The sequence below is a fragment of the Lolium perenne genome, chromosome 1 (genome assembly GCF_019359855.2).
Source record: "Lolium perenne isolate Kyuss_39 chromosome 1, Kyuss_2.0, whole genome shotgun sequence".
Taxonomy (NCBI): domain Eukaryota; kingdom Viridiplantae; phylum Streptophyta; class Magnoliopsida; order Poales; family Poaceae; genus Lolium; species Lolium perenne.
Genome location: NC_067244.2, coordinates 146211301 through 146282678, shown reverse-complemented (window position 1 = coordinate 146282678; position 71378 = coordinate 146211301). Strand labels below are relative to the sequence as shown.

Genomic DNA, 71378 nt, shown 5'->3' with positions numbered 1-71378 from the left:
CTAACAATAATCATTTTTAGCATTGGAAAGAGGGATGTGACAAAAAAAGTGACAATGTAAGAGATGATAGCTACAAAATGTACTTAACAACTGTTTGTAAAATAATTACATATGCAGCTCTTTTGGACAGCAACCTAGTGCCACACTCATTCGGAAACATATATAGAAATTGTTGTGTAAAAAGAGAAGAAAAGTAGTTATTACTGAATAGACCACTAAAGATTCAGTGTATGAACTATGAAGTATGCACGATTGAATCAAATCAAAGTTACAGGAGAGAGCAATCTTGATTTTGTACTTGACTGAAATAACAAGTCTTCAGAAGATAACGCAAATGCTTGCACTGCTACATGAATCAGGGTTCAAAAGATTAGATAATTTACCACACTGTCTAGACTTCGAAGTGAGGAAACTTACCTTGGCATTGGCTAGTACGAGTGCAGCACGCTGAAGGACCTGCATTCCCTAGATGCAAAGTATGCACTTTCTTTTAGGTGTAAAAGATGTCCTTTCACGCACAACTGAATTGAACTTCACGGCCAAAATAAGTGAATATCTAGACAAAAAGTAAACGTCTGGCACTGATAAAAAAATCGAGTAAGAATTATTAACTTCTTGAATTCTGAAGACATCTGCATATCAAAGTACGAGTCCGAGAGTACTAGAAATAGGCAAATTATTCTCTTTCTGAGAATAAACAAGCACGGTGGTATCCACTAACCACCGCAACTCCTTGTTCTCGTTAGCTTTTTTTTCTCTTTTCTTCGTTCAATTGCAGCACAATAGTGAGCAGCACACCAAGTCACGAGCCGAGGCATAAGTGTGCACTGCGCCGCTGATTCTCTAGGCCGACAGCGGCAACGCTGGAAGATGGTAATGGGAGGTGGAGAGATAAAGCTTGCAACGTGAGGGCAGTTGTCTCCATCAGCAATTAGGTGTTCATAGAAGTTCAGAAACTTTGATCGGGGATGTTCGGATGATTCGCTCCGGCAAGTTTGCATCATTTGCTCAGGAAATTTTACATGTTGTGCTCGCCGAGACTTGTACTGCACGGATGATGTTGCTTGTACTGCATAGGATGTGACAGCTGAACTTACTCAAAGCTTCAGGTGCGGTTTGGGGGCGGCGAGGGGGGCCTGCCGCCGACGGGGAAGGAGGGGCGGCGCGGGCGGCTGCCGGCCGTGGGGAAGGATGGCCGCCGCGGTAGCTTGTAGGTGGCGGAAAGGCGGGCCGGCGCGAGGACCTTTCCAGCGACAGCGCGCGATCCCTCAAGATGGCGGCGCGGTGGGCCTCCGAGGCGGCAGCGGGCAACCTCACCAAGGGGCGGAGGCGGTTGACCCTGATTCTGGCCGGCGGGGACGCCGGCGTCCGCTGGCAGAGCGGCGCGCGGGGAAGGGGCGGCCACGCGCGGGGGAAGGGGCGGGCGGCGCGCGAGGGAAGAGGCGGCGGCGCTCGGAGGAAGGGGCGGGCGGCGCGCGATTTCTCCAGGCAGCGGGGCAGTGGGCTTCCAGGCGGCGGCGCGGGGCTTCTCCAGGCCGGCGGTTGGGTGGCCGGCGGCGGCGCGGGGCTCCAGGCCGGCGGCGGTAGCAGGGGAGGTTGGGATCGAAACATGAGGGTGGGGTTCGTGCGTGGGCAGAGGGTGGGTTCGTGGGACTTTTTTCTTTCTTTCTTTCGTGCGGGTCCGCGCCTATATAGGGTGAGGTGGTGCTCAGAATATTATTCTGAGCACCGGTTTCAGAATAGTGCGACCCAAACAGTTATTCGCATTGATACAAAAATAGTTTACGAGTCATTAAAGATATCAGCACCGGCCACCGAGACACTCGGGGGCTAGGAAAAAGAAAAAAACATATCTTTGTCTTACAATATATATACAACAAGTTACAGGCTCGTTCGACAAGATAAGCTATCTACCGAAGAAGAAGATTTAGTCACGACCTAGCAGATCATCAATATTTATTCTGTCTTCTTCGGCAGAGGCACCGAGAAAATCGACATAATGGCCATCTGCAAAAAAGTCGGCATCCATTCTGAGAAGGTCATCAATTATCTCTTCAGCCACTGGTGTAACTACCACATCAATTTTGTCGACACCCATCCTTCGTCGCCTCAGCTTGGTATGGACAGTTTCAACCACCTTGGTCATATCTAGCTTTGAGTGGCAGATTTGAAGCATGATAAGGGCAAATCTGGCACCGGCTACTAGTTGTGCTCTTACAAAACCATGGATTTTTTGCGAGTCCTTAAACTTGGTCATCAGCTCAGGAAGGGTCTTAGGCTGAATATTTCGAGGGAACATGGAGTTGTAGACCATGGACAATGTTTTGGTACAAAAGTCAAAGAACTCACGAATTTGACACACGCAATCTTGAAACCTGACGATCTGTCGGGTACGCTCAGGTGTAGCCCAAAAAAGGGAGCCATGGTCCAGTGCCAGATTAACAAGGAAATTTGATCTTGTGTCAACCCGTTGATCTTCGGCAGCAGTGTCCAAAAAGGGACCTGTTTGACGACAGCACACCAGTTAGAGACAGAAAACAAGCAAACAACAGAGGCAGTTTAAGCTTGAGAAGTATACCTGCCATTTCCAGGCTCGCCTCAGTCATCAATTCAAGCATAAATTTTTCTCGGGAAGTAGCCTGTGTAGCTTCAGCGACTGCAGCTTCTTTTGAAGCTACAGCTTCCTGAGTTTGCTGTTGTGCAATTTTCTCTCTCTCAGAAGATCTTCGAGATTGCTCCATTATAACGAGAGCTTGTTTCTTCATTGATTGAAGTTGTTGGCGGAGCTCGTCCAAATCCTCACTCTGGGCAGCACTCGAAGAACCTCCAGCAAATTCATCAACGAGGTTTTTCTCGAGTAGGACGTGGCTGGTAATGCATCCGAAGAACGAGGGACCACGGTATAGTTGTCAAAAACCAACTAGAAAGAAATATTTCGACATCAATAACTCGGCAAAATAGCTTTTTCATTGATTCATATGGATACTTACATAAATATTACAAAAGAGGGTCCCTAAGTGAATCAATGGTAAGCTGTCGCCAAAGCTACTACGGCGACATCGTCAAAAGAGAAATAACAAACAAAAGATAGACAAGATGGTCTACTTGACCTTCGGCTTCGACGAACTAGGAGCAGTAGTTGGCTTGCATCCGAGGAAGGAGAGGATTTTCTTCGAGTTTCGCTTGGCAGCCTTAATCAAAGACTGCCACCTCTTCGTCTCCATCTTCTTCGCATCCCCAACCTTCATCCAGTCGATGTTTTGTTGGCTGTCAGCAACCAGTGTGATGGTGCCTTCAACGCCAATCTTCAAACCCTCTTGGCGAAGGCCTACTCCAAGATCTTCTTTGGGGATGAAGCACTTGGTCAGGGCAGCAAAAGTGTCGAGTTCCTCTTTCTTCGCGAAGAAGTAGGGAAAAAGCCGCGACAGTCCCGACCTAGCATCAGCGATGCTCTGGCGAACTTCGTCTCCATGAATTTCTAGGAGAGATAGGGCGTCCAGAAGGCGATCATCTTCAGGAGTTTCCAGTTCAAAATCTTGGTGCGTTTTTCCTACTGAAACAAAATCTTCGAGCTGTTAAGAGACGCATGGAAAAGCAAACATCTGCGAAGAATCAAAGTTGATAAAGCACTTACTAACGAAGCGCCGGTTCTGCGATTCCAACCGAGCGATGATCTCGTTCTCGCGAGCAGACTGCTGAGTCAGATTCTCGTTCAAAGAATTTTCCGCGTCGTGAAGTCTTTTCCGAAGATCTTCGATAGCGGCAGCATCTACTTCAGCCTTCTTGCGAGCTTTTTCGCTTTGCTCTAACTTGAGAGCAAGAGCATCAGCGTGTTTGTTCGCTTCAGCAAGGGTCTCTGGCAAAATAAAGGATAACAGATGTCACGACAAAATAAAAGAGGAGAATCTACTCAATGGAAAGAAGCAAGAAAAGAATACCTTCAAGCCTCTTAGCATGGTCACGGTACCCGATGAATTGGGTACCAAGACGAATAAACTCCTTCATCAAAGGCTGAAAGGGAAAATGGAGGAGGAGAAATCAACATAGGAAGCAAAAGCTCGATAGCAAAAAATAAAAACCTAAGGAGAGTCGGAAGTGTTGAAAAGTTCGAAACATGAATGAACGGAGGCCTTACATCATCCATCGGCGGAGTCGCAGAACCACCAGTCAAAAGAGTAGACTCTTTGACCGGCTCAATCCTAGCTCTCTTTGGCGAAGATGCACGGGGGCTCACGACAGGAGTCGGATGCCCTACATCTTGTTGAGGAGGTGAGGTTTCGTCCGCGTCAGGACGAGCCTCGAAAATAACTAAAGTACGAGACGTGCTCGTTCGAGCAGTCACGTCAATAGGAGGATCTTCTTCCTCGTCGCCACTATAACAACAAGCAAAAGTATAAGAAACAAAACAAGCAAAATATCGGGTGCAAAAAGAAAAAGGCAAAAGAAACTTACGAGCTGACAAGGGCATCATCATAAGGGTTGAAAGTTGTCCCCTCTTCGTCGGGAACAACTTCTTCGGCGGGAGGTTCGCGGGCTTTGGAGGTGCCGCAGTCGGCGACTTCATCCCTTTTTCTTTTGTTCCTTGGAGAAACAGCAGACGGGAGGGAGTGTCTCGACTCGGTGGCCTCGGATTCAACTTCTCTTTCAGAGGAAGCCGCGAATTTTTGAGAACCCGCAACTTCGCTCTCAGGGCGAGAGGTACCCTGGTGTTCGTCGGCAATGACAGTTCGTTCTTCGACTTCCCCGCCTTCAGGAAGAGGGGGAAGAGAAGATAAAACTTGGTGTTTCTACAAGAAGACAACATATATCGACAATAAGTTACACTAGGGAGTCAGCAAAAAATAAGGCGACAAACGCTCAAAATAGCAGTCGACGAAATAGCAGTAAGGACAAGGGTAATTTACCTTGGGGAGGGCGTTGGCGCCGCTATATGGCTCTACGCGACAGGTGGATGAAACGGCGTCCTTTTTGCTAAGCGAGAAGATTCTTCGGACAAGATTCTCCAAGTCCTTCACTTCAAGATCTTTGGAGAGCCGGTCGACATCTTTCTCGCCAACATACATCCAAAGGGGGTTCTTGCGAGCCTGCAGAGGCTGGACCCTAATCCTAAGGAAGAACGCTGTAATTTGGATACCCGACAGTTCCTTGCCGCGGGTATTTTGAAGCTCGCGGATACGGGACATCAGCGCCTCTGTCGCCGTTTTTTCCTCTTCGGTGGCCTCCGCGTCCCAGGATCGGCAGCGAAGAATTTCGGCACCTCCATCGAAAGGAGCAATGTTATACTCCACCGAGTCGGGGCATTCTTCGTGGATGTACAACCATCTTTTACGCCATCCTTAGACGGAGTCGGGGAATTTGACGTCAAAATATTCGACATCAGGGCGAACGCAAATAATAACACCGCCTATGTTGTAGGAGATGTTGAGGGAGCCATTACGGCGGAGGCAGAAGATGCGTTTCCACAGAGCCCAATTAGGATGGACTCCGAGAAAGCATTCGCAAAGAATAATGAAAATAGAGACATGGAGGATGGAATTGGGAGTCAGCTGGTGAAGCTGCAACCCATACACAAAGAGAAGACCGCGGAGGAAATCATGGATGGGAACAGAGAGGCCATAGATAAGATGGTCAACGAAGCTAACCCGATATTCGATAGGAGGCGTCGGGTAGCTCTCCTCGCCGGGGAAGCGCAGAGCGTCCTTCTTCTTCTTTAGCTCATGTTTCTTCATCAGGTTGATGTCCTGATTGGAAATCTTGGATCTTTCCCACTCCGCCGTTCCCAGATCTTGCGCCGCCATCTTTGATTCAGGTGTGCTGTGCCTGGTGAGTCTTGCGCGAGGTGGCATCAACAATGGCGAATGCATGAATGAGAGTTTGGTTGCGCTCAGGAAGTGTTGGGTGCAATGGGGGGAATTTTGGAGAGAGAACAGAGGTGCGGCGCAGCGAAGGGGAGAACGGAGGAAGAAGAAGGCTTTTTTATAGGCAACTTGCGAATCGACGCACCGTTGGATGGAGTAATTGTGAGCTTGATGCTTTACACGTGGCTAAGGGGTAAATGCGTATTTTTACTGGGAAGGAACGGGACAAGCGCTACAGTGCGCGTGCCAGAAAAAGCGGAGGCGTGTGTCCCCCACTTGCGCGACGTGTCAAACTGCCGCAGATTTTGGGTCCACCGGTCAGTGACAGGGCAGAACTCGTATTTTCCTGATACAGGGGTCGTGGCCATCGTCAGCACTGATGTCACTTTGAAAAAATAAATTCTCAACAGTAGTAATGTGAAAAATGGTGGTAAAATACAAATGATGATAATTTCGAGAGCCTTTGGTCAAATACAAGTTTTTGATCAAATGCTCGGGGGCTACTTTTGAAAAAAGGAAATTTCGGGTATGGCAAAACAGAAATGGCGAGAGCCTATGATCAAATGCAAGCATTTGTCCATAGCCTCGGGGGCTACTCCCATCGGGAGCGCTGGTCGCGTACCCGAGAAAAATAAAAGCACTCAAGAAAGATGACAATATAGCGACATAAGGTGTTAAAGTGTTGAGCCTACAACAAAGTACAACTCCTTGGCTGTAGCCTCGGGGGCTACTCCCATCGGGAACGCTGCTCGCGTGCCCGATGACATTATAAGCAGTATAATGAGCATATTTCGAGTTATACAAATAACTCTCCATATACTCCCATCGGGAAGACAAGATAAGTCATCCGTTGACTCAATAAAATGTGCTATTCCAGCAGCCGAAAAAGCACTCGACAATATATTCTCAGAGCGCCAAACCTGCGAATAATCTCTGAATGCCGCAAAACTTTGCGAAGGTAAGACCCCGGATCCGTTCTGAGCGGCGTGGCTCCGTCTCTGACGTCGGTTTGCTACCTTTTTCCGTATCAACATATACGACGAAAACTCCTAACGGACGCGTTAGGTACCCGATAAAACATGACTGAGACTCGACAAATGGTAAGACCTTAAGCGGCACATGTCGAGTTAACACCAGTATCCCGAGATCATGTCTAGAGACGTGATCTTGAAGTAGGTTTTTGCGGATTGCCACTAGAGCAGCTAACTAGTACCTGATCCGTCAGATGAACTAGCCCCAATTACCATTATCCCTGTACAATATATAATTGTCTATCTAAAGATATGTGATGGTTTGAAAAGTTATTTGATGATTATAAAGTTGGAGATTTTCCCTGATTCTTCGATTCAAGCATAATATCGGGGGCTACTGACATAGGCATCCCCAATGGGCCTGCCGAAGATGGTACCCGGGGTTTACTGAAGGCCCATGAGTCGAAGAATATGAAGCTCGGAAGCCCAATTAGTATTAAGGAAAGATAGAGTTGTATTAGGAAATATTGAGATGTGTAGCTTTACGGGTTGAACTCAGAGAGTCTCCCGGAATATGTAATCTTGTGTAACACGAAGCCCTCGGCTCCGCCTCCTATATAAGGGGGAGTCGAGGGATGAAGAGATGATCGAAATCATTGTCAACCAAACCCTAGTTTCTTAATCGTCGACCACTTTTCGGCTGAAACCTTCGAGATCTATTTGCCCTCTACTTCCAACTAAACCCTAGTCTACAATACGTAGGCATTGATAAGCTAATCCCTTGTCAGACATGGTTCTATATATCTCAATAATATTAAGTCACCTCTCTTTTTGTTGAAAATTTTGAAGTTGCACTTGCTTTGTCTTTCTATGATAGTAGCTTCATGCTTCAATAATTTGTTTTCTTACAAGATTCGTTTGCATAGAAAGTGGGTTAGACTTAAATGTGTTTGGTATTTGATTTTTGATGCTCTCTTATATTCAACTCTCATCTTAATAAGAGCATCATGAAAATTATCATGCCTAGCTAAAAGGCTTTAAAGAAAAGCGCTCTTGGGAGACAACCCATTGTTTTATTTCTGTAATTTTTGTTTTATATTTGAGTCAAGGTGCTGCCTACTACTGTAGCAATACCTTTGTATCTTTATTTTCTTGCATTTTTGTGCCAAGTAAAGTCTTTGATAGAATGTTGATACTAGATTTGGATTTCTGCGCAGAAACAGATTTTTAGCTGTCACGGTTTTGAGTTTTTCTCTTTGTAGAAAAATCTAAAAATCCTGAAAAAATTCATGAGTAATCCTCAGATATGTACGCAACTTTCATTCAACTGGAGCTTTTCCATCTGAGTATGTTAAGTGCCTCGAAAAAATTCGTCTTCAGGGACTGTTCTGTTTTGATAGATTCTGCCTTTTATTTCGCATTGCCTCTTTTACTGTCTTTGAGTGGATTTCTTTGCTCCATTAAATTTCAGTAGCCTTGGGTAATATACAGAAGTGCTGGGGATGATTGTGTCCTTTCTGAACATGTGAATTTTTGATTATGCACTAACCCTCTAACGAGATTGCTTTAAGTTTGGTGTGAAGGAAGTTTTCAAGGATAAAGAGAGGAGGATGATACAATATGATCAAGAAGAGTAAAAAGCCTAAGCTTGGGGATGCCCCCGTGGGCCATCCCCATATATTCCAAGAAGACTCAAGCGTCTAAGCTTGGGGATGCCTGATGTCTACTCACACTTCTTTTCCTGTAGACAGTGTTGGGCCTCTAAGAGCAGAGGTTTGTAAAACAGCTGCAAGTTTCCCTTAAGTGAATCACCCAAGGTTTATCGAACTCAGGGAGGAAGAGGTCAAAGATATCCCTCTCAAGCAACCCTGCAATCACGATACAAGAAGTCTCTTGTGTCCCCAACACACCTAATACACTTATCAGATGTATAGGTGCACTAGTTCGGCGAAGAGATAGTGAAATACAAGTAGTATGGACGAATATGAGTGGTAATAGCAATCTGAATAAAATATGGCAGCAAGCAAACATGCAACAGAACAGTAAATAAACGGAGATTCGATGTTTGGAAACAAGGCCTAGGGATCCTACTTTCACTAGTGGACACTCTCAACATTGATCACATAATAAAACCACTCTACACTCTCTTGTTGGATGATGAACACCATTAATTGTGTAGGGCTACAAGAGCACCTCAATGCCGGAGTTAACAAGCTCCACAACATCCGGAGTTCATATTTAAATAACCTTAGAGTGCATGATAGACCAACACAATTATACCGAGTACTAACATAGCATGCACACTGTCACCTTCAAGCTATGAAAGGAGGAATAGATCACATCAATACCATCATAGTAATAGTTAACATCATAATCTACAAGAGATCACAATCATAAACTACGCCAAGTACTACATGATGCACACACTATCACCATTACATCATGGAGGAGGAATAGAGTACTTTAATAACATCACTAGAGTAGCACATAGATTAATAGTGATACAAAGCTCATCATATGAATCTCAATCATGTAAGGCAGCTCAGGAGATCATTGTATTGAAGTACATGGGAGAGAGATTAACCACATAGCTACTGGTACAGCCCTTAGCCTCGATGGAGAACTACTCCCTCCTCATGGGAGACAGCAGCGGTGATGAAGATGGCGGTGGTGTCGAAGGAGATGCCTTCCGGGGGCACTTCCCCGTCCCGGCGGCGTGCCGGAACAGAGACTCATGTCCCCCCAGATCTTGGCTTCGCGATGGCGGCGGCTCTGGAACTTTTCTCGTACCGTGGCTTATTCGTATCGATGTTTTAGGTCAGGAAGGCTTAAATAGGCGAAGAGTCGGAGTAGGAGGGGCCACAGGGGTTCCACACACCAGGGGGCGCCCCCCCTTGGCCGCGCCGCCACCATTTGTGGGGCTCCCCTCTGGTCCCACTCTGGCTCTCTGGAAGCTTCCGGGAAAAATAAGGTTCTGGGCGTTGATTTCGTCCAATTCCGAGAGTATTTCCTTACTAGGATTTCTGAAACCAAAAACAGCAGAAAACAGGAACTGGCACTTCGGCATCTCGTCAATAGGTTAGTTCCGGAAAATGCATCAAAACGATGTAAAGTGTGAACAAAACATGTAGGTATTGTTATAAAACAAGCATGGAACATAAGAAATTATCGATACGTTGGAGACGTATCAGCATCCCCAAGCTTAGTTCCTACTCGTCCTCGAGTAGGTAAACGATAACAAAGATAATTTTTGAAGTGACATTCTACCAACATAATCTTGATCCAATAATGATGTAAAGCATATGAACTGAGATCAAATCACTCAAAGCAAATGTCTATATTTATATAAGAGATGATAATGCAAGAGTTAAACAAGCTAGAAGTTTTCATGAACTATTGCTTTAAAGACATGAAACCGTACAAAGTTCATTAAAGATGTGTTAAGTATTCATCGTAGAAGTTATATCCTTCATTCCAAGCATCAAGTAAATTTTCACAACATAAGAAGGATTCAGTCAAGTAAACATAAACATGAACGTCATGAATCAACTGTTTCGAAGTCTACTCAACCGGTGAGCGCAAGCATTTGGTATTAGCACCAGGATGTTATGGCATAAAGAACGTTAATGGGGGTTTGGAAGGCCAAATGGAAGAAAGTCTTACAAATCTATAAGTGATTATTAGACAAGAGGAAGTCCTATAATCGAAGCTATGCAAGTGATTGCCATGCAACGGATGCACATAGAGCTATATGTGTATGAAAGCTCTCCAATGGAACTAGTGGGGGTGCATCCAACTTGGTTGCTCACGAAGACCTAGAGCACTTTTGAGGAAGCTCATCATTGGTATATACAACCCAAGTTCTATAGTGTAAATTCCCCACATAGTTATACTAGTAAAACATGAAAACTCTCTCATATGGAGTGTAGGTACTAAACATGAGCACAAATGATGACTATGAATAATGCAGGTGCTAAAACATGAGCACAAGCGTGGATAAAAGATAGTAATGCTGCCCCCTTTTTCTTTATTCTCTTTTTTTCTTTTTCTTTTTCTTTTCTATATTTTTTCTTTCTTTTCTTTTTCTCTTTTTGATGGCCTCCATGGCTCTTTTCACTTTTAGGGGCAACATCCTAATATGACAACACACTTCTTGGTACAAATAACTCATAATGAATAAAACATGATGTATGAAACTGTATGCCTCTGCCAGTGTAGCAGGATGTGCAATGATCTAGCGTAACATGGGTAACCACAAATCAGCTGTATAGAATCATGCAAAGCAATATGTAAATGATAAATGACAACATGTAATGTAAAATGGAAGTTGCATGGCAATATATCTCGGAACAACTATGGAAATGCTGTGGTAGGTAGGTATGGTGGCTGTTTTGAGGAAGATGTATGGCTTATGTGTAGGAGGACAAGAGAAAGTCCTCCCACGGGTTTGGATGTACTGGCGAAGTATGCACAATCCTCAATGTGAGCAAAAGGCAATGCACAGTACCGAAGAGGCTAGCAAATTTGGATGGTGGAAGTGCCAAAAACCGTAGCTTAACATTAGTCAAAAAGAACTCACAAGCTTATTGCAAACAACTAGCAGGTTCATCATTAAGAGCATGATTAAAATTTACTCCAAGGAGGGCCGTTCACGGTGGCACAAGTACCTCGCTAGCTCCCTCGACCTTCAGCACAACTTAGTTATTACGATGAACTCTCAGACATGGAAAGCTATCAAGTCCAACTACACCTTCAACTATTTAAATAGAGTTTGTAGTACGGCACAAGCTTAAAGACAACAATCCACTACTGATTTTAACTTATTTAAACAACAAGCCTTACCATCTAAATACCTCAAAACGTTTGCAAAGAATCAAGTTATCAAAGTTCAATGATCTACAAGATTATGCAAGTGTTTCATTATACCACTACCACATGCAACATTTCCTGAACCGACCAAATAACAATGAACGAAGCAATTTCAACCTTCGCCATGAACATTAAAAGCTAAGAACACATGTGTTCATATGAACCAGCGGAGCGTGTCTCTCTCCCACACAAGCATTTATTCAGAGAATGAAAATAACAAAAACGAAAAAGCACACAGACGCTCCAAGTAAAGTACATAAGATGTGACGGAATAAAAATATAGTTTCACTACAGGTGACCTGATAAGTTGTCGATGAAGAAGGGGATGCCTTGGGCATCCCCAAGCTTAGATGCTTGAGTCTTCTTGAAATATGCAGGGATGAACCACGGGGGCATCCCCAAGCTTAGACTTTTCACTCTTCTTAATCATATATCATCCTCCTCTCTTGACCCTTGAAAACTTCCTCCACACCAAATCAAAACAAACTCATTAGAGGGTTAGTGCATAATCAAAAATTCACATGTTCAGAGGTAACACAATCATTCTTAACACTTCTGGACATTGCACAAAGCTACTGAAAGTTAATGGAACAAAGAAATCCATCCAACATAGCAAAAGAGGCAATGCGAAATAAAAGGTAGAATCTCTCAAAACAGAACAGTCCGTAAAGACAAATTTTTCTGGGGCACTAAACTTGCTCAGATGAAAATTCTCAAATTGAATGAAAGTTGTGTACATATCTGAGGATCACTCACGTAAATTGGCATATTTTTCTGAGTTACCTACAGATAACACTGCCCAAATTCGTGACAGACAGAAATCTGTTTCTGCGCAGTAATCCAAATCTAGTATCAACCTTGCTATCAAAGACTTTAATTGGCACAACAATGCAATAAAATAAAGATAAGGAGAGGTTGCTACAGTAGTAACAACTTCCAAGACTCAAATATAAAACAAAATTGCTGTAGCAAAATAAAAACATGGGTTATCTCCCAAGAAGTGCTTTCTTTATAGCCATTAAGATGGGCTCAGCAATTTCAATGATGCACTCCCCAGAAATAAGAATTGAAGCAAAAGAGAGCATCAAAAAAGCAAATTCAAAACATATTTAAGTCTAACCCACTTCCTATGCATAGGAATCTTGTAGATAAACAAATTCATGAAGCATAATGGAACAAGCATAGGAAGATAAAACAATTGTAACTTCAAAATTTTCAGCATGTAGATAGGTGTTTTAGTAACATGAAAATTTCTACAACCATATTTTCCTCTCTCATAAAGATTTTCAGTAGCATCATGAACAAACTCAACAATATAACTATCACATAAAGCATTCTTATCATGAGTCTCATGCATAAAATAATTACTACTCCCAACATAAGCATAGTCATTTTTATTAATTCTAGTGGGAGCAAATTCAACAAAGTAGATATCATTATTATTCTCATCAAGTGTAGGAGGCATAGTATAATCATAATAAAATTTATCCTCCATAGTAGGTGGCACCAAAAGACCACTATCATTATAATCATCATAAATGGGAGGCAAAGTATCATCAAAGAAAATTTTCTCCGCAATGCTTGGGGGACTAAAAATATCATGCTCATCAAAACCAGCTTCCCCAAGCTTAGAATTTTCCATATCATTAGCAACAATGGTGTTCAAAGCGTTCATACTAATATCATTGCTACTAGCATGCAAAATAGGTTTTTTAATTTTCGCATCAAACAATCCATGTCTTAACTCAGGAAATAGATTAAAAAGCTCATAGTTGCTTTCCATTATGCCAAACTAGTGATAAACAAGAAACAAAAAGATGCAATTGCAGGATCTAAAGGAAATAGCTTCGAGCACTTACAACGGTGCCAGAAAATAACTTAGTTACCTGGGACCGGAGTGTGAGTGTCTTTTACCTTTCCTCCCCGGCAACGGCGCCAGAAAATACTTGACTGTCTACAACTGGCGCGTGGTTGGCGTGGGAGGAAATCTCTGTGGTGTAGCTTTTCGTTCCCCGGCAACGGCGCCAGAAAATAGCTTGATGTCTACTCACACTTATTTTCCTGTAGACAGTGTTGGGCCTCCAAGAGCAGAGGTTTGTAGAACAGCTGCAAGTTTCCCTTAAGTGAATCACCCAAGGTTTATCGAACTCAGGGAGGAAGAGGTCAAAGATATCCCTCTCAAGCAACCCTGCAATCACGATACAAGAAGTCTCTTGTGTCCCCAACACACCTAATACACTTGTCAGATGTATAGGTGCACTAGTTCGGCGAAGAGATAGTGAAATACAAGTAGTATGGACGAACATGAGTTGTAATAGCTATCTGAATAAAATATGGCAGCAAGCAAACATGCAACAGAACAGTAAATAAACGGAGATTCGATGTTTGGAAACAAGGCCTAGGGATCCTACTTTCACTAGTGGACACTCTCAACATTGATCACATAATAAAACCACTCTACACTCTCTTGTTGGATGATGAACACCATTAATTGTGTAGGGCTACAAGAGCACCTCAATGCCGGAGTTAACAAGCTCCACAACATCCGGAGTTCATATTTAAATAACCTTAGAGTGCATGATAGACCAATGCAATTATACCGAGTACTAACATAGCATGCACACTGTCACCTTCAAGCTATGAAAGGAGGAATAGATCACATCAATACCATCGTAGTAATAGTTAACTTCATAATCTACAAGAGATCACAATCATAAACTACGCCAAGTACTACATGATGCACACACTGTCACCATTACATCATGGAGGAGGAATAGAGTACTTTAATAACATCACTAGAGTAGCACATAGATTAATAGTGATACAAAGCTCATCATATGAATCTCAATCATGTAAGGCAGCTCATGAGATCATTGTATTGAAGTACATGGGAGAGAGATTAACCACATAGCTACCGGTACAGCCCCTAGCCTCGATGGAGAACTACTCCCTCCTCATGGGAGACAGCAGCGGCGATGAAGATGGCGGTGGTGTCGATGGAGATGCCTTCCGGGGGCACTTCCCCGTCCCGGCGGCGTGCCGGAACAGAGACTCCTGTCCCCCAGATCTTGGCTTCGCGATGGCAGCGGCTCTGGAACTTTTCTCGTACCGTGGCTTATTTGTATCGATGTTTTAGGTAAGGATGGCTTAAATAGGCGAAGAGTCGGAGTCGGAGGGGCCACGGGGGATCCACACACCAGGGGGACGCCCCCCCCTTGGCCGCGCCGCCACCATGTGTGGGGCCCCCAGGGCTCCCCTCTGGTCCCACTCTGGCTCTCTGGAAGCTTCCGGGAAAAATAAGGTTCTCGGCGTTGATTTCGTCCAATTCCGAGAATATTTCCTTACTAGGATTTCTGAAACCAAAAACAGCAGAAAACAGGAACTGGCACTTCGGCATCTCGTCAATAGGTTAGTTCCGGAAAATGCATCAAAACGATGTAAAGTGTGAACAAAACATGTAGGTATTGTTATAAAACAAGCATGGAACATAAGAAATTATCGATACGTTGGAGACGTATCAATGCCCAAGGCATCCCCTCCTTCATCGACAATTTATCAGGTCATCTCTAGTGAAACTATATTTTAATTCCATCACATCTTATGCACTTTACTTGGAGCGTTTGTGTGCTTTTATTTTCATTTTGTTATTTTCATTCTTTGAATAAATCGGATCCTAGCATGCTTGTGTGGGAGAGAGACACGCTCCGCTTTTTCATTTGAACACTTGTGTTCTTCGTTTTACTTTAATATTCCTGGCGAAAGCTGAAAGCCTCAGCATTTATTTTTCATGTTCATGGCATAAGCTGAAAGCCTCAGCACTTATTGTTTATGTTTATGGCGAAAGCTGAAAGCCTCAGCATTGATTGTTATTTGGTTGGAAACAGAAAATGCTTCATGTGGTAGTTGGTATATTGTCTTGAATAATTTGATGCTTGGCAATTGTTTTGAGCTCTCAAGTAGATCATGTTTAAGCTTTTGCACCATGTAGTTTAAACCTATTAGTGGAGAACTACCGTAGAGCTGGCTGAAATTTGGTTTGCATGATTGGTCTCTCTAAGGTCTAGATATTTTCTGGTAAAAGTGTTTGACCAACAAGGAAGACAGTGTAGAGTCTTATAATGCTTGCAATATGTTCTTATGTAAGTTTTGTTGTACCGGTTTATACTTGTGTTTGCTTCAAACAACCTTGCTAGCCAAAGCCTTGTACTGAGTGGGAATGCTTCTCGTGCATCCAAAACCTTGTGCCAAAACCTATGCCATTTGTGTCCACCATAACTACCTACTATGTGGTATTTTTCTTCCATTCCAAGTAAATACTTCATGTGCTACCTTTAAACAATTCAAAACTTTATTACTCCTTATTTGTGTTAATGTTTTATAGCTCATGAGGAAGTATGTGGTGTTTTATCTTTCAATCTTGTTGGGCAGACTTTCACCAATGGACTAGTGGCATATACATCTGCTTATCCAATAATTTTGCAAAAAGAGCTGGCAACGGGGTGCCCAACCCCAATTAATTAACTTTCATTAATAATTATCTTCACATGTTTTGCCCTGATTTATCAGTAAGCAACTTAATTTTGCAATAGACACTCCTCCATGGTATGTGAAATGTTGAAAGGCACCCGAGGATTCGATTAGCCATGGCTTGTGAAAGCAAAAGGTTGGGATGAGTGTCATTGATACGTCTCCAACGTATCGATAATTTCTTATGTTCCATGCCACATTATTGATGTTATCTACATGTTTTATGCACACTTTATGTCATATTCGTACATTTTCTGGAACTAACCTATTAACAAGATGCCGAAGTGCCAGTTGCTGTTTTCTGCTGTTTTTGGTTTCAGAAATCCTAGTAAGGAAATATTCTCGGAATTGGACGAAATCAAAGCCCAGTGGCCTATTTTTCCACGAAGCTTCCAGAAGTCCGTGACGAAACCCCCAGTACCGAGAGCCACGATATGGAAAACCTTCCAGAGACGCCGCCAACGCCGATCCCATCTCGGGGGATCCAGGAGATCGCCTCCGGCACCCTGCCGGAGAGGGGAATCATCTCCCGGAGGACTCTACGCCGCCATGGTCGCCTCCGGTGTGATGTGTGAGTAGTCTACCCCTGGACTATGGGTCCATAGCAGTAGCTAGATGGTTGTCTTCTCCCCATTGTGCTATCATTGTCGGATCTTGTGAGCTGCCTAACATGATCAAGATCATCTATCTGTAATTCTATATGTTGCGTTTGTTGGGATCCGATGAATAGAGAATACTTGTTATGTTGATTATCAAAGTTATATCTACGTGTTGTTTATGATCTTGCATGCTTTCCGTTACTAGTAGATGCTCTGGCCAAGTAGATGCTTGTAACTCCAAGAGGGAGTACTTATGCTCGATAGTGGGTTCATGCCTGCATTGACACCGGGACAAGTGATGAAGTTCTAAGGTTGTGTTGTGCTGTTGCCACTAGGGATAAAACATTGATGATATGTCTAAGGATGTAGTTGTTGATTACATTACGCACCATACTTAATGCAATTGTCTGTTGCTTTGCAACTTAATACTGGAGGGGGTTCGGATGATAACCTGAAGGTGGACTTTTTAGGCATAGATGCAGTTGGATGGCGGTCTATGTACTTTGTCGTAATGCCCGATTAAATCTCACTATACTCATCATGATATGTATGTGCATTGTCATGCTCTCTTTATTTGTCAATTGCCCAACTGTAATTTGTTCACCCAACATGCTGTTTGTCTTATGGGAGAGACACCTCTAGTGAACTGTGGACCCCAGTCCAATTCTCTTTACTGAAATACAATCTACTGCAATACTTGTTCTACTGTTTTCTGCAAACAATCATCTTCCACACAATACGGTTAATCCTTTGTTACAGCAAGCCGGTGAGATTGACAACCTCACTGTTTCGTTGGGGCAAAGTACTTTGGTTGTGTTGTGCAGGTTCCACGTTGGCGCCGGAATCCCTGGTGTTGCGCCGCACTACATCCCGCCGCCATCAACCTTCAACGTGCTTCTTGACTCCTACTGGTTCGATAAACCTTGGTTTCTTACTGAGGGAAACTTGCTGCTGTACGCATCACACCTTCCACTTGGGGTTCCCAACGAGCGTGTGCTTTACGCGTCATCAAGCTAAATTTCTGGCGCCGTTGCCGGGGATCTGAAGAAAAGCTACACCGCAAAGATCTCTAACTCCCACGTCAACTACGCGCCAGCAAGTAAATTTCTGGCGCCGTTGCCAGGGAGATCAAGACACGCTGCAAGGGGAGTCTCCACTTCTCAATCTCTTTACTTTGTTTTTGTCTTGCTTAGTTTTATTTACTACTTTGTTTGCTGCACTAAATCAAAATACAAAAAAATTAGTTGCTAGTTTTACTTTACTTGCTATCTTGTTTGCTATATCAAAAACACAAAAAAAATTAGTTTACTTGCATTTACTTTACTTATTTCATCATGTTTCCTTTTAATTTTACCACAAAAGACATACCGTTAGGACGTGGGTCTATAGTTGGGAGAAATAATATAGAAGAATTTTTCAATCATGTTAGTACTATTGAAAATTTTGAAGATAGACACTTGGTAGACCTTGCACCTACTTATGAAATTGCTGCTGCGCATTTAGTTCGCCTGTTGGAGACTAAATTTGTTAATCTTAATCCTATAATCCAACACATGTTTCTCACACTTGGTGATACGGAAGAAGGGGAAAAGAAAGATTTTGTTTTAGAAACCCTTCTTAGAGAATTTGGTGGTCTAGCAAGAGAAGCTAGGAAGGTCTTTGCTAAATTTAATATGCTTGATTCTCATACTAATTTTGTTAGTCTCCTTGAAAAGATGGACATGGATAGAATAAGATGCACTAATAATATTGATGATGGTGGGGAGATCAAAGCACCAATACCATGTAAACTCCTAGCTATGAATGATGCACTAGAAAATAACTATGCTTGGCTTGTTCCTGAAAATTTGTTTGATGAGAGTAGCACGCCTAAGACTAATGAAAAAGGAGATGCTAAAACTTATGTATCTAATATATTATGCCTGGTTGAGAAAACTCCGCACCCCGCTGAGAATGCATCACCCTTCGATAATACTTGATACACACTTTCTGCGCCTAGCTGAAAGGCGTTAAAGAAAAGCGCTTATGGGAGACAACCCATGTTTTACCTACAGTACTTTGTTTTTATTTTGTGTCTTGGAAGTTGTTTACTACTGTAGCAACCTCTCCTTATCTTAGTTTTGTGTTTTGTTGTGCCAAGTTAAGCCGTTGATAGAAAAGTAAGTACTAGATTTGGATTACTGCGCAGTTCCAGATTTCTTTGCTGTCACGAATCTGGGTCCACCTCCCTGTAGGTAGCTCAGAAAATTAAGCCAATTTACGTGCATGATCCTCAGATATGTACGCAACTTTCATTCAATTTGAGCATTTTCATTTGAGCAAGTCTGGTGCCATTTTAAAATTCGTCAATACGAACAGTTCTGTTTTGACAGATTCTGCCTTTTATTTCGCATTGCCTCTTTTGCTATGTTGGATGAATTTCTTTGATCTACTAATGTCCAGTAGCATTATGCAATGTCCAGAAGTGTTAAGAATGATTGTGTCACCTCTGAATATGTTAATTTATATTGTGCACTAACCCTCTAATGAGTTGTTTCGAGTTTGGTGTGGAGGAAGTTTTCAAGGATCAAGAGAGGAGTATGATGCAACATGATCAAGGAGAGTGAAAGCTCTAAGCTTGGGGATGCCCCGGTGGTTCACCCCTGCATATATTAAGAAGACTCAAGCGTCTAAGCTTGGGGATGCCCAAGGCATCCCCTTCTTCATCGACAACATTATCAAGTTCCTCCCCTGAAACTATATTTTTATTCCATCACATCTTATGTGCTTTTTCTTGGAGCGTCGGTTTGTTTTTGTTTTTTGTTTTGTTTGAATAAAATGGATCCTAGCATTCACTTTATGGGAGAGAGACACGCTCCGCTGTAGCATATGGACAAGTATGTCCTTGGTTTCTACTCATAGTATTCATGGCGAAGTTTCTCCTTCGTTAAATTGTTATATGGTTGGAATTGGAAAATGATACATGTAGTAATTGCTATTAATGTCTTGGGTAATGTGATACTTGGCAATTATTGTGCTCATGATTAAGCTCTTGCATCATATGCTTTGCACCCATTAATGAAGAAATACATAGAGCATGCTAAAATTTGGTTTGCATATTTGGTTTCTCTAAGGTCTAGATAATTTCTAGTATTGAGTTTGAACAACAAGGAAGACGGTGTAGAGTCTTATAATGTTTTCAATATGTCTTTTATGTGAGTTTTGCTGCACCGGTTCATCCTTGTGTTTGTTTCAAATAAGCCTTGCTAGCCTAAACCTTGTATCGAGAGGGAATACTTCTCATGCATCCAAAATACTTGAGCCAACCACTATGCCATTTGTGTCCACCATACCTACCTACTACATGGTATTTTCCGCCATTCCAAAGTAAACTGCTTGAGTGCTACCTTTAAAATTCCATCATTCACCTTTGCAATATATAGCTCATGGGACAAATAGCTTAAAAACTATTGTGGTATTGAATATGTAATTATGCACTTTATCTCTTATTAAGTTGCTTGTTGTGCGATAACCATGTTTACTGGGGACGCCATCAACTTTTCATTGTTGAATTTCATATGAGTTGCTATGCATGTTCGTCTTGTCTGAAGTAAGGGCGATCTACACTGAGTTGAATGGTTTGAGCATGCATATTGTTAGAGAAGAACATTGGGCCGCTAACTAAAGCCATGATCCATGGTGGAAGTTTCGATTTTGGACAAACATCCTCAAATCTCTAATGAGAAAAGAATTAATTGTTGTTGAATGCTTAAAGCATTAAAAGAGGAGTCCATTATCTGTTGTCTATGTTGTCCCGGTATGGATGTCTAAGTTGAGAATAATCAAAAGCGAGAAATCCAAATGCGAGCTTTCTCCTTAGACCTTTGTACAGGCGGCATAGAGGTAACCCTTTGTGATACTTGGTTAAAGCATATGTATTGCGGTGATAATCCAGGTAGTCCAAGCTAATTAGGACAAGGTGCGGGCACTATTGGTACACTATGCATGAGGCTTGCAACTTATAAGATATAATTTACATGATGCATATGCTTTATTACTACCGTTGAAAAAATTGTTTCATGTTTTCAAAATCAAAGCTCTAGCACAAATATAGCAATCGATGCTTTTCCTCTATGGAGGACCATTCTTTTACTTTCAATGTTGAGTCAGTTCACCTATTTCTCTCCACCTCAAGAAGCAAACACTTGTGTGAACTGTGCATTGATTCCTACATACTTGCTTATTGCACTTATTATATTACTCTATGTTGACAATATCCATGAGATATACATGTTACAAGTTGAAAGCAACCGCTGAAACTTAATCTTCCTTTGTGTTGCTTCAATACCTTTACTTTGAATTATTGCTTTATGAGTTAACTCTTATGCAAGACTTATTGATGCTTGTCTTGAAGTGCTATTCATGAAAAGTCTTTGCTTTATGATTCACTTGTTTACTCATGTCATATACATTGTTTTGATCGCTGCATTCACTACATATGCTTTACAAATAGTATGATCAAGATTATGATGGCATGTCACTCCAGAAATTATCTGTGTTATCGTTTTACCTGCTCGGGACGAGCAGAACTAAGCTTGGGGATGCTGATACGTCTCCAACGTATCGATAATTTCTTATGTTCCATGCCACATTATTGATGTTATCTACATATTTTATGCACACTTTATGTCATATTCGTACATTTTCTGGAACTAACCTATTAACAAGATGCCGAAGTGCCAGTTGCTGTTTTCTGCTATTTTTGGTTTCAGAAATCCTAGTAAGGAAATATTCTCGGAATTGGACGAAATCAAAGCCCAGGGGCCTATTTTTCCATGAAGCTTCCAGAAGTCCGTGACGAAACCCCCAGTACCGAGAGCCACGATACGGAAAACCTTCCAGAGACGCCGCCAACGCCGATCCCATCTCGGGGGATCCAGGAGATCGCCTCCGGCACCCTGCCGGAGAGGGGATTCATCTCCCGGAGGACTCTACGCCGCCATGGTCGCCTCCGGTGTGATGTGTGAGTAGTCTACCCCTGGACTATGGGTCCATAGCAGTAGCTAGATGGTTGTCTTCTCCCCATTGTGCTATCATTGTCGGATCTTGTGAGCTGCCTAACATGATCAAGATCATCTATCTGTAATTCTATATGTTGCGTTTGTTGGGATCCGATGAATAGAGAATACTTGTTATGTTGATTATCAAAGTTATATCTACGTGTTGTTTATGATCTTGCATGCTTTCCGTTACTAGTAGATGCTCTGGCCAAGTAGATGCTTGTAACTCCAAGAGGGAGTACTTATGCTCGATAGTGGGTTCATGCCTGCATTGACACAGGACGATGTGAGAAAGTTCTAAGGTTGTGTTGTGCTGTTGCCACTAGGGATAAAACATTGATGCTATGTCTAAGGATGTAGTTGTTGATTACATTACGCACCATACTTAATGCAATTGTCTGTTGCTTTGCAACTTAATACTGGAGGGGGTTCGGATGATAACCTGAAGGTGGACTTTTTAGGCATAGATGCAGTTGGATGGCGGTCTATGTACTTTGTCGTAATGCCCGATTAAATCTCACTATACTCATCATGATATGTATGTGCATTGTCATGCCGGAAATCAGTTTCGGGTCGTACGACCAGATGATCACACTATCTGGACCGTCCAGTTTCCTAGGGATCAACGCATGTCTAGGTATAGCAGCCCGTATTCTCCTTGTAATTGATTTATTCAACAGGTGAGGGCCCACTCCCGGGCCGAACGGTCTTGGACCACGCTCACGGCATCGACCACACGGAACAAGATTTTGTCCTGAATCATGGTCCGTGCCACGAAATCTTGGACCGAATTGGACCGACTGCACAGACACGTCCTTTACACACTTAAAGTTCCATCCCCGTCCTCCTCTTCATCGCAATCTGGATCACAATCCCCATTCCTCCTCTCAGACAGTAACCCTAGCACAAATTCACAAATCACTCGCACCACCAATCTCACGCGCCACCCATCTCCAAGTCCATGGCATCATCCTCGTTCTCATCTACCACCGTCCCCCCGTCCTTGCTCCTCCCTCTCATCCCCTGCCCACACTGCGGAGACAAAATCATCAGCTATGTTGCTAGACGCGGCCAGCATCCAGGAACGAGGTTCTACAAGTGCTGCCACCACGAGGTAAGTACCTATTTTGCTGAATCATCCCCCTTTTTTTCCAGATCAATTACCCGGAGGCACCAATGGCTCATAGATCTTGTTCTTCTGTCCGACCTCGCAGGAGGGAGATTGCGATTTCTACGAGTGGCAGCCCGTCTATGCCGCCAGGAAGGAAGTCACTGCAGCCATCGCGGCGCACGCCGCTCCTGTTCAAGGCGCCGCAGCCACAACAGTCCAGCCCGCGCCTCCCGCCGTCGACGATGACAAGCCCCATCCAACTTGGAGCCATGATTCGACTCCGCGCAACCAGGACGCAGTAGCTCCTGCAGGCGCGTACGCAGTTCATCTTCCACTCGCCAACATCATGCTCGGAGTGGCTAACCTGATGGTCTCAGTTTTAGTGCTAGCAGTTCTGCTCGCAGTCATGGTCAAACTGTATTTCGAGTAGCTGTTTTTCGGCTGCCAGGTTAACTAGAATGTATTAAGGCATAATATGCCAGGTTTAGTTATGCAGTACCGTGTTTTAGGGGTGTATCTCTGAATGAAGTTTGTGTAAGACCTTGCCTTTAATTTTCAAGTACCGTGCTTATTCCAGCGTGTTGCCGCCTAATCAGTTGTTATCGAGTTAATTTCCCCTAATTTGTTTACATGGACACTGCCGCCGCGTCTCATCGTAATCTTATGTTCACACGCGTTCCAGAAGCTCCCACGGGCAGAGGTGGTTCGCGCACTGCATTCATTGCACTCTAGGGTTGGGCACCATCCACCATTTTCTCACAGGCGGCTCATAACTGAGTCCACCTCCAACCACACACCACTGCTCCCTCCCCAAGCACACACGACTGCCCCGGCGGCTGGCGCCGCCGATCCTTGCCGGTGCAGGTACGTTCGATCCACGCCCCCATCTATGCATGTCATCGATTGCTCTGCATTTTCCCTTCATTTTTAACTACATCCTCCTCACTCATTTCTTCTGCCATCCAACTCCCCATCGTTTTCTTCATTTTTTTGCAGCAATGTCTGAATCCGGAAGCTGCGACGATGACACCAGCAGAGTTCGTACTCCATCTGCCGCCCGTGCAACCAGATCCATGAGCGACCAGTACAGGCAAGACAAAACCCCCAATCTCACCTCTCGTTGCTCAGTCAAGCATGCGTTCGAGGTTATTCAACGGTTCTCAGACTTCAAGAGGTGGTTAGTTAGTGAGATAGGATGGGCTGGCATGTTAGATGTACCATTTCTGCAGAAGCTTAATCTCAAATTCAGCGCCTGGATAATGAGCCGTGTAGATGTACACAACAGATCCATTGTAATCACAGACAAGAAGATACTTAAGTTCTGGCCCCAGGATGTGTCCAAGGTTTTTGGTATCCCACATGGGCCCCGAAATGTTATTGGCAGGGATGCTACCATCGTGCCCGACGCCATTGAGTTCATCAAGACCACGCTAGGCATGAACCAGGCAGGAGCCCATAGTCTTAAAGCTGCAGAAAATTTCCTTATCAGGGAGATCACAGAGGACTCTAGCAAGATTGAGAAAGATTGCTTTCAGATTGCATTTGTTATCTTTGTCATGGGCCACATATTGGCACTGTCAAGTAAATACGATTATGCCACCATTGATTTCTGGGGAGCCCTTGCTAACACTGAGAACATAGCCCAGTTCAACTGGGGCGAGTACATCATCCAAGTCCCTACTTGACGCTGTGGACAAGTACAAGAGATGTTAGGAACCAGGCACAAACCATCAACCTGTTCGGGTGTCACCTTTGGCTGCAGGTTTCTTATTTTTCATTCCTATATACTTTTTATCTGTACGTATTTATTTTTTCATGTACTCCATAATGGACATGCCCCGCATGATGACGATAGGTATTCCTTCTCGACAATCTGGACCTCGGAATTTTCAACAAGAGACACGACGACCTACCACGGATTAAGGTATTCGACCAAGACCTGGCTGAGGAGAACTATCACCATGGCCAGCGACTAAGGGAAAGGACCAAATTCTTACACTTCAGCGCCGGTATTACACCACAAATAGATTCTTTTATATCCACTGCAAAATTCGGCTGCTTTAAATTTTTATTGGTTATAGTTCATGCATACCTATACTCAACCATGCCTGGTTCACACAATATGACAACAAAGTTTTGCTAAATGGATGGTAACCGTGCAGCTAAGGTCGGCGGAGTCGATCACATACACCCGCGCTTCGGTTCGCACCACGAAGTTGCACCCGACAAATAGAGACCGCATTCGGAACATCTACCCTGGATAATGTTCCCCTCGCCGTTCCGAGCCTCAACCCCACGAGTCACTCCGCGCTGTCACGCCGAGGCCATTATATGTTGCTGCAGATAAGACACCCATCCATCCGACACGCCGCTTAACATTGGACCCATTGACTTTTCGAACTACTTGAAGCGACATTACCGAAATTGGTAAGTTTTACACATTTGTTATATGATATACCGTTTTTCGATTTGAACCTTCCTCAGCTCAATGAACTCTCCTCGCTGTTTCGTAACTCAACCATCTGAAATTCAACTAACGTACCGCTCTTTTTCTTGTGTAATCCCCCTCAGATGGCTGACCCACTCACCCTAATGCTGAAAGAACACAACGCGAAGGCCTTCTCACATCTGCACACCGCTAGGTCGAACATACTCAACGACATGTTCAAGTTCACGGACAAGGTGATGGCACACCTAAGCCGTAGGTGTGTTTGCTGCTAGGCAAGGGGTTTCACCGACTGCCCCCTCGTACCAACTGAGGGTGAATCCGGTCAGTTTTTTTTCACAGCGAACATAATATTTTTGCCAATGCTCGCATTCCCATAGACAATCAATTTTTTTCCCAGCTCGCCAACTAATTTGTTTCCTCCCGTTCATGTCAGCACCCCCAGCCGATTCGCTGCGCACGCCAGTCAACCAAAAGTTTAGTGGAGTCAGGCTGGACCTTTCCGACGCGGAAGGTACTTCCGATATTTTTAGCTGCACTCAACCCTTTTTGCTGCCTTAATTCCTTTGCGCCCGCAGAAACTTCTTCGATACGTTTTTTTACAACTCTTCGTACATTTTTCTTCTGTTTGCAGATAGCACTACTAGAGGTTCCGCGGGATCATCGAAGCGACCTCCTATCCCTCCTGAATGTGTTGTCAGCACCAAGAAGAGTAAAGCCGGTTTCCTGCAACGGGACACCATCAAGGATCAATGCCTGCTTATTTACACCAAGACCGAATCGCTCTACAACGCGGCCGACCAGGATCCTCAACAAGCTGCTGTATTCGGCCAGCTCAGCCATGAACTACCTAAAAGGCGGTCTGTGCTAAGTGGAAGTTTCGCGAAAAATCCCTGGAGAGCTGGCCGGATCCCTCCGCAACAACCGGGCGATGTCGCTACTGATCTGGAGGCTTCAATCAAGACCACTCCCCCCGCAGAGCTGGAACGGTACTTCCGCAACGCACCATCCGTTTTCATATCTCGTAACCATATAGTTTCCTTTTTTATTCACTGAATGCATTTACCTGTCAACCAGATTCTGGTTTGTCCACGACACACCCCGCCTTGTATGTGTTAGCGGGAATGATGTCCTCCAGCAGCTGGCTGGTGAACACACACTCGAGCATGAGTTGTCATGTGCATTAATCAGGAGGTACAATCAGATTGACTTCGAGTACAACGACGATTGCCCTTACCTTAACTGGAGGCACATCCTGGAGACAGATTTTGCGGTTCGTCAGCCATAACCACAGCCTTACCCTATACCACTTCAACCTTTTTTTGTCCTACCTTTTTCTTGCTGCTGTATCATTCACAATGGCCTTTTTTTCAGTTTGTGTAAGACCTTGCCTTTAATTTTCAAGTACCGTGCTTATTCCAGCGTGTTGCCGCCTAATCAGTTGTTATCGAGTTAATTTCCCCTAATTTGTTTACATGGACACTGCCGCCGCGTCTCATCGTAATCTTATGTTCACACGCGTTCCAGAAGCTCCCACGGGCAGAGGTGGTTCGCGCACTGCATTCATTGCACTCTAGGGTTGGGCACCATCCACCATTTTCTCACAGGCGGCTCATAACTGAGTCCACCTCCAACCACACACCACTGCTCCCTCCCCAAGCACACACGACTGCCCCGGCGGCTGGCGCCGCCGATCCTTGCCGGTGCAGGTACGTTCGATCCACGCCCCCATCTATGCATGTCATCGATTGCTCTGCATTTTCCCTTCATTTTTAACTACATCCTCCTCACTCATTTCTTCTGCCATCCAACTCCCCATCGTTTTCTTCATTTTTTTGCAGCAATGTCTGAATCCGGAAGCTGCGACGATGACACCAGCAGAGTTCGTACTCCATCTGCCGCCCGTGCAACCAGATCCGCAGGCGACCAGTACAGGCAAGACAAAACCCCCAATCTCACCTCTCGTTGCTCAGTCAAGCATGCGTTCGAGGTTATTCAACGGTTCTCAGACTTCAAGAGGTGGTTAGTTAGTGAGATAGGATGGGCTGGCATGTTAGATGTACCATTTCTGCAGAAGCTTAATCTCAAATTCAGCGCCTGGATAATGAGCCGTGTAGATGTACACAACAGATCCATTGTAATCACAGACAAGAAGATACTTAAGTTCTGGCCCCAGGATGTGTCCAAGGTTTTTGGTATCCCACATGGGCCCCGAAATGTTATTGGCAGGGATGCTACCATCAGGCCCGACGCCATTGAGTTCATCAAGACCACGCTAGGCATGAACCAGGCAGGAGCCCATAGTCTTAAAGCTGCAGAAAATTTCCTTATCAGGGAGATCACAGAGGACTCTAGCAAGATTGAGAAAGATTGCTTTCAGATTGCATTTGTTATCTTTGTCATGGGCCACATATTGGCACCGTCAAGTAAATACGATTATGCCACCATTGATTTCTGGGGAGCCCTTGCTAACACTGAGAACATAGCCCGCTCAATCAAGCGAGTACATCATCCAAGTCCCTACTTGACGCTGTGGACAAGTACAAGAGAGATGTTAGGAACCAGGCACAAACCATCAACCTGTTCGGGTGTCACCTTTGGCTGCAGGTTTCTTATTTTTCATTCCTATATACTTTTTATCTGTACGTATTTATTTTTTCATGTACTCCATAATGGACATGCCCCGCATGATGACGATAGGTATTCCTTCTCGACAATCTGGACCTCGGAATTTTCAACAAGAGACACGACGACCTACCACGGATTAAGGTATTCGACCAAGACTGGCTGAGGAGAACTATCACCATGGCCAGCGACTTAGGGAAAGGACCAAATTCTTACACTTCAGCGCCGGTATTACACCACAAACAGATTCTTTTATATCCACTGCAAAATTCGGCTGCTTTAAATTTTTATTGGTTATAGTTCATGCATACCTATACTCAACCATGCCTGGTTCACACAATATGACAACAAAGTTTTGCTAAATGGATGGTAACCGTGCAGCTAAGGTCGGCGGAGTCAGTCTGCTACACCCGCGCTTCGGTTCGCACCACGAAGTTGCACTGACGTAATAGAGACCGCATTCGGAACATCTACCCTGGATAATGTTCCCCTCGCCGTTCCAGAGCCTCAACCCCACGAGTCACTCCGCGCTGTCACGCCGAGGCCATTATATGTTGCTGCAGACAGTACACCCATCCATCCGACACAGTCGCTTAACATTGGACCCATTGACTTTTCGAACTACTTGAAGCGACAGTACCCGAAATTGGTAAGTTTTACACATTTGTTATATGATATACCGTTTTTCGATTTGAACCTTCCTCAGCTCAATGAACTCTCCTCGCTGTTTCGTAACTCAACCATCTGAAATTCAACTAACGTACCGCTCTTTTTCTTGTGTAATCCCCCTCAGATGGCTGACCCACTCACCCTAATGCTGAAAGAACACAACGCGAAGGCCTTCTCACATCTGCACACCGCTAGGTCGAACATACTCAACGACATGTTCAAGTTCACGGACAAGTTGATGGCACACCTAAGCCAGAGGTGTGTTTGCTGCCGAGCAAGGGGTTTCACCGACTGCCCCCTCGTACCAACCGAGGGTGAATCCGGTCAGTTTTTTTTTCACAACGAACATAATATTTTTGCCAATGCTCGCATTCCCATAGACAATCAATTTTTTCCCAGCTCGCCAACTAATTTGTTTCCTCCCGTTCATGTCGCACCCCAGCCGATTCGCTGCGCACGCCGATCAACCAAAAGTTTAGTGGAGTCAGTCTGGACCTTTCCGACGCGGAAGGTACTTCCGATATTTTTAGCTGCACTCAACCCTTTTTGCTGCCTTAATTCCTTTGCGCCCGCAGAAACTTCTTCGATACGTTTTTTTACAACTCTTCGTACATTTTTCTTCTGTTTGCAGATAGCACTACTAGAGGTTCCGCGGGATCATCGAAGCGACCTCCTATCCCTCCTGAATGTGTTGTCAGCACCAAGAAGAGTAAAGCCGGTTTCCTGCAACGGGACACCATCAAGGATCAATGCCTGCTTATTTACACCAAGACCGAATCGCTCTACAACGCGGCCGACCAGGATCCTCAACAAGCTGCTGTATTCGGCCAGCTCAGCCATGAACTACCTAAAAGGCGGTCTGTGCTAAGTGGAAGTTTCGCGAAAAATCCCTGGAGAGCTGGCCGGATCCCTCCGCAACAACCGGGCGATGTCGCTACTGATCTGGAGGCTTCAATCAAGACCACTCCCCCCGCAGAGCTGGAACGGTACTTCCGCAACGCACCATCCGTTTTCATATCTCGTAACCATATAGTTTCCTTTTTATTCACCGAATGCATTTACACATCAACCAGATTCTGGTTTGTCCACGACACACCCCGCCTTGTATGTGTTAGCGGGAATGATGTCCTCCAGCAGCTGGCTGGTGAACACACACTCGAGCATGAGTTGTCATGTGCATTAATCAGGAGGTACAATCAGATTGACTTCGAGTACAACGACGATTGCCCTTACCTTAACTGGAGGCACATCCTGGAGACAGATTTTGCGGTTCGTCAGCCATAACCACAGCCTTACCCTATACCACTTCAACCTTTTTTGTCCTACCTTTTTCTTGCTGCTGTATCATTCACAATGGCCTTTTTTTCAGTTTGTGTAAGACCTTGCCTTTAATTTTCAAGTACCGTGCTTATTCCAGCGTGTTGCCGCCTAATCAGTTGTTATCGAGTTAATTTCCCCTAATTTGTTTACATGGACACTGCCGCCGCGTCTCATCGTAATCTTATGTTCACACGCGTTCCAGAAGCTCCCACGGGCAGAGGTGGTTCGCGCACTGCATTCATTGCACTCTAGGGTTGGGCACCATCCACCATTTTCTCACAGGCGGCTCATAACTGAGTCCACCTCCAACCACACACCACTGCTCCCTCCCCAAGCACACACGACTGCCCCGGCGGCTGGCGCCGCCGATCCTTGCCGGTGCAGGTACGTTCGATCCACGCCCCCATCTATGCATGTCATCGATTGCTCTGCATTTTCCCTTCATTTTTAACTACATCCTCCTCACTCATTTCTTCTGCCATCCAACTCCCCATCGTTTTCTTCATTTTTTTGCAGCAATGTCTGAATCCGGAAGCTGCGACGATGACACCAGCAGAGTTCGTACTCCATCTGCCGCCCGTGCAACCAGATCCGCAGGCGACCAGTACAGGCAAGACAAAACCCCCAATCTCACCTCTCGTTGCTCAGTCAAGCATGCGTTCGAGGTTATTCAACGGTTCTCAGACTTCAAGAGGTGGTTAGTTAGTGAGATAGGATGGGCTGGCATGTTAGATGTACCATTTCTGCAGAAGCTTAATCTCAAATTCAGCGCCTGGATAATGAGCCGTGTAGATGTACACAACAGATCCATTGTAATCACAGACAAGAAGATACTTAAGTTCTGGCCCCAGGATGTGTCCAAGGTTTTTGGTATCCCACATGGGCCCCGAAATGTTATTGGCAGGGATGCTACCATCAGGCCCGACGCCATTGAGTTCATCAAGACCACGCTAGGCATGAACCAGGCAGGAGCCCATAGTCTTAAAGCTGCAGAAAATTTCCTTATCAGGGAGATCACAGAGGACTCTAGCAAGATTGAGAAAGATTGCTTTCAGATTGCATTTGTTATCTTTGTCATGGGCCACATATTGGCACCGTCAAGTAAATACGATTATGCCACCATTGATTTCTGGGGAGCCCTTGCTAACACTGAGAACATAGCCCAGTTCAACTGGGGCGAGTACATCATCCAGTCCCTACTTGACGCTGTGGACAAGTACAAGAGAGATGTTAGGAACCAGGCACAAACCATCAACCTGTTCGGGTGTCACCTTTGGCTGCAGGTTTCTTATTTTTCATTCCTATATACTTTTTATCTGTACGTATTTATTTTTTCATGTACTCCATAATGGACATGCCCCGCATGATGACGATAGGTATTCCTTCTCGACAATCTGGACCTCGGAATTTTCAACAAGAGACACGACGACCTACCACGGATTAAGGTATTCGACCAAGACTGGCTGAGGAGAACTATCACCATGGCCAGCGACTTAGGGAAAGGACCAAATTCTTACACTTCAGCGCCGGTATTACACCACAAACAGATTCTTTTATATCCACTGCAAAATTCGGCTGCTTTAAATTTTTATTGGTTATAGTTCATGCATACCTATACTCAACCATGCCTGGTTCACACAATATGACAACAAAGTTTTGCTAAATGGATGGTAACCGTGCAGCTAAGGTCGGCGGAGTCAGTCTGCTACACCCGCGCTTCGGTTCGCACCACAGAAGTTGCACCTGACAGAATAGAGACCGCATTCGGAACATCTACCCTGGATAATGTTCCCCTCGCCGTTCCAGAGCCTCAACCCCACGAGTCACTCCGCGCTGTCACGCCGAGGCCATTATATGTTGCTGCAGACAGTACACCCATCCATCCGACACAGTCGCTTAACATTGGACCCATTGACTTTTCGAACTACTTGAAGCGACAGTACCCGAAATTGGTAAGTTTTACACATTTGTTATATGATATACCGTTTTTCGATTTGAACCTTCCTCAGCTCAATGAACTCTCCTCGCTGTTTCGTAACTCAACCATCTGAAATTCAACTAACGTACCGCTCTTTTTCTTGTGTAATCCCCCTCAGATGGCTGACCCACTCACCCTAATGCTGAAAGAACACAACGCGAAGGCCTTCTCACATCTGCACACCGCTAGGTCGAACATACTCAACGACATGTTCAAGTTCACGGACAAGTTGATGGCACACCTAAGCCAGAGGTGTGTTTGCTGCCAGGCAAGGGGTTTCACCGACTGCCCCCTCGTACCAACTGAGGGTGAATCCGGTCAGTTTTTTTTCACAGCGAACATAATATTTTTGCCAATGCTCGCATTCCCATAGACAATCAATTTTTTTCCCAGCTCGCCAACTAATTTGTTTCCTCCCGTTCATGTCAGCACCCCCAGCCGATTCGCTGCGCACGCCAGTCAACCAAAAGTTTAGTGGAGTCAGGCTGGACCTTTCCGACGCGGAAGGTACTTCCGATATTTTTAGCTGCACTCAACCCTTTTTGCTGCCTTAATTCCTTTGCGCCCGCAGAAACTTCTTCGATACGTTTTTTTACAACTCTTCGTACATTTTTCTTCTGTTTGCAGATAGCACTACTAGAGGTTCCGCGGGATCATCGGCCGACCTCCTATCCCTCCTGAATGTGTTGTCAGCACCAAGAAGAGTAAAGCCGGTTTCCTGCAACGGGACACCATCAAGGATCAATGCCTGCTTATTTACACCAAGACCGAATCGCTCTACAACGCGGCCGACCAGGATCCTCAACAAGCTGCTGTATTCGGCCAGCTCAGCCATGAACTACCTAAAAGGCGGTCTGTGCTAAGTGGAAGTTTCGCGAAAAATCCCTGGAGAGCTGGCCGGATCCCTCCGCAACAACCGGGCGATGTCGCTACTGATCTGGAGGCTTCAATCAAGACCACTCCCCCCGCAGAGCTGGAACGGTACTTCCGCAATGCACCATCCATTTTCATATCTCGTAACCATATAGTTTCCTTTTTTATTCACTGAATGCATTTACCTGTCAACCAGATTCTGGTTTGTCCACGACACACCCCGCCTTGTATGTGTTAGCGGGAATGATGTCCTCCAGCAGCTGGCTGGTGAACACACACTCGAGCATGAGTTGTCATGTGCATTAATCAGGAGGTACAATCAGATTGACTTCGAGTACAACGACGATTGCCCTTACCTTAACTGGAGGCACATCCTGGAGACAGATTTTGCGGTTCGTCAGCCATAACCACAGCCTTACCCTATACCACTTCAACCTTTTTTTGTCCTACCTTTTTCTTGCTGCTGTATCATTCACAATGGCCTTTTTTTCAGACCACAGTCCTGTCTGGAAAAGATTACCTGCGAGCAATCTGTCTGCAGAATCAGTTCTTTGGGAAGCACATCCGGCATTCCATTGCTTGTTCTCAATATGTAAGCACCCGTCCTAACTTTGGTCACTAACACCAAACTCTCTTTTTAATTATGCAATCTCACCTGCCATTCTATACCGGGCAATTCCGAAATATTATTACTTCATCCTCACCCCGTCCCCCCATGTTTTTGTCTACTCAAGTACTTTGCTCCAGCTATTCTCGAGGATGGATGGGTGTTATACATGTGGGACATGGTCGCCAAAGTTACCCATGTGTTAGATCCATTGGCCGGTGCCAGAGGTCCATCCAGCGAAAGGAAAGAAATGCATGAGTGGGTATCGTCAAGGCTGCACGATGCCCTGTTCGAGTGTTTTGCTGAATTCTTTGCAGGATGGCCTACGCCGAAGGACAACTGGGGGAAAATTTATCCTAAGATTGTAGACACCACCTTCACAAGGTCCGGTCGCAACCACTAACTTTTCTCCTGTACATACTCCGGCTCGATGCCCCCCAAAATCCCTTTCCATAATACTAGTGCCACATCCATTTTTCCACTAGGTACGAGTCTGGCCTCTCCATTCTGCACCTTCTGAGATACTACGACGGCGAGAAACTTATATCACCTATAACCAAGGTAACGATGTTTCATCTACTTGTACAACAAGATTCACTCATAACCTACTCCCGGAGAACATGATCAAACTTTTTCAACACTCAAATTGCATTGTTTATATCTTTTGCAGAGGAACCTTCATAAAACAAGGCTTGCTTCCCTACACGAGCTTATGAAACTCCGTGAAAACAGATCGCCCCTAGCTGGCGATGCACTCTGGGCTGTGTTAGCACCTAGCCAGTTCAGCTTCGGTGATTTCCTGAATGAAGTGGACACTTGAAAACCCATGGCCCCTGTCTACTGCTGATATACGCTTGTAGGCTTCATCCTGTAATCTCGAATTCTAGTGCCATCTATCTTTTAGGACGCCTGGTTTGGATTTAGACCAGACCTTTCTGTAATAAACTACATCAACCACCAATGTCTACAAATGTTTTATCCTGGAATGAACTATCTATGTGCACACCGTTTTTATTTTGTCATCACATGTAAGGAGCTCGCGAGCTTTGTTCTAAGTTATGTCGAATTCGATGATAATGATACTATCTTATCCGAATTTCCCCTTACAACGGGAAGCTGATCCTTAATCCACCGCACCGATATAGGTTACTTTTTTCAACTCTATTTTTTATGTCTACTTGGCAGGTCCCTAGCTCCAGAACATCAATTTGTCCATCTTTTTTTTCAACAACTACTCTATTCTTGTGTTTGTCAGTTCAATCTCAACAATGCACAAACTCGCCAAGCTTCCGACAGCAGCTTCGGACAATCAACTAATCCAGGCGCCATCATCAACAAATAAGGGCTCCGTTCATTGGGAGCAGCAAAGTTTGTTTACATCATCGAAAAAACAAGATTAAACCCGAATGTCCACAAACATTTCTTTTTGTCGTTGGCCACAGGACTGACATCAACCAAAACACCAAAATGTAGCTCCACACGGGAACTACCCAAGCCCTGCCGCATACACATGGTATCTTCTTTATCAGCTAACCAAACCTGGCTACTCCTAAACGCCGTGGAACCGGACCCCCGAACAAACCAAAATGCGATCCTAGTCCGGGGACCCTCAATGCCATCCCACAAAGCGAACCCGCCCGCACCCCCCGATCTGTAACTTCGTCTTAATGTGCTTACAAACCGATTAAGTTCTTAGTCTAACACTGATATAATTTAACTTCACATAGGCCTAAAGGCAATAGCTAAGGTCATCCGGATCGACTAGATGACAATCTGGATCATGAAGTCAGGAAGGTCTCCAGCATTCCCCTTCATAGTGGCAAGCTGGTATGCCATGGTCTTGCGAAGGTACTCTATCCGCTCCTGCACCAAAGGTTCACATAATTCGCCTTGTTAGCCATAAAACCGAAAACATTTTTCCCTCTATATTTTTTGTGCATGTATGATTCGAAAGAAAACTTGCTTACATCACTTAGGATTGACCTCAGATACAGCCCGTTGAACTCTCGAATGTAGTGTACGATGTACACTCCGCTTTGTTCACTGTTTTCGGTGGCAGAAATGGTTAGTTCCTAATCAATCACACAGGACATCTTAACCATTCCCCTCATAACACCAAATTTAGAAAAAAAATCATGCATTTCTCGTGCACCTGCTGCAGTTGAAGTGTGCGCCTGCATGGTACTTGATTTGCCAGTTGCTTGCATTTACCTCCCAACCTGGTATGTTCTCGTTGATGCAACGAACCAGCCCGAAAAGTGTTTTTTTTGCTAATGCCTCGTGCTTCTCACGCATCACTTCTTCTCCATAGAATGTCGTCGTAGGATCCATCACCAACATGTGCTTGCTTTCTGGATCAAACACATACAGCGACCAGCTCTGAAGCACTTCCAGCGGCATCATCAGCTGCACATATTCATTGAAAACACAAACAAATTTTTTTGTTCAAACCACATGCACCAGGTTTTTTTCATTACTAAATTTCGGTAAGTACATTTATATCCAGCCGAGCATTCACCTTCTTCACATTCTCTAATTTGTATCCTATTTCATCAGACGTCATCATGCTCCTCATGAATGCATAGTCTATATACCTTGTATCAACCCCCATCAAATGTTTCTGAAAGTTGTTACCAAAGAGTTATGAGCAAAATCATTTTTTTTGGCCAACATTTTGGGGCCTCAAAACACAAACTGCATGCCAGACTTAGCTTGCATATACTCACCGCAAATCTGGGGTCGAAGATGTGGCGCCAGCGAGCTGCATAATATCCATACACCTTGAATTCCAGCACCTTCAGAAGCCTGTGCACCGCTGACCACCCAACAAATGTAATCTTGCCACCTGGGCCAAAATCAATCTTGAAGTCCCAGCCTGTCAGATGGATCGTTGTAGGTACACGGTGTTTGAACCATTTCCTGAAACAATCAGCACTCAGTTTTTAAGGCTAGAATGAGTAAAATTTGCCACTTTTTCCTAAATCCAACTAATTTCAGCTTATTTGTAGTTCTCATTCAAGCGGAAATTAACTTTCCATCTAAGGGAATCATGTTTTGTTACCTGTCTAGCTCCCTTTCACTGCACGACATCATATTGTCAACAAACTTCAGGACTAGGCTTCCAAGTGGCTCCTCGTGACTCAGCCCATATGTTGCAGGAAAGTTCTCTCCAATTTCAGTCTTTACACGAACTCCATCAGGAACCGCGAATTCAAATCCTGTAACAGAAACTGATGGCCCCCCAACGCTGTAGCGCGATGCTCCACCCCGAGCGGATGAACCACTGCCACCCAAGTCGACAAATAGCGGCCTAGTGTCACCGCTGCGAACCGCACCCCGCCCACCGACAACACCTGGTTGTAAAACATGGACAGCCTAAGCACACACACAAAACTGTAACAAATAGGGGCCACTATTACGCCACCCTGTGCCCCCCTGTTGCATTCATAATTTCAGTTGGTCACAAAAAACCCCTTACCCGGTGTTTGTTCAACATCTGCAGCTGTAGGTCCAAAATTCTCAATTGCAACACCAGCTGGGAAACGCTCGCTTGCGTCCTGACCTGCAGCAACAATTTTACTTTTATTGACTGCAACACAATTTTCTTCTCCCTTTGCCACAGGATCTACTTCTTAATATGCAAAAAAAACACAAATCAGGGGATACTGAATAATCGTTGCCATCTGACCTGAAATTCCACCATCTGGTAGTCCTACATTGCCGCAACCCGCAGGTTGTCCATCAGCAGTACCATCCTCCGCTCTCTCGATGACTTCAGGCCCCTCAGGTGATGCGCTAGCCGGTCTGGCACCCCTTCCACCTGTCATTTCTTCCATGAATTTTCATACAGCTAGCAAATTAGCTTCAACAGCCTCTTTTACGAGCACGGACAAAACACTGCATCATAATCTCGGAAAGAAATCATAATGGATTCTTTCAATTACCCGCTAGCAAAACAGCTTCCTCACTGCCTCCTGCAATAGCTACCGCACAAGCAGAAGAACTACCGACCACCGCACCGCCGGCCTCCCCTGCTGCAGCCACACAAAATAGAAAGCACAAGAGACATGTAAGAGACAATGTATGCTGCTAGATCCCACCGGCACGTAACATGCAAGCATGCGCTCTTGGTACAGGGTTTAAAGATATGACACCTTCCAATCCAGCTGGGTACTCTGCGTCAGAATCATCCGCTGCAAAAAATGAAGTGAACCAACACACATCACGCACAGGGTTCTGCGATTTTTTCCCACACAAGGTGCACCACAATGCTTCCAAAAATAAAAAACAAAATTTGAATATCAGCACTTACAATCCCTGGATGGATCATGCCATATGTTCAACCCTTCTTCGAAGTGAACCCTCTTTTTCGGCGGCATCACACGGTTTGCCTTTTGCTTCCTGCGCCTGCGCACATAGTGCTGAACCGGAACATGGTGGGGGAGAACTCCTGCACCAGCATTTGGGTCCCCTGCCGCACACACTGGCGCTCCGTCAATCGCTGAAAGACAGAGATTCAGTTATATCAGAAATAGTTTGCTTTAAATCTTTTAAACCTCAGTAATACGATTTGTACTCGCAGAACCGATGGTACTTCAGAAATCTCGAATTCTATTTTATTTACCTGAAGCACTTGGTGTCAACTCAACCATGTTTACATGCTCCGCATGGTCACGTGCATCAGTACCTGCTAAATTTAGAAGCTAAATCAGTGCGCGACACCACTAACCAAATCACCACACATTTTCTAACTGAAAAAAGCACCCCTCAAAGTCTGCGGCATGGTGTTAAGAACAGAGCACAAACCTGCTTCCACTGGTTGAACATCCATCATCTTGTCATGCTGGCCGGATGCCGTGTCACCAACTAACGAACTAATTATTTCTTCGGTTATTTTCTCTGTCGAAAATGCAATTTTCCTCTTTTAGTTTGTATGTCAAAACCTTGAATCTTTCTGTCCAATCAACGCATGACAAAAGGTAATCGGCAGAAAGAAGCATACCATTATTCGCCTCCATCTCAGATATCATCCTCGCAAGATTTTCATCACGGCGCATGCAAGCATCAGCTGCAAAAATAATGTAGCTATCACCAACTTATACATTCAGGAATCTAAATCTTTTCAACTACACATAACTTACTACCATTTTGTGCCATAATCCAGATGTAATTTACCTTCTCCATCAAGTTCCTTCTGTAGCTGTCTTGCTAGCTCCTCGTCACCTCTACACCGATCATTCATATTGCTGATGCCACCGAGGTAGATGATTTGTTCGCTGCTCTCAAACACCATAGGTCCCTTCCCACGGTCTTCGGTGGACGCACGGCGAGTTGCAGACGTCAAACCTTCTCCATATCTCCAGCTGTCTCCGGTATCTTCTGCCACTAACGGTGTGCTAGCAACCTCAGCATGGGGTAAATCATTTTCCTCCCCAATCACCTCGTCGTCCGACGGCACCATTGGTTCGGACATGTCAACTGCATAGCAAGATAAACATCACAGCACCAATTATTTTTCAGTAACCCTTGTTCGATCATGCCTGATTAACGACAAAACAGGCAGCATAACCACACAATCCCTTTTATTCAGATCCCACTGACCTGGATCATTACATACCACCATGACCATACACCCTTTTCCCCATTGTTCGTCAACATCATCACCTGTGTTACATAATTTTTTTCGGACAAAACTTAGTTACCAGAAATGACTAATAGATTGCGCGAACATCTAAAGTTCTCCGGTTTTTCTACAGTACGCTAGCGCGGCAGGACAATTTTCTAACCTCTGACCATCTTAGGATGTGTTTCTGCTCCACTTTGCAAATCACCTGATGTACCAGCTGCCCGCCCATCAAACACTCCTACATGTTTGACAAATAATTAAGTTCCACACAATTCAGTTAAACAATTTTTAAACCCAAATGGAATAAAAAATGACCCTTCGCTTCTTCTACAAGTACCTGCTCCAACCGACGCTTCTCCCTCGAAGAGGGCATCTGCAAATATAGTAGCTAGTGCATCCCTGGCACTCTCCACACCTCTGAATATCTCGTCTACCAACACGTGATTCATCTCTCCAGGGATTGCAAGCTCAGATGCAACCCGCGCAACAGCATTTCGGATGAGAGGAATTACTGAGCCGTCAACCAGTGATCGTACCTTCGCAACGCCCTGAAATTGATAATCCAAAAAAAAATCACTAATTTGAGCAGTACAGACGCACACGGCTAAAATACCTGCAGCCGTACTCATGCAAAACAAATTACCCACCTCTTCCTTATTCAGATTTCTGAAGGTTTTCTCATCCTCTTTCCTCACACCTATCCCTCCATTTTCAATAAGAGGGTGCATTCGCAGTATTTCTCCCTGCCTGGCAGTAATCGGCTTAGTCTGCAAACAGTGTATATGTACAGACCATGTTTTTGGTTAGACTTAACAGCAGACACTTTGCACAAAACAATGAATTATAAGAGCTACATTTAACACTACCACTTTGCCCAGCTATAAGTAAAGGCGACAACATAAAATCGCTGTCAAACCTTGTATTTCACTTCACCACCGACACCGTCCTCCATCACCAGACTAATCAGTTCTTTCAGCTTCTCCGTAGTGTAAACAGCGATTTTTGGCGCCATGGTTGTGTCAAGCCCAGCATCACCAAAATCAATCCATTCGATGCAGAACAACTGTTCATCAAAAGGCAAGTGTACTTTAATCAATCAGAAAAGCTCACCATCCATGCAAAAAAAGGAGTGGCTGCAGATCCAAGACAAATACAAACAAAAAAAAGGGGACAGAACTCACCGCAGCCGCTAGTGGGCATGCACCCAGGACGTATATGTCTGAATGTGTATCCTTGTCCATCTTCAGCCGCGATGCAGCCGTCTACATCTGCGTCAGCACATAGCCAGCCCAGTCGTACTCATGCAGCTTCTCCGGCGAAATCACAATCCCAAGAATCTCTTCAGGTATTGTCGGGACTGCCTGTCGCGGTGCGATGTATGTGCTGCACACCAGCAATGTGTAGGCAACCTGAGCAGCGACGACCTGGCTTGGAGTCAAGCAGGCCACGTCGCAGCTCTGGAAAACCTTCTTCAGATCATCCATGCTTATACCAGCAGATCTGTCAACTTTCATCTGCAGCAGCGCCTGGATTTTCTCGATCTGGGCACCCCGCGTCTTCGTGCTAAGCCTAGACTTACGACCGTGTATGGTCCTTCCCCCAGACCGTACACCTAGAACCCTAACGATTTCTTCCTTAGTTACACGGCGCACCTCGCCGTCCTTGAAACTCATATCCATAGTCTCAGGGTCAAGATTACTGAGGCAAGAGACGTAGAACCTCCTATCTACAAGCCCTACCAACCTGGTGGCCAACAGGCTAGCCAAACCAGTTTCTTTCACAACTGGATAGTAGATCGGACCTACCCCTAGGACAGGTGCGACGGAGAAGCCGGTGTGGGTGGTCGGCGGCTTCTTCTTCTTTGCAGATGAAGCGGCAGCTAGCATTGGCGTCGATGCGCCCCATGCCCGCGTAGATCTGGTCGAAGTCGACGCCTGCAACTCATCCAGACTCCTCCCCTTCTTCCTTCTCCCCTTCGCCGTCGCAGCCGTTTGGTCCATCGGCCTCAATCCGACGAATCCTGCATGCAAAAAAGGCTAAGAAATCTACTTTTTCGGCAGCTAGCAAAGATATATCAGCTGTTCTTTGAGGTAAAAATGCCCGGATGTGAAGGCCATAGACGCACTCACCAGCTACTTCCTCTCCTGGATTTTCTTCCTGGGTTCTTTCTCTCTCTCTCTCGAGCTCAGGTACCTAGGTAGTGAACCACTGTTCCACGAGGCCGCAGTGGCAGACGACCCTTCCTTGACTTAAAGAGACCACCTCCCTTCCTCCACCGTCACACGTGGCATCTACGTAGATTTTCCATATCTCTTAGACAGTAAATATAGCATCCCCTGTAACTACCCACCCCAGATTTTTGCACCGCTATGGCGGGAATTCTCCCGCCCAGCGCTAACCCACCACAATTTTCCCGATTAAGAAGTTTCTCCAGAATTAAAACCCAGTTTTTTAATACAGTGTGCCACCAAATTAAAACGGTGACCAGGGGCATATGCTCACACCATTTTTCTTCGGCGTCAACGATGGCTTCCAGTGCCCACATGATCTCGTCGACCCCACATTTATGGGCCCCACCGGCGACCACTGATAGGGGGTAGAAACAAATGTTTGGATGCTCCAGAAGCTACAGAAACAGCCCTCTTTTCCCTTGTTTTGGCCCAGCAGATCGGTACATCTGAGCACAGCTGGTACAGTTCGAGCACTGCAACCAAAGAGATGGAAAGCAGCTAGAAAACAAGGCCAGTGGATGTTTCTCCCTGTGTTTAGCGCTGCATTCAACGGGAGGTGGACCACATGGATTTCGCTGTTTAAAAAGACCATGCCAGCGCGTTTAGACATAAACAAAGATCTTCTCCGCTTGATTATCAACGACTGGCACAGATTTATTCGCATAAAACAGCGGAGTGCGGGATACAGTGTCTACTGGTGGACTCAAGGTAACCACTAATTAACCAACTGGTAACACTATCATTACCAACACACGCAGCCCTAGCGGCATTAATCAGGTCATGCAGGGTCATAATCTAGTCCAGGCGGACGTGCTTGGCGCTGGAGACCTCGTCATCCTCCTCGTAGTACCAAATCGGTTCAGTCCATATGCCGGAGCTCTCTCCCTCCTCAAGCTGAGCGTCCACAGCTCCGCCGACAATGGCAGGACCGAGCGGATCGTAATCCCCGACCTGTTCCTCCTCTCCGTCACCGGCTTCGGCCTCCACCTCCACCTTGCACACGACGTTGCCCTTCTGCAGTTGGATATTCAAAGGTAATTAGTGTCCACCATTGGAGGCAAAAAACAAGCTCTGGTTCTGTATTCGCGTTGCTGTCTCACCTCACCACAGTCACCACCATGGGGGTGTGACCCGGATGCCGGTGCTGCTTTGGAGTCATCCAGGGACATCAGCTTCCGCTTACCACCTGCCACATCCGACGGCACCTCCACGCTCCGGCTTTTCGGTTCAGTAAACTGAAAAATTGAATCAACCACAGTTGCTTAGGATCATCCAGGAGTTGGAAAAACGCAACATATCACCACAGATTTGATAAAACAAACTACAAGAAGTACCTCTCCATCCCAGGTTTCACCTGCAGTCCAATGACTAAAGGAACCCAGCATCGCAAAGGTGCTGCTGCCAAGGGTTGCTGCCATGCCTTCTTCTACCTACGACGAGGATCAGTGGGAACCTAGCTTTCCTCGATTCTGAACTTGCTGTGTCTATGAACTATAAGTCCCAAGCTCCCATATATATAGCTGTCTCCAGCTCCACTTTCCCTCCAGTGGCTTTCAAATTCAAAATTTGAATTCCAGTACCTGATCCATTGTCAACAGTCCACGGCCCACCACCACACAGGCATTCAATGCATTTTTCAGCTATATATTTTCCAGCACCACTAAACTGCCTGAAAAACTGTTCTGAAAATGGCTCACAGTACAAATACACATTAACTGGTTCTCCAAAAAAACCCAGGAATATTAGATTCTGTCTAGTTCTCTACCACTACCAAAACACATATTTCATTACCTCACTTGATTACCAGTAAAATGCGGGGCCGAAGACAAATGAATCAAGAACAACAATTAAAGGTGGATAAATTCAGTCAAGCCCGCAGCACTACATCAGGTAAGACTGAACTAGTATCTGCCAAACAGTTGCACCCAATATTATCATTACACATCTTTAACAAATATAAACCATCTAATATCCAGGAACATCCTTCAAATACAAAATGAATAATTCGTTTACAAATGAGACAGCTCTTACAACGATCATCTTGTTAGATTGGGTAGGGATCGACGGGATTCTTTTTGCCTCTGTAATCATATCGCATTCAGGAAAGCAATGCACCACATTGCTTTGTGCAAGTCGTCCTACGATGCCCAGGCAACCCACACCTCGTGCACTTCGCCACTTTCCGCGGCTGTTTTGGAGCGTCCCCCCGCTGTGGGCATGTCGTCCTCTTGTGCCCGCTACACCTGCAAATTGTGCAGAAACGCGTGCGCTTGCTCAGTAACCCGGTGCCCTCGTAAGGAGCCCTGTCTCTGCTCGTGGTTGGCCTCCCAGCCCCGCGATTTTTTTCCGGGGCTCCCAACCCTAGTAGCAGATTTGGCTCCTCGGCCAGAATCATTCCGTCGTCCACCATCACTCTTTCCGCTTCCATTTCACATGGTTGCTCTGCCGGCCTGTCCTCTAGCCCAAGCCCATCCCTCATACTATCGTACGGTGTCATTATCGATAGGTTGCTCTCGAACAAACTATCAAGCTTCTCGCATGCCTCCGCACTTGCATCACCCAGCCTGACCAGCTCAAGCGCTTTCCTATACAGCAAAGAATGTCTGTACGTGAAAGACCTGCTAGAGGCGTGGTCGTTCTGGTATACCTCAAGGTGCCCTGGCAGCACATCCCTTGCATCCCTTGTCCACCTCTTCAGGATGTGCCGCTTCGGTATTTCCTCCACACCCAGGTAGTCCATTACCTTTGCAAAAAATAAGGAGTCATGACAAATGGGGCCAAATTTGAATCTCCACACACACACAAGTGCAAAGAACAGCAAAGTACATAAATCTTTCTTTCCGACCCTTTACCTTTATAGTATGGCTGCAGACAATTCCCATGTGCTCAAACAGGCCACACTCACACTCAAAAAATTCACCGCCATCAGCAACCTTCACCTGAAATTCGACCCGGCTCCATTTCTCTCTCTTGTGGGCCTTCGTGTGCTTCGCCAAGTACAATTTGTATTTCTCAACCTCCTCAATACGATAAGCCCCAGCCATGTATAGGTTATGCCCGAACTGCTCGAACATTGCTCTAGTGTACACCTTGCTAGCATGTTCCTCTATTGACAAGTTAGCATGAAGTACAGCACTTGCCTGCCATGAACAACACAACAAACAGTTTTTCAGATCGAAGCCTCCAATCAGCAATGCAAAAAACAAGTTTTTGTCCTGAGATTTTCTCTATCCGTGCAAATGGTATTTTTTTTTGAAGTTATGCAAGACAATAGTAACCAGAGCACGTCCGACTCACCACTTTTGTTCGCTTCTCCTGATAACCCTCGTCCTTCTCGCGGTCATGCTGGAGACGCATGTAGTGCCTCACAAACAAATTCATTGCACATCCAGGCGGCACGTAGCTCTTCAACATCATGTTTGCGCTCTCGCTCCGCTGTGTGCTAGTCATCTTTGCACAAAAAACACCTCGAAAATATGGCTTCGCCCACTTGTGCCTGACCTCATAAATTTGCGTCAGGAACGGGTGTGTCTTCAGACTGTATTTCTCTAGCAGCATTGCCCAAGCTGTTTCAAACTCTTCTTCTGTCAGCATATGGTTCACAACTTTGTGGAACTCTGACCTGAACTCGCTCTTCTTACTGTATAGAGGACCCAAGCATTCCTTCACCTTCTTCAGCACGTGCCATTTGCACCACCTGTGAACTGTTCCTGGCAGCACTTTGCTTATGGCCACCTCCATTGCTCTGCACTGGTCTGCAATATTTTTTCCACACAAAAAGATTGTCAGTAGACCGTCGCACATAACACCGGTTTATTTTCAAGCAAAAGCATGAACAATCGGAACTCATACCTGTCAGGATTGTCTTTGGTGCCACACCACCCATCATCCGGACAAATTCCTCGAACACCCATTCAAAGCTTTCTATCTGCTCATCCCGCAGCAACACTCCCCCCAGAATGATACTTTGGAAGTGGTTGTTCACCCCAACAAATAACCCAAACGGCATATCATATAAATTTGTCCTGTATGTTGTGTCAAATGTAATTACATCGCCGAAATATTTGTATTGCATACGGCTTGATCCGTTTGCCCACATCAAATTCTTAATCCGGCTGTCCGAATCAGCTAGCACTCTGTATGTGAACTCAGGATCCTTTGATCCTATCTCTGCAAAAACCTCCATTGTCTTCCTCACATCGTCATCTGCTTGCTCCTTGCTTATCCGTCCACACAGATTCTTCAATGTCCGCTTGGTGAACGGCACATTGCCAACACCCCCAAAGAAACTCCCTATTATGCTGTACACTTTGCCTATGTTTACGTTGTTCTCCCTTAGCTGCTTCACCAAATCCTTTGTGTACACATCTATGTGCTTATGCGATGGCCAGTAAACTTTTTCTGCGCAAGTTTTCGAAAGAGAGTGGTTGTGAGTCGCTCGCTGCTCGGTTATGTACCAGCCTTTATCTTCTGTCCGAAGCAAGCGTATGAGCGCTGGGCACTCATAGCGGCAGGATCGTGTGTTCTCACCTGCAGGCTTCCCCTGGAAAGAAAGGAATTTTTTTGAGCGTGTACTGCATAATTTTAGAGCTCCAATCGAGCGTTCTCTTTCTTATTTGGAAGAAAAAAATTGCTATACTTGCTTACAGAACAGCCGCAGACTATTTCTTGCATTGTCTTCGTCCGCTGTGGGTTCAGCCGGCTCTTCCCATATCTAACGCCAAAACCGTGTTCCCACGAATATAGGTTGTAGAAGTCATATGCCTCGCCGAGCGAATCAAATGTCATGCCCAGTGATGGCTCAAGGACATAATCTCCTCGTCTCTCAGGGTAACTTCTGATCATCTTCTCTAACGTACCAACCCGGTTTGGGCAAGGACTTCGTTCAGTTGCATGTCCTCCAACTCGCACCCTACACGCCATGCCCCCAAGGTTTGTTAGAAAATCTACAATTCGAAACCGATTCTCAGTACTCGCTAGCAATTAAAAATAAAATGATGCACTCACAACTCCATAGGTATTTGATTCGCATACCATCTTATACATTTTTAAATGACTTTGAATCTTAGGTGCCTATTCTTAACAAACAGGCCTAAGCAGCGACATACGAAAAGCACATCAACTTAAAGTTACTAGCAGTAAAAATAAATTAAGAGAAAGGTCTATATTGCTGATGGCAAGTGGTTCTTAGGCTCTGAAAAAAGCTAAGAATCTACATATATCGTTGAGACACACCTCAATTTGGCACGAAGTTATCACGCTTGGGAATCATATCCTGTCAGTGCCGAAAAGATGAGTTAAGGAGGAAACAGACTAGTGCCCTCACCTTTTGATCCAACCCGGCGCTTCTGGATTCACCTTCAGAGTAGACTGCTCTGATTCTGATGGCCCAACACCACCAACAATCTTCCTCTTCCCATTCATGGCGCCCCCTGAATGCATTGACGCTGCCGCTCTAGTTTCTTCCCCGACTTCACCGGCGCTCTCTACAGGCTGCGGCCCCTGTACATGTATTTGCCTCACTGCTGCAACGCTGTCTGCTTCGTCGTCTCCGCCGGTATCGTGCGCCTCCGCCACCACGCTGACTGCCCCTTCTTCCTCAATGCGCACGCGGTACGCCGGCCCCATGATGCCAGCAAGCTCCGACGAGTCGCCGAAAAACAACCTGCACAGAGACACAGGACTCCGGCGGTTCAGACAGATTTACAGAAACCGCCAGATCCAGAAAGCACAGAACAAACGGACTAGGGGCAAGGGAGAATCGACGCCCTTACCTGTCGACCTGTCCTACAGGGAACTCCATGTCTGCGCGCGACTGCAGATTTCGCCGGAGTTTCTTCGCCAGCGGCGCCGCCTCCTAGGCCGCCCAGATCTCACTAGGTGCGCCGTCGTCTCCAGTTGGTTGCCAGCCCGGATCGTCGCTAGATGGTCAACCTGGTGCTAATCATATCTGTTGCGATGGAGAAAAAATCTTGGACCGGCAGCCCAAGATTTCAGAGTGCTTTCCAGGTCGGGCGGCTCAAGAATTTCGCCGTCATCTTGCCGACGGACACTAGCTGGACCACCAATAAATGCCGTTGCGTACACCGGAACAGTACGCGCACGACCCGCGTATTCACCATTTCCTACCAGTCAAATTTCCCCACAGCACAAATCGCGAGGCACAAACGGACGGACCAGATAGTATGATCATCTGGGCGTACGAGCCAAAACGCCGCCTCCGTAATAGTAGTGCTTCTTTTATTTCCGAGATGACATTGTTCTTCATAGACTAAAAGAATATGAAGTTAAAAGTTGTGGATGTTTTTTCTTTCCCCTATTTCAAATTCTCTTGGATGATTTGACATAAACAACGTGCATCTAGAGAAGTACATAAACAAATTTTGTTTCATATGTTTCAAAATTCTAGATGATAAGAAAGCAATCGTATTTTGGACGAGAAGTACAAATCATCCTTCTTTCAACAGTACAAGCACGAATTTAGGTGAAGCGCAGGGCGACAAGCTATCGTCCGATGGGCGACTGTTTGCTCAGAAACCTCTGCCTTTCTCGCGTGGCGCTGCTGCTTCCTGTCTACGTGAACGCATGTTGCTGATGTGGCATTTCTCCTATAAATGTTGCAACACTACCCAGCCAACCAGGGGGTCTGAGAGGGGCAAATCAATCTGGTCCGTCCAATCCCGTAGCAACAGTAACTTTGCGAGCCCACTTTTCACCCTAGCCGTTGGATGCGGTCATTTTTTCTTTACCTCTGCCTCCTCGTTTATGGTCAATGACGCGTGGGCCTGTTTCGTGCGGGGCCAGTTGCGAGACGGTAGGGTGCGTTTGTTCCGAGTCAGTCGTTTCTCCTGGCAACGCCCGTGCCTGCGCCCGGGGTGAAAACCCTAGATCGTAAAATATCTGGCCCATTCTCAGCACCGCGTCTCCTCTCTTCCGTCCCTCAACCGCGCCAGCCGCCGCGTCGCTGCCGCCGCCGAGCTCTCTCATGTCGCCAGCGGACGGCAGCCCAGAGCCACCGCAGTCGCGCGTCCCCCCTGAACCTACCCAGCGTCGGCGTGGCGCGTTGCCTCGCCGCCTCGCGCCTCCTCCTCGACGACCCCGAGCCGCCGTCGTCGCGCCTCTCTCTCTCTCGAGTACGTCGCGGAGGCGGCCGGCAGCGCGGGCCCGGGAGCAGCCGCGGGGCGCTGGAGCGCCGGCAGGCGACGCTCACGGCCGGTCGCGGGTGTCGCCGCGCGGATGCCGCGTCAGTCGTCGCCGCCGCGGCTCCTCCAGGTGACAGCCGGTCGCGTGCGTCGTCATGCGATGAGGAGGTGGTCGGGCGCCGCCTCGGGTCGACGCCGCCGTCGCGGCTCCTCCACACCATGGCCGACGTATGCTCAGCGGCGGCCTCCGACGAAACCCTAGCCGCCGTCTTCGCCCAGCTCAAGCCCCACACTACCGCTCTCCTCGATGTCCTCCGCAGCCGCGGCCCCGCCTCCAACTCCGTCGCTCCGCCCCCGCCCCCGCTTTGCAGCTCTGCTTCGAGTATGTATACATCTCCCCTCCCCCTCTGCTGCTTGATGACTAGAAATGGTAATTTTGTGTGTGTGCGTGCTTCTCTGGTTCGTGATCTAATCTTGGTATGTTTGTGCACACACGTTCTGTAAGAATCATGTGCTCGTAAGATGGTGCTCTAATTTGGTATGTTTTCGTATGGAAGTCATCAGATATTGAGGCAGCAAGAGGTCACCGAGGCAGTGGAGGTCTTTGAAAGGAGTCATTGCTTGCATTGCGCATTCTTATTGCCAAGGTGAGATCTTCTGTGTTACATCAGCAGTTTGCTAGATGAGAAATTTCTAATGTGTTCAGTCTCCAAACAATGTGTTTTTCTAAACAGGATTCAACAAGATGTTCTCTAGATAAAAGTAGTAATATGCTTGTTTCTGTATCTGATGTGTGGGTGAGAAAAGAGCAGATTTTTAATGGGAACGGAAAATTATTTGCCCATGTTCTATTTTCCTTGGGTATCAAAGGATCTCTTCGTTATTTCTCAGTTTTCATATATGTATGCCCAGACAACGCACAATACTCGGTCCAATCTTGTCGCAAGCATGAAAGGTTCTATTGATGCTATTTGGTGTCATGGATGTCTTCATCTCATATTTATACTTACGAGAAAATCACGAGTTCAGGATTTTGTTTCACCGTCCTCATTTGTTGTTGTTTCATATTTTTTATGAATTTGTGAGGAGCTCACCAAGTTAAACAAACATCTTTTGTGTTTGGCTATTTCTGTCTATCAAACTACATGACACCCTGCGCGTTGCGGCGGGAATCTTTGCTACAAAATAGAATTTATTAACCATCACTTTAAAATAAATGGCAACTGACACAGAAGTTTTTTGAATTGGAGCTGATATATTATTCCCATGTCATGTATAAATTCTATGGTTACTATTCAGAGGTCATTTGAATGTTTCTCTGTCACGATGAGTGTTCGAAAGATTGTCTTGGTTCGGTAGTCACTTAGAATTTATCTGTATTGTATTCTACTAATCGCAATGTTCATAAATAGAATAATTTAACTATCTTGTGTTGGTGAATCTGTTCTCTTATTTTTTAATATCTTCAATTCAAATTTGGTTTAGATTTGTAAACAATGATTGCTAATTCCGTACAATTTACTAATTCCCTGCATGTCTTTGTAATAGTGTTTGGTGCTTGAAAATAAAATTGATGTTGGCCTTTTTATTTTTACCACGAGTATTATCCTGAAGCTAGGCCTGCCTCTTCTCGTGATCTCATTTATCCAATGTGCATGTAAGTTCCCCCACTTCTCTTTTTTTTGTCCTGTCTACATTTATCTTTATGTTGGTACAACATTTTATAGGGGTGTTTTATAGGGGTGGTACAGTCATGCTCCACATGATGCAAAAATATTGGAAATATTACTAATACAATATTGTGGGGTTTTAACTCCTTTTTGCATATAAATGGGATTTTTAGCTTCTTTTTGTATATATATTTCTTGCTTACGCCTTTTCCTCTTGAAACAATACCAGGCAAGCTGACATGTGCCATCTTACCATTCCTATTTTTCCGATTGTATGGAAATTGATTCAGAAAATCCAGTTCGTTTGCTGCCAGTTCGGATCGATCTAATCATCGTTTTCTTCTCCATAGAATTGGGTTTCTCCCCTTGGTGGAGCAGGTAGGGAGCACGGAGCTATTATTCGTGACAATAAATGGGTGCATTGTAACTATCACATCTGCTTGGTGATTATCTCAAACTGTATTACTTGAACTCAGCTTTTATCTCAAGTGAGATCTATGATATATAATATTGGCAAAATGGGGTTCATCAGATTGATCGGCTTACTGTTTTGCTCTTTCTATATCTGATGGTGCCTTCTTTGGTAATGTTTGACATTTGTTTGGATTTTGTGCATGATGCAGAGCTTGTCTTTCCATGAGGTCAAGCCTATTCTCAGATCTCCATAGCATCTGCATACTCGCCTTTTGCCACACTTGGACATGAAAGTCCTATAGAATGGTCAGTTGGTGCCTGCTTTGATGATGTTTGACTTGATAATATTTTTATTCCATCTTACCTTTCCCTGGAAATTGCTTGCAGGAAGGAACAATATGTGATGTTGATCTTGTGATTACTGTTGCTGGTGATGTCACACTTGCATGGGCTAACCATTTGTTGGATAACTTGATTCCCATTGTAAGGTGTTAAGTCGGATCGTATTTGTTCTGATGAGGTTAGTTTTTTTTTGGATAACTGACAATAATCCTCTATCAGCTTAACATGAATCATCCCCTGTTTGTGAAAAAGTTTATTTCCAGTGCATGTATTATGTATATACTTGTATGGCTAAGATTCTGGTGAATTTGTACTGGAAATATTGCAGGGTGTGGTGCGGTTTTCAGAGTTTCAATCCTGATGATTTCGTACCAGTAATATTGCAGTCTGTGGTCCAGAGCAAATGTTGAATGGAGTGCTGAGGACTTTTGGAGGGTGGCCAGTAGGATGAGTTGGATCTGTTCTTCGTAGCAAAGGTGATGCCGTTGCAGACAGGTACCTGAAGTAAGCACTTCTACATTTTGTCATTTATTTTTCTGTATATATGATTTCTCTTGTTGGTTGTAGTGATGTCAAAGCAAGTATGAAGTTGTATATGTAGTTGTCTGCTTCCAAACTGTAGCTAGGAAGTTATGCATAGTTCCTTATTCCCTGTATGCTGCTAAAAACGAAATAAAAATAGCATTACTGTCTAGCAAAAATTCTTTGCTGCATATACGATGATTTTGAAGTGCTGACAGTGTATTTGAGGTGCCACTTTCTATCAATTAGATTTAGCGTTAAAACAATAAAACTCTGCCTTCATATATGAAGCTTTTTCCCTGTTTGCATCGTAAAGAACCTAATTTTACACGGTATTGACAATGTATTTGGCTCATATGCGCAAAGTACAGACATAGATTAAGTTCATGTAACTGTTATTACATTTGATGTTAAATAATAATAATTAGGAAGTTACACATACATTTAAAGTACTAGCATTCAGAGTCAGAGTTAATTTTCTGCTGTTGATGAATTGATGTTGATGAATAGCATCTTACTTAGTTGCTTATCCTCGCCTGCTGATGAATTGGTGCTATTTCGCTCTGGATAGCTACTACTATTTAGAGGTTTGCATAGGCCAAAATGTGGAACCTACAGGTTGCCAGTTTGATCTAACCAATAAATTGCCAAGAATTTATATCCCTAAAAAGATGTCCATTCTGTGCAAGTTTACCTCAATTAATTATTGGTTACCCCTTCGAACTTCAACTTTGCAGTGATACACCCTAAGTGTTTGATACATGGGATTTTGCTTTCGTTGTGCAGTTTGTCTTGTCGAGGGTGTGGAGCTGGTGGTCGGTGGAACGCCTTGCTGGTATGTGGCCTTTGTTTTAGATATCAGAACTGTACACTGGGTTTGGTAAACTTATACAAATGTTTTGCTTAATAGTAAGTTGAACTTATACATACATGGAATCATATTTCAGTTCGTATATGTATTTTCTTTTTAGTATCGTTCGTGCCTATGCCACATGTAGAATTAAACTAGAGGCTTGCTGATCGTTGCATTTTTTCTAGACTGCACTTCAATATTAGTGGTTGATGTGGTTTCTGATCTCTATTAAATGAACTAATAAATGTGTTACGAGAAAAGAGCTCAACATTATCATGTATTCTCTGTCCTCTTACTATATTGAAAGCTACTGAAGCATATCCCTTATATCCAGATTTGATGTTAATGCGAAACATTTTGTGTATGTAGGTGGCTCTGAGTGCACATAATCTGTGTTGATGTATTTAGCCATGGCGTTTATGTCACATGTATGGTACAGTCGTATTCAGCCAAGGTATTTTACCTATCCCTTTCTCTATTACTCTACAGTATGTATATTTGTGGTGGTTGTCAGAGCATGAACTGTGCGGATAGAGATTGTTAGAAATAACCACTTTTGAGCAGAATGTTGCATCCTTCATCACAGTCTTCTGCAGGTCTTGATATGATATTTTCCTTCTGTTTTACTGTCAAGAGATGTGCACGGATGAACCTTCATCACACCTGTCCGCTTGACCAGGAAAGGAATTGGACAGGTAAATCTTGAGCCTTCCCATTTTCTTTTGTGTATTATAATTTAATCTGCATCTGGTTCAGTCGCTCCATTGAGTAGTATATTGGAGTTTAACCTCATCATTACTCCGCCCTTTCCTAAAAACCATTGCCAAGTTGATCAGATATGTGAGAAGCTACTGACTCACATGTACAATTTTCTCCAGGTTTGCTGCAATCTCAGTGTCCCGGCTGGCTGCCGAAGGTTTAGAGTACAAGACGGTTGTCAGCCAATCAGCAGGCCTCTCCACCCTCTAGGTGATTTACTAATTCATAGGCTCATTTTTAGCGATTTATATTCACCAATCCCCGCCTCTTCCCTCCTGCCCAATCCGCTTCCTCCGCAAGCCATCCCGAGCGATGGAGGTGCCTGCAGCATTCACCACGGCTTGGGGGGCCCATTCGGGTGGTGGCGTCGGTGGCGGCGGGTGGAGGTGAGGCGGGCGTGGCCGGAGACAGGCTGGTGCGGGGCGAATCCGCGACGGCGGCGACCGGAGGAGCCGGGCACAGCCGGAGACGGGCCGGCGCGGGGCGGATCCACGGTGGTGACGACCGGAGGCGACGGGCGAGGCCGGAGATGGGCCGGCGCTGGGCGGCCGCCTCGAGTGAAGAACCGGTTCGAAGCGGCGTCGGCTTCCGCGATTGGAAGCGGCGCGGGTGACTGGATGCGGCCGAGCGGTAGCATGGGGTTTTCCCATCCAGCTTGCCACGCGCGTGCATATCATCCACCAGCGGCAGTGACACGCACGTCGCTTATGCCCCTCCTCCTCGGTGTGGTCTCGTCTCTGTTAGCAGGTGAGCTCCTTCTTCCTTTCTCTGTCTCTCGTCGATTATATGAGGGTACTGTGCTTCTGCTGTTGCTGTTGTGGGCAACTGCTAGATGTGTGTGTGCTGGTGGCAAGATGCAGGGATGTGTGTGTTGCTGCTGGTGCTGTGGGCTACTGCTAGATTTGTATACATCTGAATTCAAGTTAAATATATGGATCTGATGTATGTATGTCTGTAGGTTAGAAGATGACAGAAGCAACGCCCCCAATGGACGCCTGGAGCAGGTCATGTTCTTTATTGGTAAGTGGCATCTCCGTATGATCTTTACCAGTGCAATCTTAGTGGTAATAAATTTCTTTTCCACTGATGATTTATCTCATTTTGATCCCTGGATCTGTTTTGGCATGAAATAGTAGCCTGTTACCCAAAACCAAATAACATGATAAACCAAAGCCTCCATATCCATTGCAAGGTTTTTCAGTTTAGTTTGGTGGATCGCATGCTAATGTACCATGGAATTTTTTTTATGCAAGCAGTTTTGTTCGATTGTACACATTTTAAACATCTTGGTAGCGACAACACCATGGAGGCCACTGGTTAGACTATTCGAGCCATTTGTACTTTGATAGAGCCATAGAGGACGTACATTTCAGAAGATTTTGGTGGTTCTTCAGAGTTCTTTGAACTTGGTGTCTATAATTCTATTTTAAGGTATTTTTCAACTATGTTCTTATTGTCGTTTCACTGATCTGCAGGGTTTACAGGTTTCCTTATTTGATATGGATGGCCATTCATGTAGTTGTGCGAATGGCACACACCTCCCTCCCAATACAACAACTATTTAGCTCGCCTGGCGCTGTCTCATTACGGATTGCACTTCATATTCTTATATATACTCATTATCAGTGGAAATACTGTAATAGTACGAGACTGGGTGTGCCTTGATTCAGGCAATCTTTGCTGGACTCGTGGTTCTGAGTTGCTCGATGTGTGGTATTTCTGTTTCCCTTCATTACCATCTGATGTCTACGTTCCCCCTCCTTTCCTGTAGACAGTGTTGGGCCTCCAAGAGCAGAGGTTTGTAGAACAGCAGCAAGTTTTCCCTTAAGTGGATCACCCAAGGTTTATCGAACTCAGGGAGGAAGAGGTCAAAGATATCCCTCTTATGCAACCCTGCAACCACAAAGCAAGAAGTCTCTTGTGTCCCCAACACACCTAATAGGTGCACTAGTTCGGCGAAGAGATAGTGAAATACAGGTGGTATGAATATATATGAGCAGTAGCAACGGTGCCAGAAAATAGCTTGCTGGCGTGTAGTTGATGGTGGTAGTATTGCAGCAGTAGTAACGCAGTAAAAACAAGAACAAGCGATAGTAACTCAGCAGTATTTAGGAACAAGGCCTAGGGATTATACTTTCACTAGTGGACACTCTCAACATTGATCACATAACAGAATAGATAAATGCATACTCTACACTCTTGTTGGATGATGAACGCATTGCGTAGGATTACACGAACCCTCAATGCCGGAGTTAACAAGCTCCACAATTTGTTCATATTTAAGTAACCTTATAGTGTAAGATAGATCAACATAACCAGATAGATCACATCAATACCATCATAATGATAATTAACTCCATAATCTACAAGAGATCATGATCATAGCCTACGACAAGAACCACACGGTGCACACACTAGTCACCTTTACACACGTGCAGGAGGAATAGAACTACTTTAATAACATCACTAGAGTAGCACATAGATGAATTGTGATACAAAACTCATATGAATCTCAATCATGTAAAGCAGCTCATGAGATCATTGTATTGAAGTACATGGAGAGAGATTAACCACATAGCTACCGGTACAGCCCCGAGCCTCGATGGAGAACTACTCCCTCCTCATGGGAGTAGCAGCGGTGATGAAGATGGCGGTGGAGATGGCAGCGGTGTCGATGGAGAAGCCTTCCGGGGGCACTTCCCTGTCCCGGCAGGGTGCCGGAACAGACTCCTGTCCCCCAGATCTTGGCTTCGCGATGGCGGCGGCTCTGGAAGGTTTCTGTGGGTTTCGTCGAACGCCTCAGGGTTTCTGATCCAGGGGCTTTATATAGGCGAAGAGGCGGCGCAGGAGGGCTGACAGGGGGGCCAAACTATAGGGCGGCGCAGCCCCCCCTCTGGCCGCGCCAGCCTGTAGTTTGGTGGGCCTGTGGCCCCCCTCTGACCTCTCTGGTGTGTTCTGGATGCTTCCGGGGATTCTAAGATCTTTGGCGTTGATTTCGTCCGATTCCGAGAATATTTCGTTACTAGGATTTCTGAAACCAAAAACAGCAGAAAACAGGAACTGGCACTTCGGCATCTTGTTAATAGGTTAGTTCCAGAAAATGCACGAATATGACATAAAGTGTGCATAAAACATGTAGATAACATCAATAATGTGGCATGGAACATAAGAAATTATCGATACGTCGGAGACGTATCAGCATCCCCAAGCTTAGTTCTGCTCGTCCCGAGCAGGTAAAACGATAACACAGATAATTTCTGGAGTGACATGCCATCATAATCTTGATCATACTATTTGTAAAGCATATGTAGTGAATGCAGCGATCAAAACAATGTATATGACATGAGTAAACAAGTGAATCATAAAGCAAAGACTTTTCATGAATAGCACTTCAAGACAAGCATCAATAAGTCTTGCATAAGAGTTAACTCATAAAGCAATAATTCAAAGTAAAGGCATTGAAGCAACACAAAAGAAGATTAAGTTTCAGCGGTTGCTTTCAACTTGTAACATGTATATCTCATGGATATTGTCAACATAGAGTAATATAATAAATGCAATAAGCAAGTATGTAGGAATCAATGCACAGTTCACACAAGTGTTTGCTTCTTGAGGTGGAGAGAGATAGGTGAACTGACTCAACATTGAAAGTAAAAGAATGGTCCTCCATAGAGGAAAAGCATCGATTGCTATATTTGTGCTAGAGCTTTGATTTTGAAAACATGAAACAATTTTTGTCAACGGTAGTAATAAAGCATATGCATCATGTAAATTATATCTTATAAGTTGCAAGCCTCATGCATAGCGTACTAATAGTGCCCGCACCTTGTCCTAATTAGCTTGGACTACCGGATCATCACAATGCACATGTTTTAACCAAGTGTCACAAAGGGGTACCTCTATGCCGCCTGTACAAAGGTCTAAGGAGAAAGCTCGCATTGGATTTCTCGCTATTGATTATTCTCAACTTAGACATCCATACCGGGACAACATAGACAACAGATAATGGACTCCTCTTTTATGCATAAGCATGTAACAACAATTAATAAATTTCTCATTTGAGATTGAGGATATATGTCCAAAACTGAAACTTCCACCATGGATCATGGCTTTAGTTAGCGGCCCAATGTTCTTCTCTAACAATATGCATGCTTAACCATAAGGTGGTAGATCGCTCTTACTTCAGACAAGACGAACATGCATAGCAACTCACATGAAATTCAACAAGGAGTAGTTGATGGCGTCCCCAGTGAACATGGTTATCGCACAACAAGCAACTTAATAAGAGATAAAGTGCATAATTACATATTCAATACCACAATAGTTTTTTAAGCTATTTGTCCCATGAGCTATATATTGCAAAGGTAAATGATGGAATTTTAAAGGTAGCACTCAAGCAATTTACTTTGGAATGGCGGAAAATACCATGTAGTAGGTAGGTATGGTGGACACAAATGGCATAGTGTTGTTTGGCTCAAAGATTTGGATGCATGAGAAGTATTCCCTCTCGATACAAGGTTTAGGCTAGCAAGGTTGTTTGAAGCAAACACAAGCACGAACTAGTACAGCAAAACTCACATAAAACACATATTACAAGCATTATAAAACTATACATCGTCTTCCTTGTTGTTCAAACATCTTACTAGAAAATATCTAGACTCTAGAGAAACCACTCATGCAAACCAAATTTTAACAAGCTCTATGTATTTCTTCACTAATGGGTGCAAGGTATATGATGCAAGAGCTTAAACAAGAGCACAACAATTGCCAAGTATCAAGTTATTCAAGGCATCATACCAATTACTACATGTAGCATTTTCCAATTCCAACCATATAACAATTTAACGAAGAAGAAATTTCGCCATGAATATTATGAGCTAAGAACACATGTGTTCATACGAACCAGCGGAGCGTGTCTCTCTCCCACACAAGCATGATGTAATACAATTTATTCAAACACAAACAAAAACAAAAACAAACCGACGCTCCAAGAAAAAGCACATAAGATGTGATGGAATAAAAATATAGTTTCAGGGGAGGAACCTGATAATGTTGTCGATGAAGAAGGGGATGCCTTGGGCATCCCCAAGCTTAGACGCTTGAGTCTTCTTGATATATGCAGGGGTGAACCACCGGGTGCATCCCCAAGCTTAGAGCTTTCACTCTCCTTGATCATGTTGCATCATACTCCTCTCTTGATCCTTGAAAACTTCCTCCACACCAAACTCGAAACAACTCATTAGAGGGTTAGTGCACAATATAAATTGACATATTCAGAGGTGACACAATCATTCTTAACACTTCTGGACATTGCATAATGCTACTGGACATTAATGGATCAAAGAAATTCATCCAACATAGCGAAAGAGGCAATGCGAAATAAAAGGCAGAATCTGTCAAAACAGAACAGTTCGTATTGACGAATTTTAAAATGACACCAGACTTGCTCAAATGAAAATGCTCAAATTGAATGAAAGTTGCGTACATATCTGAGGATCATGCATGTAAATTGGCTTAATTTTCTGAGCTACCTACAGGGAGGTAGACCCAGATTCGTGACAGCAAAGAAATCTGGAACTGCGCAGTAATCCAAATCTAGTACTTACTTTACTATCAAAGACTTTACTTGGCACAACAAAACACAAAACTAAGATAAGGAGAGGTTGCTACAGTAGTAAACAACTTCCAAGACACAAATATAAAACAAAGTACTGTAGCAAAATAACACATGGGTTATCTCCCAAGAAGTTCTTTCTTTATAGCCATTAAGATGGGCTCAGCAGTTTTAATGATGCACTCATAAGAAATAGTATTTGAAGCAAAAGAGAGCATCAAGAGGCAAATTCAAAACACATTTAAGTCTAACATGCTTCCTATGCAAAGGAATCTTGTAAATAAACAAGTTCATGAAGAGCAAAGTAACAAGCATAGGAAGATAAAACAAGTGTAGCTTCAAAAATTTCAGCACATAGAGAGGTATTTTAGTAACATGAAAATTTCTACAACCATATTTTCCTCTCTCATAATAACTTTCAGTAGCAACATTAGCAAACTCAACAATATAACTATCACATAAAGCATTCTTATCATGAGTCTCATGCATAAAATTATTACTCTCCACATAGGCATAATCAATTTTATTAGTTGTAGTGGGAGCAAATTCAACAAAGTAGCTATCATTATTATTCTCATCAAGTGTAGGAGGCATAGTATAATCACAACAAAATTTACTCTCCATAGTAGGTGGCACCAAAAGACCACTATCATTATAATCATCATAAATAGGAGGCAAAGTATCATCAAAGAAAATTTTCTCCTCAATGCTTGGGGGACTAAAAATATCATGCTCATCAAAGCCAGCTTCCCCAAGCTTAGAATTTTCCGTATCATTAGCAACAATGGTGTTCAAAGCGTTCATACTAATATCATTGCTACTAGCATGCAAATAAGATTCCATGGGTTTTTTAATTTTCGCATTAAACCATTCATGTCTTGACTCAGGAAATAGAATAAAAAGCTCACAGATGTTGTCCATTATGCCTTACTAGTGTAAACAAGAAACAAAAAGTTGCAATTGCAGGATCTAAAGGAAATAGCTTCGAGCACAAACACAATGGCGCCAGAAAAGTACTTTACCTGGAACCGGAGTATGAGTGCCTTTTACCTTTCCTCCCCGCAACGGCGCCGAGAAAAGTGCTTGATGTCTACGTTCCCCTCCTTTCCTGTAGACAGTGTTGGGCCTCCAAGAGCAGAGGTTTGTAGAACAGCAGCAAGTTTTCCCTTAAGTGGATCACCCAAGGTTTATCGAACTCAGGGAGGAAGAGGTCAAAGATATCCCTCTTATGCAACCCTGCAACCACAAAGCAAGAAGTCTCTTGTGTCCCCAACACACCTAATAGGTGCACTAGTTCGGCGAAGAGATAGTGAAATACAGGTGGTATGAATATATATGAGCAGTAGCAACGGTGCCATAAAATAGCTTGCTGGCGTGTAGTTGATGGTGGTAGTATTGCAGCAGTAGTAACGCAAAGAAACAAGAAACAAGCGTAGTAACTCAGCAGTATTTAGGAACAAGGCCTAGGGATTATACTTTCACTAGTGGACACTCTCAACATTGATCACATAACAGAATAGATAAATGCATACTCTACACTCTTGTTGGATGATGAACGCATTGCGTAGGATTACACGAACCCTCAATGCCGGAGTTAACAAGCTCCACAATTTGTTCATATTTAAGTAACCTTATAGTGTAAGATAGATCAACATAACCAGATAGATCACATCAATACCATCATAATGATAATTAACTCCATAATCTACAAGAGATCATGATCATAGCCTACGACAAGAACCACACGGTGCACACACTAGTCACCTTTACACACGTGCAGGAGGAATAGAACTACTTTAATAACATCACTAGAGTAGCACATAGATGAATTGTGATACAAAACTCATATGAATCTCAATCATGTAAAGCAGCTCATGAGATCATTGTATTGAAGTACATGGAGAGAGATTAACCACATAGCTACCGGTACAGCCCCGAGCCTCGATGGAGAACTACTCCCTCCTCATGGGAGTAGCAGCGGTGATGAAGATGGCGGTGGAGATGGCAGCGGTGTCGATGGAGAAGCCTTCCGGGGGCACTTCCCCGTTCCGGCAGGGTGCCGGAACAGAGACTCCTGTCCCCCAGATCTTGGCTTCGCGATGGCGGCGGCTCTGGAAGGTTTCTGTGGGTTTCGTCGAACGCCTCAGGGTTTCTGATCCAGGGGCTTTATATAGGTGAAGAGGCGGCGCAGGAGGGCTGATAGGGGGGCCAAACTATAGGGCGGCGCGGCCCCCCTCTGGCCGCGCCAGCCTGTAGTTTGGTGGGCCTGTGGCCCCCTCCGACCTCTGCGGTGTGTTACGGATGCTTCCGGGGATTCTAAGATCTTTGGCGTTGATTTCGTCCGATTCCGAGAATATTTCGTTACTAGGATTTCTGAAACCAAAAACAGCAGAAAACAGGAACTGGCACTTCGGCATCTTGTTAATAGGTTAGTTCCAGAAAATGCACGAATATGACATAAAGTGTGCATAAAACATGTAGATAACATCAATAATGTGGCATGGAACATAAGAAATTATCGATACGTCGGAGACGTATCACCATCTATTTTGGGTGGTTAATTCCTCTTACGTCAAGCTAGATGAGGTGTCCATGCCTGTGGCCTCGCCTTCTCCAACTTAGCTGCAGGTATACCAAATCCTTCATGTCTCCTCTTGAGTTTGTGTGCAATCTCTGATTTGGTTATGCTTGTTTGGCATATCTTGTGCTTGATGTTACACCCTAGATTGTTGTTTGCCGCCTGACACAAATGCTAAATGGGGGGTGCAGATTTGGGGAGGCGCCGGGCGCGGCCGAAGATGGGCCGGCGCGGGGCGGATCCGCTCCGGCGACGACCAGAGGCGAAGGGGCGCAGCCGGAGACGGGCCAGCCGGAGGTGAAGGGGCAGCGAGGGGCAGCGCTGGGACGGTGGTGGAGGAACAGTGACGAGCGCGCCGGCCATGGCGCCGCTCGCCGGAGCATATCAGCGTCTCGTCACTCGTCAATATTACTTCCCCATGTGAGCTCTTTATTCTCGTTCTTCCTCCTACTTTAGTATTTTTCGCCACGCATGGGTACAGAGAAAGTCATAGCCATCTCTTCCGTTTATTGGCTTTTTTTATTTATTGTTGGAGGTGATGCTAATTCGGTTCACACCGGCGATTATTCTTGTGCTGCATTTGTTGGTTTGCTGCATTTGGGTTCAGATAGAAGAGATCCATTTGCATTAGGATCTTTTTGTGAGAATCAACTTGGTGAAAAAAGGCGTATGATTTGTTTGTTCACTCAATGGATCAGGTGATGACATGCCCTCGCTCGCTGATCTTGTGCTTGATCTATATATGTGTACTATATAGTATTTAATGGTTAAAGTTTCAAAAGGGTTGAACACCAACCAGAAGTTTTCCTCTGGTTAGAGAAGCGGGGATTATATACCTTTGAATTGACTCTTTTTCCTGCACCAATAGTTGATAATTTAATTACAAAGTTTAGCCAGCTTGTTGAAAAATAATTCTAGCAGCACCCTGTTCCTGACTTAGATTTTCTATAGATGTTTAATTGCTGGAATTGTAATTGCGCCGACATTGATATATAATATGAATGCTTGATAGTTTTCGTTGTGGAGATCTCCATGAGCCCAATGGCATAGTATGCTATCCAATGAAGCTGATTCAGCCCGAACTACTCATGCTTATTCTCTTCACTTTATCAGGTTTAGGATAGCTTACTGCCCTTGCCATGCAATATTTGTAGTGTTTTTCTATGTTTGGTCGCATTTCTTTTTGTTAGGGAATATATATGGTTCTAATTTGACCACTCTTCTCAAATTTCAGGTTGTTTTCAAAGGTTGCAGCCAAGCACATTATCACCATATGTTCTAGAGCCTTTTTGGGAGGTGACGGAGTAGAATGTTCTTGCTAATCAGCTTCTTGGGAAGGTTTGGTTTTGTGCTCATTTATCATTAGATGATGTCCTGAACATCTGTTGTAAAGTAGTTCCAGTAACCTGATGCTGAGTAGTACCAACAGGTATTCCAGGTACTCGTGCTCTTATACCCATCCTAACACAACAACACTAAATTAGTTTTAGTTCTTTGTGTAAGCCTGTGTCATAAAATAGATTATATACTTCAGCTTTGCATGCGGTATTGTCCTTATGGTGTTACTGTGCAGATGCTTCTTGGGCAGCCATATTTCATAAGCTTAGCGTCATATGACTTCCGAAATACTGGCTCCTGGCACAAGGGCACCACCCCATTGTATATGCATTAAGATCTCTGGTGAAGTTTGTCACGCCTTGTTAATTATATGAGCTTAGCAGAGCTTCGTTCCTGGTATATATGTTATTGGTTATGATCCATGTATAGTGAGTTTTAGTATATCAATGTTGTATAAACTATTCCTTGTGAAATGTTGCATATTCGCACATCGTGCAATTCAGTAAATAATATTAAGGCGACTCCGTCCCAAATATACAACTGCAGCCTTCTGAATGGAAGTTTGGTGATTGGGCAACGAAGTTTATTACTTGGTATTTTTCTCCTGCAAGATTGGACACCAAGCCTAATACTTGGCTTTCAATATATACCAGCTAATGTTCAAAAAAAATATATACCAGCTATAACAAGATAAAACTTATGGCTTCTATTCTGGCCTGTCTCTGTCTTTAGTGACGCATCGGGCTCTTATAAATTCAGTTCATATAAACTCTGGCCTTTGAGAATGGATGTGGCCCTCGATTTGGCTTTTCAATTTAACAGGAGATTAAAAATGATGCTTGCATTTATCAAAGAAAGGTTACTTCTTTATAAACAAACATTTCATTCAAAGTGATGTTTTCCCACCTGTGTTCACTGATTTTCGTACAATACTTACATGTGATGATTTGATAAATATTTATGCTATATTGTTAAATTTATTTTGCAGACAGGATACATAGCCTTGCAGTTTGTTTTTCGCTCTACATGTGAATAGAATTCATCGGAGCTACTTCCGTGATGGCAAGATCGATCAACTTTTGAAGGTGTATACTGCTTGCCTTGGATGGTGCTCACATGTTATCTATCTTCTATGGTGAACCCGATCCGATCGTACGAACATTTCATGCAATATTTTTAGTTGTGAGATCGTGTTGTTGAACCTTTAACTAAATTTCTGTAGAATGTGCATAGGAATTTCATAAGACAAATTTTCTCTTTTTTACGTAGACCACATAAAATGTTGGTTATTCGTGAAACTTGATGAACACACATTTATTATGGAGATGTACATGTAGAATTTTTTTTCAAAAATTTTCGACATTTCTAAATATAATTTTTTGGTAGAGGAAGCAAACGTACCCGGGAGCCGAATTGAATTTCCAGTTAATGTCCACCTATTTAAATAAAGTAATATACCAACCTATAAAACTTAAGACCAATTAGTGTAAACCTTTGGTCTTAAAGGCACTAAAACAGTTAAATTCTGGGCTAATTCTTAATACTAAAATAAGCTAAATTTTATATGATTTAAATTATGACTTGATTTTGCCATTGCGCGGTAGCGCAACGGGTCATCGAGGGCGTTTCCCAAAGGAAAGTGGAAGCGACATCCAGAGCACTACCCAAATGAAAGTACAAGGGCTATCGAGGGCGTTTCCTCCAACGAACCACACAACATACTATTATACCTCACCATGGGACGCCCTGTCGGATACTATTCTACTCGATCCAAAAGCTCTACTCCAACCTCGGATGATGTTATAGCTCACCTGGATGGCCACCCAACCCGAATGCCCTCCCTTTACCACTACGGTGATGACATCGGCAAGAAGAGTACAGCTCCGCTCCAAGCCTCTGATACTAAAATAAGCCAAAACTTATGGTTCAGATTTTTATTGAATTATGCAATTTGTGCAATAGCACAACGCGGTAATTCAGTACTAAAATAAGAGAAACCCTATGGTTAGCCTTCGTCATTGCGCGATAGCGCAACGGGTCATCTAGTCTACATAAGCAGTGCTGCCTCCCTCTCAAGCATGATTCCTCTGATTTGTTTCTCTCTAACCATGCTTATATAGATGCTCTCTCTCTCTCTGTGTGTGTGCATGTTGTGCTGGTGCAGCTGTCGTTGCTCCGCTGCTACTATATTCCCTTACTCATGCTTTATTCTATTGAAAAAATGATGAATGTGATCTTTTGTTCGTAAATTATATCCGCAACTGAATTGACAAAAATAAACAAATAAAAATATCACTACAAGAAAAGTTGCCATGGCCGATGAAGTTGAAGTCGCGCCGTGGTTGCTGGTGTACCATGGCCGACGATTTTGGGTCCCTCCGTGGTGCATGTCAAAACTTTTTTTTTCTCGTTTTTGAGGCCACCTAGCCCGACGAAAGCGGCCAAAACGTCGCGTATGGTGGCCCGGGACGTGGTGCATCTCGAAATCTCGGGTTCACCGGCCGAGTCAACGCAAATCCGCACCGCCAAGGGATGTAGGGCCCAGATGGCAGCCTCTCTGGCATTGTTTTTTTTCTCGATCGCGCCATCTCGTTCAACGTTCTCCGATCGAGCCGTTTACGATGCAGGATCATGGGTCCCGCATGTCATCCTCTATGAACCAAAATTCTTTCTATTCTTGGATTTTTTTGACCCCCTGATTTCTGGCTACTTCCTTTTTCTTTTGATCCCTTGCCGCCTTGGAAACGTTGAGACCGCTGCTGCTAAATGGGACCCGCATGTCATCCTCTATGTGCAATCAACTTTCTTTTCTTGGAGTTTTTTTTGGCACCTCAAATTTGGTCACTTGCCTTTTTCTTTCGATCCCCTGCCGCCTCTCAAACGGTGATACCGCTGCTGCTAACTGGGACCCGCATGTCATCCTCTATGTACTATAAAACTTTCTTTTCTTGAATTATTTTTGGCACCTCATATTTGGTCACTTACCTTTTTCTTTCGATCCCCAGCCGCCTCTCAAACGGTGATACCGCTGCTGCTAACGGGACCCGCATGTCATCCTCTATGTACTATAAAACTTTCTTTTCTTGAATTATTTTTGGCACCTCATATTTGGTCACTTACCTTTTTCTTTCGATCCCCTGCCGCCTCTCAAACGGTGATACCGCTGCTGCTAAATGGGACCCGCATGTCATCCTCTATGGACTATAAAACTTTCTTTTCTTGAATTATTTTTGGCACCTCATATTTGGTCACTTACCTTTTTCTTTCGATCCCCTGCCGCCTCTCAAACGGTGATACCGCTGCTGCTAAATGGGACCCGCATGTCATCCTCTATGTACTATAAAACTTTCTTTTCTTGAATTATTTTTGGCTCCTCATATTTTTTCACTTGCCTTTTCTTTCGATCCCCTGCCGCCTCTCAAACGGTGATACCGCTGCTGCTAAATGGGACCCGCATGTCATCCTCTATGGACTATAAAACTTTCTTTTCTTGAATTATTTTTGGCTCCTGATATTTGGTCACTTGCCTTTTTCTTTCGATCCCCTGCCGCCTCTCAAACAGTGAGACCGTCGCAGCCTAAATGGGACCCGCATGTCATCCTCTATGAGCAATCAACTTTCTTTTCTTGGAGTTTTTTTTGGCACCTCATATTTGGTCACTTGCCTTTTTCTTTCGATCTCATGCCACGTTTGAAACGTTGAGGAACCTGCTGGCTCATGGGACCCGCATGTCATCCTCTATGTGCTATAAAAGTTTCCTTTGTTGGATTTTTTTCACCCTCTGATTTTTGGCTTGCCTTTTTATTTTGATCCCCTGCCCCCTTTGAAACGTTGAGTAAGCTGTTGGCTCAAGGGACCCGCATGGCATCCTCTATGTCATCCTACTTTCTTTTTCTTTTGATCTCAAGCCGCATTACAAACATTGAGACCGCTGCTGCAAAATGGGACCCACATGTCATCCTCTATGTACAATAAATCTTGGATTATTTTTGGCTCCTGATATTTGGTCACTTGCCTTTTTCTTTCGATCTCATGCCACCTTTGAAACGTTGAGTAAGCTGCTGGCTCATGGGTCCCGCATGTCATCCTCTACGAACAATAAAAGTTTCCTTTCTTGGAGTTATTTTGACCCCTAATTTCTGGCTATTTGCCTTTTTCTTTTGATCCCCTGCCCCCTTTGAAACGATGAGGACGCTGTTGGCAGGTCGGTCCCACATGTCATCCTCTATGAACAATAAAAGTTTCCTTTGGTGGATTTATTTTTGACCCCTAATAAATTTCTGGCTATTTCCTTTTTTTCTTTTGATCCCCTGCCGCCTTGGAATTGTTGAGAATGCTGCTGCCTCATTTTTCTTTTGGTCCTGTGCCGCCTTGGAAATGTTGAGACCGCTGCTACAAAATGGGACCCGCATGTCGTCCTCTATATACAATAAAGTTTCTTTTCTTGGATTATTTTTGGCTCCTGATATTATGTCACTTGGCTTTTTCTTTCGATCTCATGCCAACTTTGAAACGTTGAGGATGCTGCTGCCTCATGGGTCCCGCATGTCATCCTCTCAAAACGATAAATGTTTTCTTTTCTTGTATTTTTTTACCAACTGATTTTTGGCTTTTTTTATTTTCGGTCCCCTGCCGCCTTTGAAACGTTGACGACGCTGCTGGCTCATGGGTCCCCGATGTCAGCCTCCCCGTACAAGAAACATGTGATATTTTATTTTGCAGACAATAAACGTTGTATTTCGCTCTGAGCTATTGCAAACGGATAAATTAAATCTTTATATCTACATAAACAAACTTATATGTTGAATCTCCTTGTTTTTTGTTTTTGCGAAGCATAGGACTTTCCTGTTTTTTTTTGAGAAAAATCCGACCTTTCCTGTTTTGGAGTGGGCTGAAATTGTACGAGTCAAAAGGCCCCGGCGGGATAGTTCGAAGGCCCAGATGTCCGGATACAGCCCAATTGAAATCTTTCTTTTCTTGGATTTTTTTTCACACCCGATTTACGGCTACTTCATTTTTCTTTCGGTCCTGTGCCGCCTTGGAAGCGTTGAGACCGCTGCTACAAAATGGGACCCGCATGTCATCCTCTATGTACAATAAAGTTTCTTTTCTTGGATTATTTTTGGCTCCTGATATTATGTCACTTGCCTTTTTCTTTCAATCTCATGCCGACTTTGAAACGTTGAGGAAGCTGCTGGCTCATGGGTCCCGCATGTCATCCTCTATGAACAATAAAAGTTTCCTTTGTTGGATTTATTTTTTTCCCCTAATTTCTGGCTATTTGCCTTTTTCTTTTGATCCCCTGCCCCCTTTGAAACGATGACGACGCAGCTGGCAAGTCGGTCCCACATGTCATCCTCTATGAACAATAAAAGTTTCCTTTGATGGATTTATTTTTGACCCTAATTAATTTCTGGCTATTTCCTTTTTCTTTTGATCCCCTGCCGCCTTGAAATAGTTGAGGATGCTGCTGCCTCATGGGTCCCGCATGTCATCCTCTCAGAAAGGTAAATGTTTCTTTTCTTGAATTTTTTTACCAACTGATTTTTGGCTTATTTTTTCTTTCGATCTCCTGCCACCTTCAAAACGTTGACGACGCTGCTGGCTCATGGGTCCCCAATGTCAGCCTCCCCATACTACAAATCCTCTTTCTGCAAAGGTTGTATTTCTAGATAGATAAGGTGGATTCGAATCTTCCATGGTTCAGGCAGCTCAGGTAAGCCTTCTTGCACTGATTAATGGAAGTAGTGTATAGCAAGGTCAAGACATGTGGCTCGGTGTAATGAATCTATTTGAATCATGTTGTGGGTTCAATCTGATAGTTCTCTAACAGGTCAGCCAAAATAGAAATTAAGTTTTTTTCTAAAATGGAAATGCAAATTAAGATGAACACAAACATTAGTTATCATAATAGCTGATCATACATACATACTTGCTAAGAGCAAAAGCTTGCCAGAGTTTTACCACCCATACAATTAATTAGCGCTCGTATAAGATAACCTTATATAAGTATAACTACAAATGCATTTGCTAAGGGCTCATGGGGCAACAGAACTAGACAACCGCGAACTTTATGACCAGCATGTCACAGCGGCATCGAAAGATCTTGACCTTCAACTTTGATCCAATGCGAAGTTTGGCACCGTCAATGAACTTTTTCCACCTGGAAGTAACAGCCAAGCGGCCATCTGTGGGACTGACGGAGTACCGTCCCTCCACGGTGAGACCGTCACTCTCCATGACGAGGGATATCTTGCCCCTTCGGCCAGCATTGAGATCCTTGGAGATACTTTTAGGCAATTTCTGATTCAAAGCAAGAGATACTGATACGTCTCCGACGTATCGATAATTTCTTGTGTTCCATGCCACATTATTGATGTTATCTACATGTTTTATGCACACTTTATGTCATATTCGTGCATTTTCTAGAACTAACCTATTAACAAGATGCCGAAGTGCCAGTTCCTGTTTTCTGCTGCTTTTGGTTTCAGAAATCCTAGTAACGAAATATTCTCGGAATCGGACGAAATCAACGCCAAAGATCTTAGAATCCCCGGAAGCATCCAGAACACACGAGAGGGACCCGGAGGGGGCACAGGCCCACCACACCATACCCTGGCGCGGCCTAGGGGGGGCCCGCGCCCCCCTATGGTTTGGCCAGCCCTTCGACCCTCCTGCGCCGCCTCTTCGCCTATATAAAGCCCCTGGATCGAAAACCCTGATGCGTTCGGCGAAAACCACAGAAACCTTCCAGAGCCGCCGCCATCGCGACGCCAAGATCTGGGGGACAGGAGTCTCTGTTCCGGCACGCTGCCGGAACGGGGAAGTGCCCCCGGAAGGCTCCTCCATCGACACCGCTGCCATCTCCACCGCCATCTTCATCACCGCTGCTGCTCCCATGAGGAGGGAGTAGTTCTCCATCGAGGCTCGGGGCTGTACCGGTAGCTATGTGGTTCATCTCTCTTCCATGTACCTCAATACAATAATCTCATGAGCTGCTTTACATGATTGAGATTCATATGAGTTTTGTATCACTATTCATCTATGTGCTACTCTAGCAATGTTATTAAAGTAGTCCTATTCCTCCTGCACGTGTGTAAAGGTGACAGTGTGTGCACCGTGTTAGTACTTGGTTTATGCTATGATCATGATCTCTTGTAGATTGCGAAGTTAACTATTGCTATGATAATATTGATGTGATCTATTCCTCCTACATATGCATGAAGGTGACAGTGTGCATGCTATGTTAGTACTTGGTTTAATCTGTTGATCTATCTTACACTATAAGGTTACTTAAATATGAACAAATTGTGGAGCTTGTTAACTCCGGCATTGAGGGTTCGTGTAATCCTACGCAATGCGTTCATCATCCAACAAAAGTGTAGAGTATGCATTTATCTATTCTGTTATGTGATCAATGTTGAGAGTGTCCACTAGTGAAAGTCTAATCCCTAGGCCTTGTTCCTAAATACTGCTGCGTTACTACTGCTTGTTTACTGTTTCACTGTGTTACTACTGCTGCAATACTACCACCATCAACTACACGCCAAAGAAGCTATTTTTCTCGGCACCGTTGCTACTGCTCATACTTATTCATACCACCTGTATTTCACTATCTCTTCGCCGAACTAGTGCACCTATTAGGTGTGTTGGGGACACAAGAGACTTCTTGCTTTGTGGTTGCAGGGTTGCATGAGAGGGATATCTTTGACCTCTTCCTCCCTGAGTTCGATAAACCTTGGGTAATCCACTTAAGGGAAAACTTGCTGCTGTTCTACAAACCTCTGCTCTTGGAGGCCCAACACTGTCTACAGGAAAGGAGGGGGAACGTAGACATCAAGCACTTTTCTGGCGCCGTTGCCGGGGAGGAAAGGTAAAAGGTACTCACACTCCGGATCTCGGCTACTAAGCTATTTACCGGCGTTGTAAGTACTCGAAGCTATTTCCTTTAGATCCTGCAATTGCAACTTGTTGTTTCTTGTTTACACTAGTAAGGCATAATGGAAAACATCTGTGAGCTTTTTATTCTATTTCCTGAATCAAGACATGAATGGTTTAATGCGAAAATTAAAAAACCCATGGAATCTTATTTGCATGCTAGTAGCAATGATATTAGTATGAACGCTTTGAACACCATTGTTGCTAATGATATGGAAAATTCTAAGCTTGGGGAAGCTGGTTTTCATGATCTTTTTAGTCCGCCAAGCATTGAGGAGAAAATTTTCTTTGATGATACTTTGCCTCCTATTTATGATGATTATAATGATATTGGTCTTTTAGTGCCGCCTACTATGGAGAGTAATTTTTATGATGATAATACTATGCCTCCTACACTTGATGAGAATAATAATGATAGCTACTTTGTTGAATTTGCTCCTACTACAATTAATAAGAATAACTATGCTTATGTTGGGAGTAGTAATAATTTTATGCATGAGACTCATGATAAGAATGCTTTATGTGATAGTTATATTGTTGAGTTTGCTCATGATGCTACTGAAAGTTATTATGAGAGAGGAAAATATGGTTGTAGAAATTTTCATGTTACTAAAATGCCTCTCTATGTGCTGAAATTTTTCAAGCTACACTTGTTTTATCTTCCTATGCTTGTTACTTTGCTCTTCATGAACTTGTTTATTTACAAGATTCCTTTGCATAGGAAGCATGTTAGACTTAAATGTGTTTTGAATTTGCCTCTTGATGCTCTCTTTTGCTTCAAATACTATTTCTTGCGAGTGCATCATTAAAACTGCTGAGCCCATCTTAATGGCTATAAAGAAAGAACTTCTTGGGAGAT

At 44.3% G+C, this 71378-nt stretch overlaps 2 protein-coding genes and 5 long non-coding RNA genes across 9 annotated transcripts; 4 read left to right on the top strand and 3 right to left on the bottom strand.

Moving 5' to 3' along the window:
• The first annotated feature begins 30342 nt into the window (after positions 1-30342).
• Positions 30343-32566, top strand: LOC127334218 (uncharacterized). Its single transcript, XM_071823291.1, has 6 exons — positions 30343-30418; positions 30551-31317; positions 31411-31563; positions 31717-31986; positions 32131-32329; positions 32442-32566. Exons 2-6 carry the CDS (start codon positions 30553-30555, stop codon positions 32564-32566), a joined length of 1512 nt encoding a protein of 503 aa, XP_071679392.1. The 5' UTR covers positions 30343-30418; positions 30551-30552.
• A 113-nt stretch (positions 32567-32679) lies between these two features.
• LOC139832236 (uncharacterized) lies at positions 32680-33459 on the top strand. Its single transcript, XR_011746997.1, has 3 exons — positions 32680-32993; positions 33082-33277; positions 33379-33459. It is a non-coding gene; the product is annotated as an uncharacterized lncRNA (long non-coding RNA).
• Positions 33460-35248: 1789 nt separating this feature from the next.
• On the bottom strand, positions 35249-35744 carry LOC139832234 (uncharacterized). Its single transcript, XR_011746974.1, has 3 exons — positions 35645-35744; positions 35460-35535; positions 35249-35355 (listed from the first exon to the last, which is right to left on the bottom strand). It is a non-coding gene; the product is annotated as an uncharacterized lncRNA (long non-coding RNA).
• A 3155-nt stretch (positions 35745-38899) lies between these two features.
• Positions 38900-39358, bottom strand: LOC127298761 (uncharacterized). Its single transcript, XR_007850133.2, has 3 exons — positions 39279-39358; positions 39094-39156; positions 38900-38970 (listed from the first exon to the last, which is right to left on the bottom strand). It is a non-coding gene; the product is annotated as an uncharacterized lncRNA (long non-coding RNA).
• A 3858-nt stretch (positions 39359-43216) lies between these two features.
• On the bottom strand, positions 43217-47315 carry LOC127334207 (protein FAR1-RELATED SEQUENCE 5-like). Its single transcript, XM_071823289.1, has 8 exons — positions 47124-47315; positions 46676-47014; positions 45997-46261; positions 45202-45892; positions 44647-45104; positions 44151-44489; positions 43612-44092; positions 43217-43257 (listed from the first exon to the last, which is right to left on the bottom strand). Exons 1-8 carry the CDS (start codon positions 47150-47152, stop codon positions 43217-43219), a joined length of 2643 nt encoding a protein of 880 aa, XP_071679390.1. The 5' UTR covers positions 47153-47315.
• A 1539-nt stretch (positions 47316-48854) lies between these two features.
• On the top strand, positions 48855-53788 carry LOC127306888 (uncharacterized). 2 transcript variants are annotated; one of them, XR_007854951.2, is made up of 10 exons: positions 48855-49138; positions 50040-50148; positions 50391-50604; positions 50785-50881; positions 50963-51095; positions 51246-51421; positions 52226-52274; positions 52662-52746; positions 52927-52987; positions 53171-53788. It is a non-coding gene; the product is annotated as an uncharacterized lncRNA (long non-coding RNA). The 2 variants fall into 2 exon arrangements; XR_007854955.2 differs by lacking the exon at positions 48855-49138 and having other exon boundaries at positions 49627-50539.
• Positions 53789-61201: 7413 nt separating this feature from the next.
• Positions 61202-63121, top strand: LOC127306877 (uncharacterized). 2 transcript variants are annotated; one of them, XR_007854941.1, is made up of 4 exons: positions 61202-61293; positions 61435-61663; positions 61942-62356; positions 62478-63121. It is a non-coding gene; the product is annotated as an uncharacterized lncRNA (long non-coding RNA). The 2 variants fall into 2 exon arrangements; XR_007854942.1 differs by having other exon boundaries at positions 61851-62356.
• Positions 63122-71378: the final 8257 nt, after the last annotated feature.

What these genes read in the sequence shown, in the direction of transcription:
- LOC127334218 (XM_071823291.1), top strand. Translation starts at nt 30,553, where the DNA reads ATGTCTGAATCCGGAAGCTGCGACGATGACACCAGCAGAGTTCGTACT. An exon ending in GGTGTCACCTTTGGCTGCAG is followed by an intron (nt 31,318 to 31,410) that starts GTTTCTTATTTT and finishes TGATGACGATAG; the next exon opens with GTATTCCTTCTCGACAATCT. An exon ending in AGCGACAGTACCCGAAATTG is followed by an intron (nt 31,987 to 32,130) that starts GTAAGTTTTACA and finishes AATCCCCCTCAG; the next exon opens with ATGGCTGACCCACTCACCCT.
- LOC127334207 (XM_071823289.1), bottom strand. Translation starts at nt 47,152, where the DNA reads ATGGAGTTCCCTGTAGGACAGGTCGACAG. An exon ending in CCTGTAGGACAGGTCGACAG is followed by an intron (nt 47,015 to 47,123) that starts GTAAGGGCGTCG and finishes GTCTCTGTGCAG; the next exon opens with GTTGTTTTTCGGCGACTCGT. An exon ending in TTGCTGTTCTTTGCACTTGT is followed by an intron (nt 44,093 to 44,150) that starts GTGTGTGTGGAG and finishes TTTTTTGCAAAG; the next exon opens with GTAATGGACTACCTGGGTGT.